At 38.1% G+C, this 72,089-nt stretch overlaps 2 protein-coding genes and 2 non-coding genes across 4 annotated transcripts; 2 read left to right on the top strand and 2 right to left on the bottom strand.

Moving 5' to 3' along the window:
• Positions 1-28,514: 28,514 nt before the first annotated feature.
• Positions 28,515-40,770, bottom strand: LOC130950119 (extensin-like). Its single transcript, XM_057878665.1, has 2 exons — positions 40,645-40,770; positions 28,515-28,916 (listed from the first exon to the last, which is right to left on the bottom strand). Exons 1-2 carry the CDS (start codon positions 40,768-40,770, stop codon positions 28,515-28,517), a joined length of 528 nt encoding a protein of 175 aa, XP_057734648.1.
• On the top strand, positions 34,799-34,902 carry LOC130953675 (small nucleolar RNA R71). The gene has a single exon (XR_009075836.1). It is a non-coding gene; the product is annotated as a small nucleolar RNA R71 (small nucleolar RNA).
• Positions 40,771-41,476: 706 nt separating the features above from the next.
• LOC130950118 (uncharacterized) lies at positions 41,477-64,531 on the bottom strand. Its single transcript, XM_057878664.1, has 3 exons — positions 63,902-64,531; positions 41,675-41,842; positions 41,477-41,545 (listed from the first exon to the last, which is right to left on the bottom strand). The coding sequence occupies exons 1-3, from the start codon at positions 64,529-64,531 to the stop codon at positions 41,477-41,479; spliced, it is 867 nt and encodes a 288-aa protein (XP_057734647.1).
• On the top strand, positions 59,751-59,854 carry LOC130952229 (small nucleolar RNA R71). Its single transcript, XR_009074410.1, has one exon. It is a non-coding gene; the product is annotated as a small nucleolar RNA R71 (small nucleolar RNA).
• Positions 64,532-72,089: the final 7,558 nt, after the last annotated feature.

The raw sequence follows: 72,089 nt of genomic DNA, 5'->3' as shown, positions 1-72,089 counted from the left end.
CTAAAATCCAGGAAACAGAAGGAGAAAGAATGCTCGATTTAGACTGTAAAAAGAATGAAAAAGAAATCTTCGAGAACTGGTTAAATTCCTTCTTATTAGAAGCCTTTACTAATCCAAAACTTAGTGAATTGTCTGGAGGGGATATCTGGAATTATATAGGGTTTTATACTAAAGGAACTGTAAAAGATTATATGACATCAATAGAAAATCAAATAATAGAAGAATTAGCAATAAAAACAACAGTTTACGATAAGATATTACATATAATGATGATTCTATATAAAGAATTTTTTGGAAAAAATATTATAGATCATAGACAAGAAGTCTATAATAAAGAATATCAAGAAGCAAACAATCATTTAGCTAATATTCAAATATATGATTTATGTAATGTGGAATCTTATATATGTGAATATAGAATACATTATTATAAATTAAAAGAGGAAGATAAAAATCATTATCTTAGTATGTATATAACAAAACTTACATACCTTACTAATGAATTTATAATGGGAAGATTTATAAGAGAAATAAATAGAGGAACAATTGAAAATAATTTTGGCGGAGCAACCTCTGCAATAAGAGAGGAAATAAAAGAACGTTGTATGCAAGAAGCAACTCAAAAAAGATTTGAAAATATAATTAGAATTTGCTGTCAGGATAATGAAGAAATACCTAAAAAATATGGTCTTAATAAAAATTTTCAAAGAAAAAGAAAATGTAAATCATGTTGCTTGTATGCGAAGTTTGTATTCGTAGGTTTTGATGAATGACAAACCAACAAACGACATGAAAGACAAACCATCAAACAACTTGAATGAACAAGCATGTTGAAAGATCAACCAACATTCAACGTTGAGGAATGAAGAGTTGAAAGCAACACAACAACAACAAGAAACTCAAGTCCACAACATTTGAAGACAAGTATAGTGTCTTAGGACTTAGGTAACTTCTTGTTAAGAACCAATTGCTAAATCTCTCAACACACACTCACAAAATGTTTTGATGCACATCTTGCAATTCGATGCTAGCCAAATGGTTTAAAAACTTGTTTTCAAAGGTACAAAAGCATAGGAATTGACTCCAACAAGTTTGAGATCAATCCTAAGTATTTTAAAGTGATTTTAAGCCATTCTTTAAGGTTTGCATCGATGCACACTCATCTTGCATCGATGCAAAACATGCGACGACTTGTTGAATCGATGCAAAGATGTTTGCATCGATGCAACCTAGCTGAAAATTCAAATTTCAGCTTCAAAGACACATTTGCATCGATGCAAAGTGTTATGCATCGATGCAAATGATTCAAAAACATAAAAAACGGCTAGTTTTGACAAAAAGGCTCCATCCCATTAACTCCTCAACGTTTTCAAGGTTTGGGGAGTCTATAAATAGATGGATTGAAGCCTTATTCCAATACTTGAGTATTTTTGCAAACTATCTTGTTCATATTCTTTCATTCTACACATTTTTTAAGGTGTTATAATACACAATTTGAGAGAGCAATATCAATTGGTTCAATAGTGCTAAACTTGTAATCATACACTCTTCTAGAGAGTACTCATTTCGTCTCAACAATTCTTTGAGATTTGTTTTCTTGTACACCTTGTAAATTGGAGTGTGATCTCCAAGGTTGAGTCAAGAGTTATAAACACTATAGTCGGTGAGGATACCAAAGAGGTATACTAAGTACTCAAGGCAAATCTTAGAGAAGGTATCTCTAAGTGGAGTGGGTTAGTATACGAGTGGTGATCATATACCGTAAGGTGTTAGAAACTAAGGACTCGGATTGTAAAAGGTTTTTCGCGAGCACCTTGAAGCTTGGCAATAGTGGAACTTCTCAATAGCGATTGAGAAAGAAAGTGGACGTAGGACAAGGATTGTGCCGAACCACTCTAAATAGCGTTTGCATCTCTCCAAACTCATCTCTTCAATATTATTGTCTTTTACCTTTGAGCAAATAAATTGTGATCGAAAAGTAGCTTCGTAAGTACTTAAGGAATAGCTTAAGTCCGATTGGTGAAAAGCTTGATCAATTTATTTGAGTTGGTGTCTATTGGAAAGTAAAAGCTCCTTATAAATGCTTAGCAATTGAGTTAAGCTCTTGGAAAAATACTAGTACAATAACACTTTTGTATATTGTCTTTAACTTTCGCAAAAAGATTCATTGTTGTTGCAATACTCAATTCACCCCCCCCTCTTGAGTAATTGTGCATAGGTTCTACAAGTGGTATCAGAGCTTAACCCTTTGAAAGACTTAACCGTTTAAGGGAAAAGATCATGGCAAGCACAAGCTTTAACAACAACAACACTAGTGAAGGTAACTCAACCGCTAGACCTCCTCTTTTTAGCGGAACAAATTACTCTTATTGGAAAAATAAGATGAGAATTTGGATCCGTTCTCAAGATGTGAGAATTTGGAAAGTGATTGAGAATGGAAATCACATTCCAACAAAGACAACAAGCGCTAAAGAAGGAGAAGTCTCCGTCTCAAAGCAAGTACCGAAAGGAGAAGATGAATATAGTGACGATGATTGGAAGAAAGTGGCAATGAATGATAAAACCATCAACTTCATTCATTGTGCACTTAACGAGCATGATTATATGAAGATCTCTACATGTGAAACCGCTAAAGAGATTTGGGATAAACTCCAAATCACTTACGAAGGAACCGACCACGTTAAAGAATCAAAGGTATTTATGTTGGTTCATGAATGGGAAAATTTTAAAATGAAAGATGAAGAGAGCATTGAAGAAGCTCTTGAAAGACTCTCCAAGATCTTCAACAATCTAAGCATGCTTGGTACAAAGTACAATGATAAACAAATTGTGATCAAGGTGCTTACAAGCCTTACACCAAAATGGAACTCCAAAGTGAATGCCATTGTGGAAGGAAGGCTCTATGATCAACTTACATTTGATCAACTACGAGGTAATCTTTTCACCTATGAAATGACTATGCTAAATAGACAAAAAGGTGAAGAAAGCAAGAAGAAAAGTCTCGCCCTTAAAACAACATCACTGCAAGAAGAGAGTGATAATAATGAAGAAGAAGGAGATGAAGAATTTGCACTCTTATTAAAAAGATTCAATAAGTTTGCAATGAAGAAAAACTTCAAGAGCAAAACAAAGGTACCAAAATGCTATGAGTGTGGAGAAGTTGGACACATCAAACCCAATTGTCCAAAACTTCAAAAGGAGGACAAAAACAAGAAATTTAAGAAGAAGGAGAAAGCATACATATCATGGGAGAACGAGGATGAATCCGACTCCGATGATGACGAGGTTGCAAATCTTTGCTTAATGGCAAGTGAAGAAAAGGTTAGTGATGACAACTCCACTTCTTTTAATTTACAAGATGAATATGATGCCTTACTTGAGGTGTACACAAAACTTACCCAAGATTATTCTCTCCTAAAGAAAAAGAATATGGATCTTTTAAAACAAAATGAGATGTTGAAAAACGAGAATATCAATCTTGGAAAAGATAAGTGTAGCACAAGTAGTGATCCATACAAATCTTGTAAAATGCATGAAAATGAAATTACAAATCTTAAGAACACTTTAGCTAAGTTCAATGAATCTTCAAAGAACTTAGATAAAATGTTGAAAAACCAAAAGCATGTTCATAATAAGGAAGGTTTAGGTTTTGAAAAAGGAAAATTTAAAAATGCTAAAACTCCTATTAGGCAACCGCAAGCCCAAAAGGCAAGCATGCCTAAAAGGAATGAAGCCTTTAAACATCCTCCTCAACATGCTTCATTTAGAAATTATAATCACAATGCATATAGATTAAAAGATGTTGCATTTAGGAAACAATCCAGGCAACCATTTAGAAACATGCATAGGATGCATAATCCAAATGTCATATGTCATTATTGTAATAAAGTAGGTCATATAGCACCCGTATGCTTTACTAGAATTAAACATATAAACTTTCGTAGTCAAGATACGAGATGGTCACCTTATGGGCATTATGCTCATACTAACCATCAAGGACCCAAATTCACTTGGGTACCTAAATCCAAATTTTAATTATTTTGTAGGTACGTGTTGGAGCTAAGGATACAAATTGGTATGTTGATAGTGGATGCTCCAAACACATGACCGGCGATGAATCAAAGTTCACCGCAATAGAGCCTACAAACGGAGGAAACGTGATCTATGGAGACAACAACACCGGCAAAGTAATCGGCGTTGGAAAAGTTGGTAAAAATCCTTCTACCTCCATAGATAATGTTATACTTGTCAAAGGTCTCAAACATAATCTCATTAGTGTTAGCCAACTTTGTGACAAAGGAAACTTAGTCACCTTTGATTCAAAATGTTGTTTGATAAAAAGACAAGACACTAATGAAATTGTGCTAATTGGGCACCGTGTTGACAATGTATACATGATTAATCTAAATGAAGTCTCCTCAAATGATGTGAAATGCCTTGTTAGTAAAAATGATGAAACTTGGTTATGGCATCGTAAAGTAGCTCATGCTAACATGGATCATCTTAACAAGTTGGTCTCTAAAGAGTTAGTAATTGGCTTACCAAAGCTACGTTTTGAAAAAGACGTCCTTTGCGACGCATGTCAAAAGGGAAAACAAGTAAAGGCCTCTTTTAAATCCAAAAACATTGTTTCAACAACAAGGCCATTACAACTTTTGCACATGGATTTATTTGGTCCTTCTAGGACTATGAGCTTTGGTGGCAATTACTATGCTTTAGTTATTGTTGATGATTACTCTCGATTTACATGGACCTTGTTCCTAGTAAACAAGAGTGATGCATTTCGAGCATTCAAAAGATTAGCCAAAGTTATTCAAAATGAAAAGAATTTGCATATATCATCTATTAGAAGTGATCATGGTGGAGAATTTGAAAACAATCTTTTTGGAACTTTTTGTGAAGAAAATGGCATTGAGCATAATTTTTCCTCTCCTAGAACACCACAACAAAATGGTGTGGTTGAAAGGAAAAATCGTCATTTAGAAGAAATGGCGAGAACTATGCTCAATGAGGCTAATATTCCTAAGTACTTTTGGGCGGATGCGGTTAGTACCGCGTGTTATGTTATGAATAGGATTATCATTCGACCTATTCTTAAGAAAACACCGTACGAATTGTACAAAGGAAGAAAGCCAAATATTTCCCACCTTCACGTCTTTGGTTGTAAATGCTTTATTCTCAATAATGGAAAAGATAACTTAGGCAAATTTGATGCTAAGGCTGATGAAGGAATCTTCTTAGGCTACTCTTTAACTAGCAAAGCTTTTAGAGTATATAATAAATGCATCATGACTATGGAAGAAAGTATTCATGTCGCTTTTGATGAAACTAACCGTTGTTGTGCTAGAAAAGATTTTGATGAAAATGTAGAAAACTTTGATTCACTAAATTTGAATGGTGAAGACAAAGAAAAAGATTTAAATGAAGCCTCTACAAGCTCAACAAAGGATAGTGTTCAAGTTGAAGAAATTGAACCATCACAAGCACAAATAAATGCACTTCCAAAGGATTGGCGTACTTCAAAGGATCATCCTCTAGACAACGTCATTGGTGATGTTTCGAAAGGGGAAAAGAAGGAACTTTCGTTAGCCAAACCAAATATTGCAAGGAACTGCTCAAAAGATTTGGAATGGACAATGCTAAGGCAATGGACACACCAATGAGCACTACTTGCTACCTTGACAAGATGAACAAGGTAAAAGCATAGATGTAAAGAAGTATAGAGGCATGATAGGATCATTACTTTATCTAACGGCAAGTAGGCCAGATATCATGTTTAGTGTATGCATGTGTGCGAGATACCAAGCTAATCCTAAGGAATCTCACTTAAGTGCGGTAAAAAGGATTATGAAGTATCTCATAGGAACATTAAATGTTGGATTGTGGTATCCGAAAGGATCCACTTGTGATTTGATTGGTTATTCCGATTCCGATTTTGCCGGTTGCAAATTGGATAGGAAAAGCACTAGCGGCACTTGTCACTTGCTAGGAAACTCTCTTGTTTCATGGCATAGTAAGAAACAAGTAAGTGTAGCCTTGTCTACCGCCGAAGCCGAGTATGTAGCCGCCGGTAGTTGTTGCGCCCAAATTTTATGGATGAAACAATAACTTATGGACTATAGACTCATGCTTGATCACATTCCTATCAAATGTGATAATACTAGTGCAATAAATTTAACCAAGAATCCGGTTCAACATTCAAGAACCAAGTATATTGAGATTAGACATCACTTCATAAGAGACCATGTTGAAAAGGGTGATGTGGTTATTGAATTTGTCGAAACTATGATGAGCGGATAATTTATACACTTTTTGGTATTGTTTTTAGTATGTTTTTGGTTGTTTTAGTTGAGTTTTTATTATATTTTTATTAGTTTTTAATTAAAAATCACTTTTCTGGACTTTACTATGAGTTTGTGTGTTTTTCTGTGATTTCAGGTATTTTCTGGCTGAAATTGAGGGATCTGAGCAAAAATCTGATCCAGAGACTCAAAAGGACTGCAGATGCTGTTGGATTCTGACCTCCCTGCACTCGAAGTGAATTTTCTGGAGTTACAGAAGTCCAATTGGCGCGCTCTCAACGGCGTTGGAAAGTAGACATCCTGGGCTTTCCAGCAATATATGATAGTCCATACTTTGCCCAAGATTTGATGGCCCAAACCGGCGCTCAAAGTCACCTACAGAAATTCCAGCGTTAAACGCCGGAACTGGCACCTAAATGGGAGTTAAACGCCCAAACTGGCATAAAAGCTGGCGTTTAACTCCAAGAGGAGTCTCTACACGAAAATGCTTCATTTGCTCAGCCCAAGCACACACCAAGTGGGCCCGGAAGTGGATTTTTATGTCATTTACTCATCTCTGTACACCCTAGGCTACTAGTATTCTATATATAGGACCTTTTACTATTGTATTTTCATCTTTTGATCATGTTTTTATGATTGAACCCTCTTTGGGAGGCTGGCCATTCGGCCATGCCTAGACCTTGTTCTTATGTATTTTCAACGGTGGAGTTTCTACACACCATAGATTAAGGTGTGGAGCTCTGCTGTACCTCGAGTATTAATGCAATTACTATTGTTCTTCCATTCAATTCCGCTTGTTCTTTGTCCAAGATATCACTTGTTCTTCAACTTGATGAAGGTGATGATTGACACTCATCATCATTCTCACCTATGAACAAGGTGACTGACAACCATTCTTGTTCTACAAGCATTCGAGGCTTAGTGAATATCTCTTGGATTTCTGATTGCACGATGCATGGTTGATCGCCTGACAACCGAGTGCTCGCCTGACAAACGAGCCAGCCATTCCGTGAGATCAGAGTCTTCGTGGTATAGGCAAGAACTGATGGCGGCATTCAAGAGAATCCGGAAGGTCTAACCTTGTCTGTGGTATTCTGAGTAGGATTCAATGATTGAATGACTGTGACGTGCTTCAAACTCTTGAGGGCGGGGCGTTAGTGACAGACGCCAAAAGAATCATTGGATTCTATTCCGGTCTGATTGAGAACCGACAGATGATTAGCCTATGCTGTGACAGAGCATCAGGGACGTATTTTCACTGAGAGGATGGGAGGTAGCTGCTGACAACAGTGAAACCCTACACGAGCTTGCCATGGAAAGGAGTGAGAAGGATTGGATGAAGACAGTAGGAAAGCAGAGAGACGGAAGGGAAGGCATCTTCATACGCTTATCTGAAGCTCTCACCAATGATATGCATAAGTATCTCTATCTTTATCTTTATGTTATTTTCGTTTATCACTATACCCATTTGAGTCTGCCTGACTGAGATTTACAAGATGACCATAGCTTGCTTCATACCACCAATCTCCGTGGGATCGACCCTTACTCGCGTAAGGTTTATTACTTGGACGACCCAGTGCACTTGCTGGTTAGTTGTGCGAAGTTGTGTTTATGCCATGGTATTGAGCACCAAGTCTTTGGAGCCATTACTAGGGATTGTTTATGTTTTGAAAAGTATTGATCACAATTTCGTGCACCAAGTTTTTGGCGCCGTTGCCGGGGATTGTTTGTGTATGGACAACTGACGGTTCATCTTGTTGCTTAGATTAGGTATTTTTCTTCAGAGTTCTTAAGAATGAATTCTAGTGTTTCAAGGTGATGTTCTTATCATCACCAAGGCTGATTGATTCTCATCAATTTAGCTCTTGAATGCAATGTCCTGCTGAAGCTTGGCCGGCCATGTCTAATTCCTTTAGACTAAAGCTTTAGACTAACATTGCATGATTCCTGGAATTCTCATTAAGAATTTTGATACCTTTATTTTCCTTTTCACTTAATTTTCGAAAAAAGCACAAAAAAAAAAAATTACAAAATCATAAAATCCAAAAATATTTCTTGTTTGAGTCTAGAGTCTCATTTTAAGTTTGGTGTCAATTGCATGTTTCTGTTCTTCTTGCATTTTTCGAATTTATGCATGTGTCTTCATTGATCTTCAAGTTGTTCTTGATGATTTCCTTGTTTTGATCTTTGAATTCTATTGACTTGAGTGTTTTGTTGTTTCTCATATGCATTCTTATTTTCTTAGTGTCAATAGTATACAAACTGCTAAGTTTGGTGTCTTGCATGCATTGTTATTTAGTTGCATTTTGATTGTTCCTCATTATTAAAAATCCAAAAATATTTTTAATTTGTGTCTTTTCAAGTCAATAATACAAAGAATTGAAGATTCAGAACATACTACAGAGGAATTATACAGAAAAAGCTGAGCATTCAAAAATGCCCAGTGAAGAAGACAGACTGGCGTTTAAACGCCAGCCAGGGTACCTGGTTGGGCGTTTAACGCCCAAAAAGGTATAGTTTTGGGCGTTAAACGCCAGAATGGATACCATTCTGGGCGTTTAACGCCAGGATGGTGCAAGGGGGAAGATTTTGTTTTCAAAATCAATTTTTTTCAAGTTTTCAAAGTTTTTCAAAATCAAATCTTTTTCAAATCATATCTTTTCAATCAAATGTTTTCAAAATCAATTTCTTTCCTTTTTCAAAGATACTTACTAACAATTAATGATTTGATTGAACATTTTTTGCCTTTTCTGTTGAGGAAGGTTTTATGTTTGAATCATATCTTTTCTTGTTAGGCAAGTCATTAATTTTTAAAATCATATCTTTTCAAATTGTTTTAAAATCAAATCTTTTTAAAATTGTTTTCAAATCATATCTTCTCAATCACATCTTTTTAAAACCAATCATATCTTCTTAACCACATCTTTTTCAAAATAGTTTTCAATCAAATCTTTTTGATTTCTAATTTCAAAATCTTTTTCAAAAATCACTTGATCTCTTTCTCACTCTTGTTTTCAAAAATCAATTAAGTGTTTTTCAAAATGTTTTCAAAATCTTTTACTTAATTTTCAAAAATTACTTCCCTTCTTCTCACATCCTTCTATTTATGGACTAACACTATTCCTTAATGCAAAATTCGAACTCCATCTTCTTTGATAAGTTCGAATTTTCTACCTCTGTCTTCCATTTTTCTTCCTCTGACACCTCAAGGAATCTCTATACTGTGACATAGAGGATTCCATATTTTCTTGTTCTCTTCTCTTTCATATGAGCAGGAACAAAGACAAAGGCATTCTTGTTGAAGCTGACCCTGAACCTGAAAGGACCTTGAAGCGAAAGCTAAGAGAAGCTAAGGCACAACTCTCTGTAGAGGACCTAACCGAATTCTTCAAAGAAGAAGAAGACATGGCAGCCGAAAATAACAACAATGCCAACAATGCAAGGAAGGTGCTGGGTGACTTTACTGCACCTACTCCCGATTTCTATGGGAGAATCATCTCTATCCCTGCCATTGGAGCAAACAACTTTGAGCTTAAAGCCTCAATTAGTTTCTCTAATGCAACAGAATTGCAAGTTCCATGGACTTCCAATGGAAGATCCTCATCAGTTTTTAGCTGAGTTCTTGCAAATCTGTGACACAGTCAAGACTAATGGGGTAGACCCCGAGGTCTATAGACTGATGCTATTCCCTTTTGCTGTAAGAGACAGAGCTAGAATATGGTTGGACTCTCAACCTAAAGAAAGCCTGGACTCTTGGGAAAAGCTAGTCAATGCCTTCTTGGCAAAGTTCTTTCCACCACAAAGATGGAGTAAGTGGAAGTCCAAACCTTCAGACAGAAGGATGGAGAATCCCTCTATGAAGCTTGGGAAAGATACAAACAATTGATCAGAAAATGTCCTTCGGACATGCTTTCTGAATGGAGCATCATAGGTATTTTCTATGATGGTCTCTCTGAACTATCTAAGATGTCTTTGGATAGCTCTGCTGGAGGATCTCTTCATCTGAAGAAGACGCCTACAGAAGCTCAAGAGCTAATTGAAATGGTTGCAAATAACCAATTCATGTACACTTCTGAAAGGAATCCTGTGAACAATGGGACAAGTCAGAAGAAAGGAGTTCTTGAGATTGATGCCCTGAATGCCATACTGGCTCAGAACAAGATATTGACTCAACAAGTCAATTTGATTTCTCAAAGTCTGTCTGGAATGCAAAATGCACCAGGCAGTACTAAGGATGCTTCATCTGAGGAAGAAGCCTATGATCCTGAGAACCCTTCAATGGAAGAGGTGAATTACCTAGGAGAACCCTATGGAAACACCTATAACTCTTCATGGAGAAATCACCCAAATTTCTCATGGAAGAATCAAGAGAAACCTCAACAAGGTTTCAATAACAATAATGGTGGAAGAAACAGGTTTAGCAATGGCAAACCTTTTCCATCATCTTCTCAGCAACAGACAGAGAATCCTAAGCAGAACCCCTCTAATTTAGCAACCATGGTCTCTGATCTAATTAAAACCACTCAAAGTTTCATGAATGAAACAAGGTCCTCCATTAGAAATTTGGAGGCACAAGTGGGACAGCTGAGCAAGAAAGTTACTGAACTCCCTCCAAGCACTCTCCCAAGCAACATAGAAGAAAATCCAAAAAGAGAGTGCAAAGCCATAAACATGGCCGAATTTGGAGAGGATGGAGAGGAAGTGGACGCCACTGAGGAAGACCTTAATGGGCGTGCACTGACCTCCACTGAGTTCCCTAATGAGGAACCATGGGAATCTGAGGCTCAAAATGAGACCATAGAGATTCCATTGGACTTACTTCTGCCTTTCATGAGCTCTGATGAGTATTCTTCCTCTGAAGAGGATGAGTATGTCACTGAAGAGCAAGTTGCTAAATACCTTGGAGCAATCATGAAGCTAAATGACAAGTTATTTGGAAATGAGACTTGGGAGGATGAATCTCCTTTGCTCACCAAAGAACTGGATGACTTGTCTAGGCAGAAATTACCTCAAAAGAGACAAGACCCTGGGAAGTTTTCCATACCTTGTACCATAGGCACCATGACCTTCAAAAAGGCTCTGTGTGACTTAGGGTCAAGTGTAAACCTCATGCCTCTCTCTGTAATGGAGAAGCTAGGGATCTTTGAGGTACAAGCTGCAAGAATCTCATTGGAGATGGCAGACAACTCAAGAAAACAAGCTCATGGACTTGTAGAGAATGTTTTGGTAAAAGTTGAAGACCAATACATCCCTACTGATTTCATAGTCCTAGAGACTGGGAAGTGCATGGATGAATCCGTCATCCTTGGCAGACCCTTCCTAGCCACAGCAAAGGCTGTGATTGATGTTGATGGAGGTGAACTGATCATTCAAGTGAATGAAGAGTCCTTTGTGTTTAAGGCTCAAGGATACCCCTCTGTCATCATGGAGAAGAAGCATGAAGAGCTTCTCTCAAATCAGAGACAAACAGAGCCCCCACAGTCAAACTCTAAGTTTGGTGTTGGGAGGCCACAACCAAACTCTAAGTTTGGTGTTGAACCCCCACATTCAAACTCTAAGTTTGGTGTTGGGAGGTTCCAACATTGCTCTGAGTATCTGTGAGGCTCCATGAGAGCCCTCTGTCAAGCTACTGACATTAAAGAAGCGCTTGTTGGGAGGCAACCCAATGATTATATTTTATATATTTCTCTTTGTTATTTTATGTCTTTTGTAGGTTGATGATCATAAGAAGTCACAAAATCCATTGAAAAAGCAAAAACAGAATGAAAAACAGGAAGAAAAACAGCACACCCTGGAGGAAGATGCTGCTGGCGTTCAAACGCCAGTAAGCCTAGCAGTTGGGCGTTTAACGCCCAGTCTGGCACCATTCTGGGCGTTTAACGCCAGAAAGGGGCACCAGACTGGCGTTAAACGCCAGAAAAGGGCAAGAACCTGGCGTTAAACGCCAGGAATGGGCACCAGCCCGGCGTTTAACGCCAGAAATGGCTCAAAACGTGATTTTGAGCAACATTTGGTGCAGGGATGACTTTTCCTTGACACCACAGGATCTGTAGACCCCACAGGATCCCCACCAACCCTCACCATCCTCTTTCTTCTTCACCCATTCACCAATCATCTCAATACCTCTTCACCAAAAACCCCCCACCTATCAAATCCCACTATCATCTTCACTCCTTCATTTTCACACACCCTAAACACCACTTCTCCCCCTCTTTGGCCGAACACAAAGCCATCTCTCTCTCCCCATTTCTTCTTCTTCTACTCTTCTTTCTTCTTTTGCTCGAGGACGAGCAAACCTTTTAAGTTTGGTGTGGTAAAAGCATTGCTTTTTGTTTCTCCATAACCATTTATGGCATCCAAGGCCGGAGAAACCTCTAGAAAGAGGAAAGGGAAGGCAAAAGCTTCTACCTCCGAGTCATGAGAGATGGAGAGATTCATCTCAAGGGTGCATCAAGACCACTTCTATGAAGTTGTGGCCATGAAGAAGGGTCAACTTTGATCAAAAGGTTGGACCAAGTCCTCATAGATATATGTGAAGAGGACGCCCAATGGAAGAGAAATTCAAGAGGGAAGCCGGTTCAACTGAGAAGGCATGACCTCAAGCCCATCACTAAGAAAAGAATGGAGCAAACAAGAGATCCTCCTCCTCAAAGAATCATGAGAGAGGAGCAACAAAGACAAGGAAGAGACATTGAGGAGCTCAAGCACTCCATAGGATCTTCAAGAGGAAGAACAAGCCGCCATCACTAAGGTGGACCCGTTCTTTAATCTCCTTGTTCTTTATTTTTCTGTTTTTCAAAAATTATGCTTTATGTTTATCCATGTTTGTGTCTTATGATCATTAGTATCTTAGTGTCTATGCCTTAAAGTTATGAATATCCTATGAAATCCATCACCTTTCTTAAAAGAAAACTGTTTTTATTACAAAAGAACAAGAAGTACAGGATTTCAAATTCATCTTTAAAACTAGCTTAATTAGTTTGATGTGGTGACAATACTTTTTGTTTTCTGAATGTATGCTTAAACAGTGCATGTGTCTTTTGAATTTGTGGTTCATGAATGTTAAAATTGTTGGCTCTTGAAAGAATGATGAAAAAGGAGACATGTTATTGAGGATCTGAAAAATCATAAAAATGATTCTTGAAGCAAGAAAAAGCAGTGAATACAAAAAAAAAAAAGAGAAGGAGAAAAACGAAAAAAAAAGGGGAGAAAGAAAAAGAAAAGAAAAAGAAAGAAATAAAGTTGTGATCCAAGGCAAAAAGAGTGTGCTTAAGAACCCTGGACACCTCTAATTGGGGACTTTAGCAAAGCTGAGTCACAATCTGAAAAGGTTCACCCAATTATGTGTCTGTGGCATGTATGTATCCGGTGGTAATACTGGAAGACAGAGTGCTTTGGGCCACGGCCAAGACTCATAAAGTAGCTGTGTTCAAGAATCATCATACTTAACTAGGAGAATCAATAACACTATCTGGATTCTAAGTTCCTAAAGAAGCCAATCATTCTGAATTTCAAAGGATAAAGTGAGATGCCAAAACTGTTCGGAGGCAAAAAGCTACTAGTCCCGCTCATCTAATTTGGAGCTTAGTTTCATTGATAATTTGGAGTCTATAGTATATTCTCTTCTTTTTATCTTATTTGATTTTCAGTTGCTTGGGGACAAGCAACAATTTAAGTTTGGTGTTGTGATGAGCGGATAATTTATACACTTTTTGGCATTGTTTTTAGTATGTTTTTGGTAGTTTTAGTTGAATTTTTATTATATTTTTATTAGTTTTTAATTAAAAATCACTTTTCTGGACTTTACTATGAGTTTGTGTGTTTTTCTGTGATTTCAGGTATTTTCTGGCTGAAATTGAGGGATCTGAGCAAAAATCTGATCCAGAGACTCAAAAGGACTGCAGATGCTGTTGGATTCTGACCTCCCTGCACTCGAAGTGGATTTTCTGGAGCTACAGAAGCCCAATTGGCGCGCTCTCAACGGCGTTGGAAAGTAGACATCCTGGGCTTTCCAGCAATATATGATAGTCCATACTTTGCCCAAGATTTGATGGCCCAAACCGGCGCTCAAAGTCACCTACAGAAATTCCAGCGTTAAACGCCGGAACTGGCACCTAAATGGGAGTTAAACGCCCAAACTGGCATAAAAGCTGGCGTTTAACTCCAAGAGGAGTCTCTACACGAAAATGCTTCATTTGCTCAGCCCAAGCACACACCAAGTGGGCCCGGAAGTGGATTTTTATGTCATTTACTCATCTCTGTACACCCTAGGCTACTAGTATTCTATATATAGGACCTTTTACTATTGTATTTTCATCTTTTGATCATGTTTTTATGATTGAACCCTCTTTGGGAGGCTGGCCATTCGGCCATGCCTAGACCTTGTTCTTATGTATTTTCAACGGTGGAGTTTCTACACACTATAGATTAAGGTGTGGAGCTCTGCTGTACCTCGAGTATTAATGCAATTACTATTGTTCTTCCATTCAATTCCGCTTGTTCTTTGTCCAAGATATCACTTGTTCTTCAACTTGATGAAGGTGATGATTGACACTCATCATCATTCTCACCTATGAATAAGGTGACTGACAACCATTCTTGTTCTACAAGCATTCGAGGCTTAGTGAATATCTCTTGGATTTCTGATTGCACGATGCATGGTTGATCGCCTGACAACCGAGTGCTCGCCTGACAAACGAGCCAGCCATTCCGTGAGATCAGAGTCTTCGTGGTATAGGCAAGAACTGATGGCGGCATTCAAGAGAATCCGGAAGGTCTAACCTTGTCTGTGGTATTCTGAGTAGGATTCAATGATTGAATGACTGTGACGTGCTTCAAACTCCTGAGGGCGGGGCGTTAGTGACAGACGCCAAAAGAATCATTGGATTCTATTCCGGTCTGATTGAGAACCGACAGATGATTAGCCTATGCTGTGACAGAGCATCAGGGACGTATTTTCACTGAGAGGATGGGAGGTAGCTGCTGACAACAGTGAAACCCTACACGAGCTTGCCATGGAAAGGAATGAGAAGGATTGGATGAAGACAGTAGGAAAGCAGAGAGACGGAAGGGAAGGCATCTTCATACGCTTATCTGAAGCTCTCACCAATGATATGCATAAGTATCTCTATCTTTATCTTTATGTTATTTTCGTTTATCACTATACCCATTTGAGTCTGCCTGACTGAGATTTACAAGATGACCATAGCTTGCTTCATACCACCAATCTCCGTGGGATCGACCCTTACTCGCGTAAGGTTTATTACTTGGACGACCCAGTGCACTTGCTGGTTAGTTGTGCGAAGTTGTGTTTATGCCATGGTATTGAGCACCAAGTCTTTGGAGCCATTACTAGGGATTGTTTATGTTTTGAAAAGTATTGATCACAATTTCGTGCACCAAACTAGTAAACAACTAGCGGACATCTTCACTAAACCTTTATGTAAAGAAAGTTTTTTTTAACATCCGAAATGAACTTGGTATCTTGGATTCTAATCTAATATGATTTGTTTGAATTCATTGTATTTATATTGCTATTTTTGTATCTCTTACTAACTTAAGCATTGGAGATATCCAATTAGTCATTGTTTTGTAGGTTTATGAGTTGATGAATGAGTGATTAATCTTGAGGTAGATTGAAGAATTTGAAGATTATAAACAATGGAGGATCAACAAATTGAAGTTTATAATGGTTTAAGTGAGTATATACATGATGGAACTCAAAGGATTGAAGAAAGAACCACCAAAGGATGAAAATTTGGTGATTTTGGGCAAAATGATGCATGTTGCATCGATGCAACCAAGCTTTGCATCGATGCAAAGCACACGACGTGCTATGTGCATCGATGCAAAGCCTATTGCATCGATGCAAACACGACCAAATTGCACAAAAACACGTGAATTTGGCATTTTTGAGCAACAAAACCCCACTTTTTCATCATCTTCAACCTTACAACTCATATCCCCCCACATTCAAACCTCCATAACCTCCAAAACAAGCTCACATATAGCTTCATACAACTCACAAAACTTTGATACCCACTACAAACAAATTACATATTTGAAGTCCCCACATTCTCCTCTACAAAACCCATAAAACAAAATCATGCACAATGCCTAGAATTAAGAGAACCATCAAGAAGTCAAAAGGCTCTTCAAGTGTGGTTCCACCTCCAAATGATCATCCTTTGGCAAGGTACTTTGCTTCTAATGAAGATCTTCAATTCTATGAGGCAAGGCTCGCCGGAAGAAAGGAAATTCCTCCGAGGTATTTGGATCCGACCCTTCTTGTCATTCATAAGTTTGATACTCCTAAGGCTATTCTAGTTCATCAAGGCCTCATGGATTTTGTTCAAATTAAGAGTAAATATTATCCGGATTTAGTTGCCATAGCCTATAGTACACTCATGATTGAGATTGATGAGGAAGATGAATCAAATTTCACATTATTCTTCAAGATAGGAAGAAAGGATTATAGGCTAGATGGTGATGAGTTAGCCACCATTTGGGAGTTGCCAAATCAAGGTGACTTGTTTCAAGGTGGTAAAACCCCAATTGATGAATGGGGTTATTCAAAGGACAATACCATGCATTTGTTCAACCTTGTACAAGGAGCTCACTCCAAAATTAGTTGCAATTCAATAAGTGCGGAACATAGAACTTTGTTATATCTAGTCACCTATGTATTGCAACCTAGAATATCCGGGCATGCGAATGTAAATGATGAAGATTTGATTGTCATGTGGGCTATGATAAATGGGATTAAGATTAATTGGCCATACTTTATAGTACAACATATGATTAGGCTCAAGATGAATGATAGGAATGGTGGATTAGGATTCCTTTGCCTATGGTCTAAAGTCTTTGATTATGTTGGTATTGATGTATCAAATGAGATTGCCAAGGAAGTACCACCTCAATCTTGTATCAACACTCATCTTCTCAACAAAATGGGAAGAAGAAATGTTGATGAACAAGGTCCTCAAGAGCAAGCTCCTCCACAAGCACCTCAAGCTCAAGAACCACCCTCCTTGGTTGATGTAATGAGAGAATTACAATCCATCAACCAAAACATCCAAAGGATTGAAGTAGAGCATGGTAGGCAACTTGAAGCACTTAGTCGTCGTGTGTCTCGTGTAGATCATCGCACGGGTCGCTTGGATCATCGTATTGATGACTTATATGAGCATTTCGGCATCCACCTACCATATGAAGAGGATACTGATGATGATGAAGACCAAGATTGATTGTCTCCTCTTCATCAAGTCACTTTTTATTGCTTTATACTTATTTGATTATATGAATTGTTAAACTAACTCCTAGTAAGCTAAGGATTTCTATTATGGTTTAAATACTTTGATATTTCCTTCATAAATAACTCAAAATAGGCTTGGTACCCCTATTTTAAGTTAATGTGCATGCCTTGATATATTTCACTTCTTTAGGGGGAATTATGCATGCTTATTATATATAAAAAGAGGAAATCAAATTCTTTTTGAAAGGGGGAATATCTCATCCTTGAGATTAATAGAGAAATTGAACTTAAAAAAAAAATTCATTGTTTTATGCATGCTTCTATGACACATTTCAAACTCCCTTCTTTTTGATAATGTCAAAAGGGGGAAGAAAAGTTTGAGGATATTTGAAGTTTTGAACTTTAAAAAAAAAAAAAAAGGAAGAAAAGTTTGAGGATATTTGAAGTGTTGAACTTTTGAAAAAGAAGAAGTTTGAGGATTTGAAAAGAAGAAATAAGTTTGCGAAACAATGATTTCAAAAAGACTTCCGCTATGCAAAAACTTTGATATCTAAATCGTTTTCTTTGATAAACGCCCTTTAAAGGAACAAATGCACATATTTAGGGGAAACTCCTGCAAAATTTTTTTGAAGTCTTCTCCAAAGCTTTCTACAAAACAAAGTGCATTATTGTTGCTTTCAAAATCATTTATAAATGCATATCCTCAAAATTGGTTTGTCATTATCAAAAAGGGGGAAATTGTAAATCATGTTGCTTGTATGCGAAGTTTGTATTCATAGGTTTTGATGAATGACAAACCAACAAACGACATGAAAGACAAACCATCAAACAACTTGAATGAACAAGCATGTTGAAAGATCAACCAACATTCAACGTTGAGGAATGAAGAGTTGAAAGCAACACAACAACAACAAGAAACTCAAGTCCACAACATTTGAAGACAAGTATAGTGTCTTAGGACTTAGGTAACTTCTTGTTAAGAACCAATTGCTAAATCTCTCAACACACACTCACAAAATGTTTTGATGCACATCTTGCAATTCGATGCTAGCCAAATGGTTTAAAAACTTGTTTTCAAAGGTACAAAAGCATAGGAATTGACTCCAACAAGTTTGAGATCAATCCTAAGTATTTTAAAGTGATTTTAAGCCATTCTTTAAGGTTTGCATCGATGCACACTCATCTTGCATCGATGCAAAACATGCGACGACTTGTTGAATCGATGCAAAGATGTTTACATCGATGCAACCTAGCTGAAAATTCAAATTTCAGCTTCAAAGACACATTTGCATCGATGCAAAGTGTTATGCATCGATGCAAATGATTCAAAAACATAAAAAACGGCTAGTTTTGACAAAAAGGCTCCATCCCATTAACTCCTCAACGTTTTCAAGGTTTGGGGAGTCTATAAATAGATGGATTGAAGCCTTATTCCAATACTTGAGTATTTTTGCAAACTATCTTGTTCATATTCTTTCATTCTACACATTTTTTAAGGTGTTATAATACACAATTTGAGAGAGCAATATCAATTGGTTCAATAGTGCTAAACTTGTAATCATACACTCTTCTAGAGAGTACTCATTTCGTCTCAACAATTCTTTGAGAATTGTTTTCTTGTACACCTTGTAAATTGGAGTGTGATCTCCAAGGTTGAGTCAAGAGTTATAAACACTATAGTCGGTGAGGATACCAAAGAGGTATACTAAGTACTCAAGGCAAATCTTAGAGAAGGTATCTCTAAGTGGAGTGGGTTAGTATACGAGTGGTGATCATATACCGTGAGGTGTTAGAAACTAAGGACTCGGATTGTAAAAGGTTTTTCGCGAGCACCTTGAAGCTTGGCAATAGTGGAACTTCTCAATAGCGATTGAGAAAGAAAGTGGACGTAGGACAAGGATTGTGCCGAACCACTCTAAATAGCGTTTGCATCTCTCCAAACTCATCTCTTCAATATTATTGTCTTTTACCTTTGAGCAAATAAATTGTAATCGAAAAGTAGCTTCGTAAGTACTTAAGGAATAGCTTAAGTCCGATTGGTGAAAAGCTTGATCAATTTATTTGAGTTGGTGTCTATTGGAAAGTAAAAGCTCCTTATAAATGCTTAGCAATTGAGTTAAGCTCTTGGAAAAATACTAGTACAATAACACTTTTGTATATTGTCTTTAACTTTCGCAAAAAGATTCATTGTTGTTGCAATACTCAATTCACCCCCCCTCTTGAGTAATTGTGCATAGGTTCTACAGAAAATACTATCCAAACTGGAGAAAAAAGAGGTATTTTAGAAAAAGAAATAACAATAAAAACAAAAAACAAAAAAATGACTATTGCCCAAATAAAAAAGAAAATTGTAAGTGTTGGTATTGCCAAGAAGAAGGACACTATGCAAATAAATGTCCAAAAAAGAAGGATAAAAAAGACCTTACCAAACAATTAGAAATTTCTAAGTCTTGTTTTATGGAACCATTAGAAGAATCAGATCATAACTTAGACTATATTTTTGAATATGTCTCAGAAACAGACTCAGAAATTGAGCAATAATGCCACATTTATTACTATAAAAATAACAGAAAAGTTTATAAATACTTTCATAGATACTGGAGCAACACAATGCTTTGCTAGTACAAATATAAAAATTGATTGGAAAAAATTAAAGAAACCATTAAGAGTTAGAATAGCTGACAAATCAATACATAAAATTGACCAAAAAGCAGAAATGGTTGAAATATTTATTCAAAATTATAGGTTTATTATTCCATCCATATATATGATAGATTCTGGGATGGATTTTATCATAGGAAATAACTTCTTAAAGTTATATCATCCATTCATTCAAGAATTAACATATATAGTTTTAAAAGCTCCACATGATTCTTCAATAAATCAAAAATCAAAACGTATAAAGATACCAACTACTACCATAGATAAGATTTTAAAATTTAAAATATTTTCTATATTAGAAAGATGTTATTTAAATTTATATTTTCAGATAAATATCCCAAAAAATAATCTTGAAATAAAAATAGAAGAACTTTTGGATGAAACTTGCGCTGAAAATCCTTTAGATATTAAAAATACAAATAAAGAATTAGTAAGCATTAAATTAAAAGATCCTACAAAAGAAATAAATATTTCAAATAAAATTCCTTATTCCGTAAGAGATAAAGAAGAGTTCTCATTAGAATGTAAAGATCTTTTGGAAAAAGGAATTATAAGATTAAGCAAAAGTCCTCATGCGGCTCCAGCCTTTTATGTCGAAAACAATAATGAAATTAAAAGGGGAAAACGAAGAATGGTAATTAATTATAAGAAAATGAATGAAGCAACTGTTGGTGATGCTCATAAACTTCCAAGAAAAGATTCTATTTTAGAAAAAATCAAAGGAGCAACTTGGTTTTCATCTCTTGATACAAAATCAGGATATTGGCAACTTTGTTTAGACGAAGAAACAAAGAAATTAACTGCTTTTACTTGCCCAACAAAAGAATCAACAAGTGTGTTACTCTATGAATGGAATGTTTTACCATTCGGATTAAAACAAGCCCCAGGTATCTATCAAAGATTTATGGAAGAAAATCTAAAAGAGTTAAATGAATTTATTTTAGTTTAGATTGATGATATATTAATTTTTACAAAACAGGATAAAGAAGATCATCTTCAAAAATTATTAATAGTTTTAGAAAGATGTAAAGAAAAAGGATTAGTTCTTAGCAAAAAGAAAGCAAAAATTGCAAGACAAGAAATAGAGTTTCTTGGGTTAATTTTATCCACTCAAGGAAAACTAAAACTTCAACCAAATATTTTAGAAAAGGTAAGTTTATTCCCTAATAAAATAGAAGATAGAAAATAATTACAAGGATTTTTAGGGTGTATAAATTATATTTCTGATCAAGAATTTTTAAAGAATATAACAGAATACACTAAAAACTTATTTCAAAAAATAAGTACTAAAAAAGAATGAAAATGGGAAGAAAAAGATAGTATGCAAATTCAAAGAATCAAAGTATTATGCGAAAAGCTTCCGGAACTTTATATTCCAGTAGAAAACGACTACTTAATAGTAGAAACAGATGCTTCAGACATAACCTGGTCAGGATGTCTAAAAGATAAGAAAACTATAAAAAGTTTGGAACAAGAAAAAGAATCACTAGATTCTAAATATTCCCCAAAGAAATTACTTTGCAGGTATATTTCAGGGACTTTTACTCCAACAGAACAGAGATACACTACTCATGAAAATGAAACTCTAGCAGCAATTAAATCTCTTAAAAAATGGAAAATTGATTTACTACCCAAAAAATTTACATTAAGGACAGATTCAAGTTACCTAACAGGTTTCATTCGATACAATTTAAAAGTTGATTATAATCATGGGCGATTGGTAAGATGGCAATTATTTTTGTTACAATATCCAATAAAAATTGAATATATTAAGGGTGACAAAAATATTATTGCAGATACATTAACAAGAGAATGGAGTTCGTGTACAACGCATTAAATCAAGAAATTCAAAAATATCAGCAAGAACTCGAAGAATGCAAGCATTGTTAGCAAATAAGGACACAGATCTAATCCCTCAAGAAGGCCATTGAAACAATGAAATCAACACAACAAGCAAAACCATCAGAGTTCAGCCAGCTAAGCATGGTGGACAAACCAGGTGAAAAAAAAAATTTCAGAAAATAAAACAAATGCTGAAATTATTAAAAAATCCACACAAGACAAAATATTATGTGATTTATAATGGCCTCATGAAAGGAGTATATGATGCCTGGGAAAAAGCAGCACCATTCATACATCAATCAAAGATAGTTCATAAAGGAGGATTTTCAACACTAGAAGAGGCAAAGGAATCCTTCAGGGAATATGAAACTCTTCATCCAGAACAAACCCTAAAAAGAGCAGATAAAGCTCCGATTCAAGCCCAGAGAACAGGAATAATGAGAAACATTCCTACAAGGGCTGAAATCAAGGAAAAGAAAAGGGTCTGTAGATCAAATCTCAGAGAAATCCTTAATATAGTCCTGAATTGGACTGAAGAAAAAAGGGCAAGTTTGGGATACTATCCTATTGCCAAAGAACAGCTAACAAAGCTGGTTATTTTTTCAGAGGCTTCCCCATCTGACACTTATCAATTTTTTCAGTATGAATTAATTGATACAATTTTAATTTTTAATGATCTAAAAATTATTAGTGAGTTTTCTGTAGGATTCGTTGATGCAGTAAAGAGATTTAAAAATATGATTGACAATGTAAATCCAAGGGATATATCCCTAAAATTTACAAATAGTCAACCTATTTTTAATGAAGAAGAAGAATGCTTAGTTCCAGCACACCAAGTAATATTTATGTCCGTCTTCCCAGGAACCTTTCAACCAATTGATCAAATTCAAGATTTAACAATCTAAGTCATGAAGGAAGACTAGCCAGCACATTAGCAAGGGTTTTTGAAAAAACTAAAAAAATAACAAGAGAATCTCACACAAGAATTCATTATAAAAGCAGAAATACTCTGCTTGTTTCCAGTAAAAGAAATGAAATTGAAGAAAGAGAGATGAGACTCTTGGTGGAATTTGAATCTGCATTCTATAATCTATCCAGACTCTTAGAAAAGCTCCCTGAAGGGATAAAAAGGAATCTCTGCTATTTGATAAAAGACAGAGAAGACCACAAGTGCCAGCTATGTGTCTCAAAAATATCTGAAGGAAGCAATAATGAAATGAAATCCACCCACATGATAAAAGAAGAGGACAGTGTATCCACCCACATGATAAAAGAAGAGGACAGTGCATCTGAAGCATCCCTCAACATTATTGCATAATGACGCAAGCGCTTAGGTCATAGAGCACCAACAATGTAGCTGGTGCAAGATAATAAACAATGACGTAAGCAATGACGTCATAAGAAGGGTAAGGATGGGAATTGTCCATCAGACCCAACCATTATAAATAGATTGCTTAGACAATTGTAGAAGGCATCAGAAAATAGAAAGCAGAAGGTTAATAAGAGTACTCATATGCTAAGAGAGCAAGGAGGAAGCTGCCGAGGCGATTCTGTAGTCTGACAAAAGAATTCCCTTAGGAAAAAAAATAGTTTTAAACTCCCCTCTGGAGTTAATATCTACAATCTCCTCTCTGGAGATGAAAACACCTTATGTAAAATATACTAAATAAAGGAAGTTTTTCTCCAGAAAGGTATGTCTTTGTCCTAATCTCTTAGTTATGAATTATTTAGAAAGCTTAGAATTAACGGAAGAATCTGATTATTATAGATTAACTGTTTTATTAGATAATGAAAAATAGGTTGTTCTAAAAACAGAACTAAATCTCAAATCAAATGAAAATTTTAATAAACAAAGTCTTTTAAAAGAAGTTTTTAATAGAAAAAATATAATATGCTATGGAAAAATTCAACTTGAAGCCCTTGTAAAAATAAAATCTGCTAATGGAGAACTTGAAATAGCTTTGATAAATGATGAAGAATTAAGTAAACAGATTGAGGATCAACAGAAAAGATCTAAAATTGGATGGATTCATATTAGTACCATACAAGTTTTAATCAAATCTACATATATGAAAGGAATTAATTCACCAATAAGTTTAGTAATCTGTGACAAAAGAATTACTGATGACCCAATAGATCAAATAATTGGAATTGTTCATGGAAACTTGGCAAATGTAAATGTTAAATTTAATGCCCATCTTGGATATGTCATACCTTTATCAACTGAAAATCTTGGTAGATCTATAAGTTTAGCTTATAAATTTCATAGAAAAAGTTTAATGGAACAAGATGATGAACCATTTTCAATTACATATGCAATAAATTATGCGTTAACAAATAGCCATCATAGTATAATATTTAAAAATAGAGAAAGAATTTATGTTGATGAATTATTTCAGAAAATTGTAAAAACAGAAATACCAAAATATAAATCTATTGAAAATCCAGTTCTATTATTAAAAGAACCATAAAAAAGATCGGTTTCATCAAATTTTCAAATAAGAGAATCTAAAATCAATAGTCCTTTAAGTTTATCTAAATTAAAAATTAAAGAAGAAAACTTTGAAATAAAAGAATTAACAAAAAAGGTCGAAAAGTTAAATGAAACCCTAAATACTAAATTATGACAATAAATAAGGAAGAAATATATGTAACTTATCAAGATAAGAAACAAAAGCTCTTTGAAAGAGAAAATCGTTTGAATTATTTGCAGTTTTTTTGAAATAAATCAAAGAGCATTTAAAGCTCTAAAAATAATCTATAACAAGTTAAAAGAAGAAGTTGAAGAGCTAGAAAAATTAATAGAATCTCTGGAAAATAGTGATGAATCAATGACAGAGTTTGCAGAAATTCTAAAATAAATAATTATAAACAAAACTATTTTAGGAATTATAATTACCTAATAAGGCATAAAAAGATTAAAAAACCATAAAAAGGAAAAGAGCGAAAAAATTAAAAAATAAAATAGAGGAGTATAAAAGAGAATTAAACAATCTTCAGATCGAAATTGATGATCTTATAATAAAAAGGATAGAAATGAGAATAAATATAAACAAGTTAGAATTAAATATAGAAAATTTATAAATGCCTGGAAAACTATATTACAAACTGTTAGAAATAAGAGAAAGTGTAGAAATAAAAAAAGTTTTTAAGGATTTAAGAAATTATAAACTTATTCAAAGCAAAATATGAAGAGTTAGTAGAAATGTCGAAAGAAGAATTAAAAAAAAAGTCGAAATTGAAAAAATTAGTATCAGAGCCAAGTTAACGATTAAGGGTAACACTTTCTCTTTAAGCAACACTTTTAATAATACGCTTTTAAATCAATAACAACCACAAAATAAAAAATGTCTTTACAAAAAGATGAAATTGACAACTTTACCGTAACATCTCCCAATTTCTAAATGATTTAAAGGGTACGAAACATCCTTTGTATTATTTTAGATTTTAAAATTAAAATTAGAGTCATTTATTTTAATTTTAATTTTAATTTTAATATCATTCCATTCATAATATTTGACACATTTAACTATTTATACGAGTATTTAAAGAAAAAAAAAATCCAATATCATCATCAATGGTAATGATAGACGTCTACCAAATAGATATACACGGAAATTTTTTAACTCGAAATAAAATTAAAAAAAAAAACAAGAGATTTATTTTATACATTAAATAAGTGTAAAATTTAATTTACATGTAATTATATATAATGAAAAATAATTTATTTTTAAAGAGTAGCCGAACTATTATCTATATATAAAAGGGGAAAAGAAAGTATTTTCGTCAAAATTGAAAATAGATTGTAGTTTTGTGATCCAAAGGATAATAAGCTGATTAGTATTACTTTTATGAAAAACCAGTTTGGGATGATGCATAACTTAAGTTAAGTAAGTTGATTATACTACTATTATCAGTTGACCACAAGCAACACACACTTTTGGACGTTCTTTTTTGTTAATTTAATCTTTCGGTGCTTCGTCAATTTGCCCTTCATCGATCCAAGTGCCTAGGTTCTGCGTATTTAACTAAGGACAATTTTCTTCATCAATTTTATCCGTACAAGACATTTTTGAGTTCCAGACTATCCTCCATTGGAAGTGGACAAGGCTATCCTCCATTGTTGTGGCCACTCTCCCCTGCATGTTCCTTTCCTCTTCTTCTATAAATAATATATACTTTATGTCAACTCAATAAATTAATACTTACTAAAGATAAGTATGTACCATGCTATGATCTTGACCTAGACATGTAATTAACTTTCTTATTAATCAATTAAGTTCATATGGTTGCCATAGAATAAGAATTTATGCATAATAATGGAGGCTTATTGCTATATATATATATATATATAACTATTTATTTGTTGTGCAAGATTAATATATGGAATTATAAGTTATATTTCGTTATCGAAGGAACATAAATAAAAAAAATGTACAAATATCATCTATTCAAGTATGCATCATGGTCCACCGCCCTCTATATAAACCTAACATGCAAACATTTGAAAATTCCGATGTTAAATAGTACATTATTGATAAATGATTTTAAGATATTAAGTATTAACTGAAATAACACAAGTAGTCCAAGTGAGATTTTCTGTGTGCGCTCCAAACATTATGTTGATCAAGTGGAGATGTAATAATGCTATATATTAATAAAGAGAATAATAAAGTCTCATATGCCATATTAAAAAGATCATCTTAAAGTAAAAGTTTTATAAAATTTTAAACTCTTCCACTTTAATTGTTAAATTTCAAAGTATAATTTTTCAAAGGTTTCAAAGAATAATAAGCCTCATATGCCATATTGAAAGAATATTAATATCTCGTTTATTATTAAATAAAACATAAAAGTTTGAAGGAGATATATAAATATAAAATAATTTTTTCTTAAGTAGTAATACGGCCAATACGACTAGATGACCAATAAAATTCAGTCTTCATTTAGTTATTAGATACTAAGACCAAATTAAATAAATGTAAAAAATACATCAGTAGATCACATTTAATATCTCATATTTTCTCTTTTTTATATTTAAAATATAAAATTAGTCTCTCTAAAAATTAATATATTTCAAAGAGTAAAAATCAAATATATATGTTACGTTGTAAAAATATCAAAAAATAAAAAATTATAATTTTTTATTTAAAAATTAGAAGAATAATTAAGAGAATGAATCAGAATTTTCAATCTTTTTCTATTTAAAACACAGTCTAAATAAAAATAATAAATTTTAGAGTAAAGGACATTTTCGTCCCTGACCTTTTCTTTACGGACATTTTCGTCTTCAAGCAATGGAAAATACATTAAAGCCCCTGACCGTTGAAAAACGTAGACATTTATGTCCCTCCGTTGATTTCAGTCGTTTGCACTGGACGGAAAACGCTGAGATGGCACAGGTGGCGCTGAGGTGGCACGTAACGGAGGCCATGTGGCATGGGGCAAAAAGTTAGAGGACAAATAAGTCCCTGGAGATGAAAACGACGCCGTTTCGTCTCCTCCCTCAATCTTTGAAAGTCGTCTTCCCTAATCCCTCGTCTGGACAGTGACGGCGCAGTGGGTGTTGTGGGGAGTTGTGGCAGAAAGGAAATTCTTCCTTCCATGGCATCTGAAGGGGTATCTTCCAGCTGGAGAAGAGGTGGAGGTCAGGTGGGCTCGAGCTCGCGTCCTAAGGAGAAGGACATCAAAGATGGCATCTCTCCAAAGTGCTTCTGTGGAGAAAACGTAGTCCTTTTCATGTCGAAGACGCGAAGCAATCCGGACAGATTGTTTCTGGGCTGTCCCTTTTACAAGGTATGGAAACGAAATGTGATGCACGTTTGGGTGAAGATGTGTTAAGGTTACTAATTTTTAGGGTTTGAATTATGTGGGTTGATTTGCTGAAGGCAAGACAACCGTATTGCAAATTTTTTGTGTGGCTTGATGAGCACGTTGCTAGACTTGGATTGACAGCAACAAAGTATATGGGAGAGAAGAAATTTGTAGATGTAGAAGATTATCAGAGGCAGCAGGACATGGAAATGAGGATCAGTTGCTTGGAGAAGAGGATATTAGCTCTAGAGATGAAAAGAAAGCCAATAAGATGGTGTATCTGTGTCATTGTCATTGTGTTGGTTTTTGCTGTTCTAAGTTGTAAGCGTTGATAAAGGAATGAAAAAGTGTGTTGCATTGTTGCAGCAATTATAGGTGAATTCAGTGTCATTTATATGAATGATTGTATTGCCCTGTACGTGTTGTGTAAGATGTGGAGGAAATTAAAGTTGGTTTCCTAATACATAACATACCATTGCATTAGTGATAAGAAAAAGTAGTTTAGTTAACATCCATGTTCATCTGAACCACAAAGGGTGTTCAAAAAGTATGGGAAAAAAAGCTAAATTGTTTGTAGTACTTTTCAACAACCATTACATAGACAAAAAGTTAACACAAAAAGCAGTTAATGACAGTGGTCTTCATTCTTTCGAGTCCTTTGTTTTTGGAGAAGTTGGCAAATTTTGGGATGGAGCTTCTTGATTCGGAGCTGCAAATGGGATGGTAGATGGGGTTGGCTGTTGTGTATTAGTGTTGATTGTGGATGCAGTGATTGGAGCCGACGGCCTGGAGATCTTCTGCTTTGGTCTGAACCTGGATTGTTGTGGGCGAGATGTGTCATTAGCTTTCCCTGGAGGTTGAAATGGACGGCCTATAGTTGGGGCAGGTGGCCTGGTTTGAGTGGCTGTTGGCCCTGGAGGTGAAATGATAAGTGTAGATCTTGTCACCCTTGTTGGAGCTGGTGGCATAGTTGGATTGGTTGTGGCAGGTGATTCCACAACAGTGGGGTTTGGAGAGCTGCCTGGTTGACTACTGGATACATCCTGGAAATATGCATGTAAGATGTGAACAGAATAGTATTATAAAGATAGATTAGTCCCTAAGCATAGTACCACTAATACAGAATAGTCCCTAGCCATATCAGTAATCAGACATGGTAGTCCTTAATGATTTCCAAACTAAGACAGAATAATCCCTAACCATAATATCACTAATACGAAATAGCCCTTATAATACAACATTCCACTATATGGTTCTTACCTCTGAACCTGGAGCAGATTGTGACAGTGGAAGCACAATCAGTGACTGTGAGGTTGTAGCTGCTTTCTTCCTAGGGCGCTGGTGCACGAAATTGTGATCTCTTATAATGGCCTTCAACTTGGTGTGCACATTTACTAACTCAGCACTTTCTTCACAACCTCGCACAACTAACCAGCAAGTGCACTGGGTCGTCTAAGTAATAAACCTTACGTGAGTAAGGGTCGATCCCACGGAGATTGTTGGTATGAAGCAAGCTATGGTCATCTTGTAAATCTCAGTCAGGCGGATAATAAATGGGTATGGAGTTTTCGAATAATAATAATAAATAAACTGAAAATAAAGATAGAAATACTTATGTAAATCATTGGTGGGAATTTCAGATAGGCGTATGAAGATGTTGTGCTCCTTCTGAATCTCTGCTTTCCTACTACCTTCATCCAATCCTTCTTACTCCTTTCCATGGCAAGCTGTATGTAGGGCATCACCGTTGTCAATGGCTACATCTCATCCTCTAAGTGAAAAAGGTCCAAATGCTCTGTCACGGCACGGCTAATCATCTGTCGGTTCTCGATCATGTCGGAATAGAATCTCTTGATTCTTTTGCGTTTGTCATCATGCCCAACAATCGTGAGTTTGAAGCTCGTCACAGTCATTCAATCCCGGAATCCTACTCGAAATACCACAGACAAGGTTTAGACTTTCCAGATTCTCATGAATGCCACCATCAGTTCTAGCTTATACCACGAAGACTCTGATCTCACGGAATAGAAAGCTCGGTTGTCAGGAGAGGGCATCCATGCGTCGTGCATCAGGGATCCAAGAGATACACACTCTAGCTTTCGCTTGTAGAACGGAAGTGGTTGTCAGGCACGTGTTCATAGGGACGGATGATGATGAGTGTCACGGATCATCACATCCATCAGATTAAAGTACGAGTAGTATCTTAGAACAGAAATAAGATTGAATTTGAATAAAAGATAGTAGTAATTGCATTAAAACTCGAGGTACAGCAGAGCTCCACACCCTTAATCTATGGTGTGTAGAAACTCCACCGTTGAAAATACATAAGTGATGAAGGTTCAGGCATGGCCGAATGGCCAGCCTCCAAAACGTGATCATGGGATAAAAAATACAATCCAGGATCCAGGATCGGTCAAAAGATCAAATGGTCAAAGACGTCTAGTACAATTGTAAAATGTCCTATTTATACTAGACTAGCTACTAGGGTTTACAGAAGTAAGTAATTGATGCAGAAATCCACTTCTGGGGCCCACTTGGTGTGTGCTTGGGCTGACTCGAGCTTTACACGTGCAGAGGCTTCTTTTGGAGTTGAACGCCAAGTTGTAACGTATTTTTGGTGTTCAACTCTGGTTCGTGACGTGTTTCTGGCGTTTGACTCCAGAATGCAGCGTAGAACTGGCGTTGAGCACCAGTTTGCATCATCTAATCACGAATAAAGTATGGACTAATATATATTGCTGAAAAGCTCTGAATGTATACTTTCCAACATCGTTGAGAGCGCGCCATTTAGAATTCTGTAGCTCGACAAAATCCATTTCGAGTGCAGGGAGATCAGATTCCAACAGCATCAGCAGTCCTTTGTTAACCTTTTATCAGAGTTTTGCTCAGGTCCCTCAATTTCAGCCAGAAAATACCTGAAATCACAGAAAAATACACAAACTCATAGTAAAGTCCAGAAATATGAATTTAGCATAAAAACTAATGAAAACATCCCTAAAAGTAGCTAGATTATACTAAAAATATCTAAAAACAATGCCAAAAAGCTTATAAATTATCCGCTCATCACAACACCAAACTTAAATTGTTGCTTGTCCCCAAGCAACTGAAAATCAATTAGGATAAAAAGAAGAGAATATACTATAAATCTCAAACTATCAATGAATATTAGTTCTAATTAGATGAGCGGGACTAGTAGCTTTTTGCTTCTGAACAGTTTTGGCATCTCACTTTATCCTTTGAAGTTTAGAATGATTGGCATCTCTAGGAACTTAGAATTTCAGATAGTGTTATTGATTCTCCTAGTTAAGTTTGTTGATTCTTGAACACAGCTACTTTTATGAGTCTTGGCCGTGGCCCTAAGCACTTTGTTTTCCAGTATTACCATCAGATACATAAATGCCACAGACACATAGCTGGGTGAACCTTTTCAAATTGTGACTCAGCTTTGCTAAAGTTCCCAGTTAGAGGTGTCCAGAGTTCTTAAGCACACTCTTTTTGCTTTGGATCACGATTTTAACCACTCAGTCTCAAGCTTTTCAGTTGGACCTGCATGCCACAAGCACATGGTTAGGGACAACTTGATTTAGCCGCTTAGGCCTGGATTTTATTTCCTTGGGCCCTCCCATCTATTGATGCTCAAAGCCTTGGATCCTTTTTACCCTTGCCTTTTGGTTTTAAGGGCTATTGGCTTTTTCTGCTTGCTTTTTCTTTTTCTTTCTAATTTTTTTCGCCATTTTTTTCGCAAGCTTTTGCTTTTTCACTGCTTTTTCTTGCTTCAAGAATCAATTTTCATGATTTTTCAGATTGTCAATAACATTCTCTTTGTCATAATTCTTTCAAGAGCCAACAATTTTAACATTCATAAACAACAAGATCAAAATTATGCACTGTTTAAGCATTCATTCAGAAAACAAAAAGTATTGTCACCACATCAATATAATTAAACTAAATGCAAGGATAATTTTGAAATTCATGTACTTCTTGTTCTTTTGAATTAGAAACATTTTTAAGAGAGGTGAAGGATTTATGGAATTATTCATAGCCTTAAGACATAGTTACTCAATACTAATGATCATGAGGTAGAGACACAAAACATAAACACACATATAGCATAAAAAAACGAAAAATAGAAAACATAAGAACAAGGAATGAGTCCACCTTAGTGATGGTGGCGTTTTCTTGAAGGATTAATGGTGCTTTTTGAGCTCTTTTATGTCTCTTCCTTGCCTCTGTTGTATGATCCCTAGTGATTTTGGTGCTCTTATCCTTAGTTGCTCCCAATAATTGTGTGGAGAAAAATGTATCCCCTGAGGTATCTCAGGGATGTCTTGATTTGTAGTCAAATGCTCTACTACTGAGCTATGGACTCTTGAGATGAATCTCTCCATCTCCCATGACTCAGAGGTGGAAGCTTTTGTCTTCCCTTTTCTCTTCTTTTTTTTTCTTTGAGGTTTCTCTGGCCTTAGGTGCCATTAATGGTTATGGAAAAATAAAAAATTTATGCTTTTACCACACTAAACTTAGAATGTTGCTCGCCCTCGAGCAAAAGAAGAAAGAATAGAAGGAGAAGAAGTTATGGAGGAGAGGGAGAGATGTGTATGTTTCGGCCATATGGGTGGGATTGGGTGGGGAAGAGATGGATGGATGTGAGTGGTGAAGAAGAGAGAAGGTGAGTTGAGGTAGGTGGGGATCCTGTGGAGTCCACAGATCCTGAGGTGTCAAGGATTTACATCCCTGCACCAATGAAGCGTGTAAAATGCCCTCTGCATGCAATCTTGGCGTTTAACGCCAGATTGATGCTTGTTTCTGGCGTTAAACGCCAGCTCTAAGCTTATTCTGGGTGTCCAACGCCCATCTGCAGCATGTTTCTGGCGTTGAACGCCAGCTTTCCTCAGTGTGCAATCCTGGCATTTAAACGCCAGATTGCTGCATGTTTCTGGTGTTCAACGCCAGATTCATGCTCTGTTCTGGCGTTGAACGCCAGCCAGATGCTCCTTACTGGCGTTTAAACGCTAGTAAGTCCTTCCTCCAGGGTGTGCTTTTTCTTCTGCTGTTTTTGATTCTATTTTTAATTTTAGTATTTATTTTGTGACTCCACATGATCATGAACCTAATAAAACATAAAAGAACAATAAAATAAAAATAAAATTAGTTAAATAAAAAATTGGGTTGCCTCCCAATAAGCGCTCCTTTAATGTCACTAGCTTGACAGTGGGCTCTCATGGAGCCTCAAAGGTGATCAGGTCAATGTTGTAGACTACCAACACCAAACTTAGAGTTTGAATGTGGGGATTCAACACCAAACTTAAAGTTTGGCTTTGGCCTCCCAATACCAAACTTAGAGTTTGATTGTGGGGGCTCTGTTTGACTCTGTACTGAGAGAAGCTTTTCATGCTTCCTCTCCATTGTTAAAGAAGAACACCCTTGGGTCTTAAACACAAGGTAGTCCCCATTCAATTGAATGACTAATTCTCCTCTGTTAACATCTATCACAGCTCCTGCTGTGGCTAGGAAAGGTCTTCCAAGGATGATGCATTCATCCTCCTCCTTCCTAGTGTCTAAGATTATGAAATCAGCAGGGATGTAAAGGCCTTCAACCTTTACCAAAACGTTCTCTACCAATCCATAAGCTTATCTTACTGACTTGTCTGCCATTTGCAATGAAAATATGGCAGACTGTACCTCAATGATCCCCAGCTTCTCCATTACAGAGAGTGGCATAAGATTTATGCCTGACCCCAGGTCACACAAAGCTTTTTCAAAGATCATGGTGCCTATGGTGCAGGGTATTACGAATTTACCAGGATCTTGTTTCTTTTGAGGTAAAGTTTGCTGAACCCATGTATCTAGTTCACCAATGAGCAAGGGAGGTTCACCTTCCCAAGTCTCATTACCAAACAACTTGGCATTCAGCTTTATGATAGCTCCTAGATATTGAGCAACTTGCTCTCCAGTTACATCTTCATCCTCTTCAGAGGAAGAATAGTCTTCATAGCTCATGAATGGCAGAAGGAGGTTTAATGGAATCTCTATGGTCTCTATATGAGCCTCAGCTTCCTTTAGGTCCTCAGTAGGGGACTTCTTCTTGCCTGAGAGACGTCCCATGAGGTCTTCCTCATTGGGATTCACGTCCTCTCCTTCCTCCCTAGGTTCGGCCATTTTGATTATGTCAATGGCCTTGCACTCTCCTTTTGGATTCTCTTCAGTATTGCTTGGGAGAGTACTAGGAGGAGTTTCAGTTACTTTCTTACTCAGCTGGCCCACTTGTGCCTCCAAATTTCTGTTGGAGGACCTTATCTCACTCATGAAACTTAAAGTGGCCTTAGACAGATTAGAGACTAAAATTACTAAGTTAGAGGTACTCTGCTCAGAATTCTCTGTCTGTTGCTGAGAAGATGATGGATAAGGCTTGATATTACTGAGCCTATTTCTTCCATCATTATTAAAGCCTTGTTGGGGCTTTTGTTGATCCTTCCATGAGAAATTTGGATGATTTCTCCATGATGAATTATAGGTGTTTCCATAAGGTTCACCCATGTAATTTACCTCTGCCATTGCAGAATTCTCAGGATCATAAGCTTCTACTTCAGAAGATGCCTCTTTAGTACTGTTGGATGCATTTTGCCATCCATTCAGACTTTGAGAAATCATGTTGACTTGCTGAGTCAACATTTTGTTCTGAGCCAATATGGCATTCAGAGCATCAATTTCAGGAACTTCCTTCCTTTGAGGCGTCCCATTATTCATGAAATTCCTCTCAGAAGTGTACATGAACTGGTTATTTGCAACCATGTCAATAAGTTCTTGAGCTTCTACAGGCATTTTCTTTAGGTGAATGGATCCACCTGCAGAATGGTCCAGTGACATCTTAGAGAATTGAGATAGACCATAATAGAATATATCTATCATGGTCCATTCTGAAAACATGTCAGAAGGACATCTTTTGGTCATCTTCTTGTATCTTTCCCAAGCTTCATAGAGGGATTCACCATCTTTTTGTTTGAAGGTCTGAACATCCACTCTAAGCTTGCTCAGCTTTTAAGGAGGAAAGAACTTAGCCAAGAAGGCCGTGACCAGCTTATCCCAGGAGTCTAGGCTATCTTTAGGTTGAGAGTCCAACCATGTTCTAGCTCTGTCTCTTACAGCAAAAGGGAAAAGCATAAGCCTGTAGACTTCAGGATCTACTCCATTAGTCTTAACAGTCTCACAGATCTGCAAGAACTCAGTCAAGAACTGGTAGGGATATTCTGATGGAAGTCCATGAAACTTACAGTTCTGTTGCATTAGAGCAACTAATTGAGGTTTCAGCTCAAAATTGTTTGCTCCAATGGCAGGAATTGAGATGCTTCTTCCATCAAACTTGGACGTAGGTTCAGTATAGTCACCAAGCATCCTTCTTGCATTATTGTTGTTGGGTTCAGCTGCCATCTCCTTTTCTTGTTCGAAAATTTCAGCAAGGTTGTCTCTGGATTGTTGTAATTTAGCTTCTCTTAGTTTCCTCTTTAGAGTCCTTTCAGGTTCTGGATCAGCTTCAACAAGAATGCCTTTTCTCTTGTTCCTGCTCATATGAGAAAGAAGAGAACAAAAAAAGAAGAGGAATCCTCAATGTCACAGTATAGAGATTCCTTTATGTTAGTAGAAGAAGAAAGGGAATAAGAATGAAGAAGAATGAATAATCCAAACACAAGGGTAAGGATAGGGGCAGAGATTGGAGATGAAGAGAAGTGTTAGTAGATGAATAAATAAATAGAATAAGATGAGAGACAGAAGTTTTCGAAAATAATTTTGAAAAGGAGTTAATGATTTTCGAAAATTAAGATAAGAAATAAAATTAAAATTAAAATTTAAAACAATTAATTAATTAAAAAGAATTTTTGAAAAAGAGGGAAGTATTTTCGAAAACTAGAGAGAGAAAAGTAGTTAGGTGGTTTTGAAAAAGATAAGAAACAAACAAAAAGTCAATTAGTTAGTTGAAAAAGATTTGAAAATTAATTTTGAAAAGATAAGAAGATAAGAAGTTAGAAAAGATATTTTAAAATCAAATTTTTGAAAAAGATAAAATTTTGAAAAAGATATGATATAAAAGATAAGATAAAAAGATATGATTAAAATTAAAATTGATTACTTTACTAACAAGAAACTAAAAGATAAGATTCTAGAATTTAAAGATTGAACCTTTCTTAACAAGAAAGTAACAAACTTCAAATTTTTGAATCAATCATATTAATTGTTAGCATAATTTTCGAAAATAAAGATAAAACTAAGAAAAAGATTTTTGAAAAATATTTTAAAGGATTTTCGAAAATTAATAAGAAAAATGAAAAAAAAAATTTTAAAAAAAGTTTTGAAAAGATAAGATTTTTAAAATTTGAAAATTTGACTTGACTTACAAGAAACAACTAATTTTAAAAATTTTTGACTAAGTCAACCCAAATTTTCAAAATTTTGAGAGAAAAAAAGAAAAGATATTTTTTTATTTTTGAATTTTTAATGATGAGAGAGAAAAACACAAATATGATCCAAAACATGAGAATTTTGGATCAAAACCAATGATGCATGCAAGAACACTATGAATGTTAAGATGAACACCAAGAACACTATGAAGATCATGATGAACATCAAGAACATATTTTTGAAAAATTTTTGATGCAAAGAAAACATGCAAGACACCAAACTTAGAAATCTTTCATGTTTAGACACTATGAATGCAAAAATGCACATGAAAAACATCATACAACACAAAACAAGAAAATTTAAAGATTAAACAAGAAGACTTACCAAGAACAGCTTGAAGATCATGAAGAACACTATGAATGCATGAATTTTCGAAAAATACAAGAACAAGATGAATATGCAATTGACACCAAACTTAAAAATTGACTCAAGACTCAAACAAGAAACACAAAATTTTTAAATTTTTTTTGGATTTTATTTTATATTTTTCGAAAAAACATATAGGAGAAAGGAAGTAATGAATTCAAAGTCCTCAATCAAAATCCCAGGAATCATACCAGGTTAGTCTAAAGCTTGATGGCCAGCCAAGCTTCAGCATACCATTTTGAAACTTGATGAGCGGATAATTTGTACGCTTTTTGGCATTGTTTTTAGTATGTTTAGTATCTTTTAGTTAGTTTTTATTATATTTTTATTAGTTTTTAGTTAAAATTCACTTTTCTGGACTTTACTATGAGTTTGTGTGTTTTTCTGTGATTTCAGGTATTTTCTGGCTGAAATTGAGGGACCTGAGCAAAAATCTGATTCAGAGACTGAAAAGGACTGCAGATGCTGTTGGATTCTGACCTCCCTGCACTCGAAGTGGATTTTCTGGAGCTACAGAAGCCCAATTGGCGCGCTCTCAACGGCTTTGGAAAGTAGACATCCTGGGCTTTCCAGAAATATATGATAGTCCATACTTTGCCCAAGATTTGATGGCCCAAACCGGCGTTCAAAGTCACCTCAAGAAATTCCAGCGTTAAACGCCGGAACTGGCACCTAATTGGGAGTTAAACGCCCAAACTGGCATAAAAGCTGGCGTTTAACTCCAGAAACAGTCTCTACACGAAATTCCTTCATTGCTCAGCCCAAGCACACACCAAGTGGGCCCGGAAGTGGATTTTTATGTCATTTACTCATTTCTGTACACCTTAGGCTACTAGTTTTCTATAAGTAGGACCTTGTACTATTGTATTTGACATCTTGGTAGCTATCTTTGAGTTTTATGCTATCTTAGATCATTGGGAGGCTGGCCATTCGGCCATGCCTAGACCTTATGCTTATGTATTTTCAACGGTGGAGTTTCTACACACCATAGATTAAGGTGTGGAGCTCTGCTGTACCTCGAGTATTAATGCAATTACTATTGTTCTTCTATTCAATTCCGCTTGTTCTTTGTCCAAGATATCACTTGTTCTTCAACATGATGAAGGTGATGATTGACGCCCATCACCATTCTCACCCATGAACAAGGTGACTGACAACCATTCTTGTTCTACAAGCATCTGAGGCTTAGTGAATATCTCTTGGATTCTTTAATCGGAATCCTCGTGGTATAGGCAGGACTTGATGGCGGCATTCGAGAGAATCCGGAAGGTCTAAACCTTGTCTGTGGTATTCTGAGTAGGATTCAATGATTGAATGACTGTGACGTGCTTCAAACCTGTAACCTACTGGGCGTTAGTGACAGACGCAAAAGAGTGATTCTATTCCGGTAGGGGAGGGAACCAAACCGGTGATTGGCAGTACTGTGACAGAGTGCGTGCATTAGCTTTCACTGCGCGGATAGGAGGTAGCTGCTGACAACAGTGAAACCCTACACGAGCTTGCCATGGAAAGGAGTAAGAAGGATTGGATGAAGGCAGTAGGAAAGCAGAGAGACGGAAGGGAAGGCATCTTCATACGCTTGTCTGAAGCTCTTACACCAATGATATACATAAGTATCTCTATCTTTATCTTTATGCTTTATTCGTTTATCACTATACCCATTTGAGTCTGCCTGATTGAGATTTACAAGATGACTATAGCTTGCTTCATACCACCAATCTCCGTGGGATCGACCCTTACTCGCGTAAGGTTTATTACTTGGACGACCCAGTGCACTTGCTGGTTAGTTGTGCGAAGTTGTGTAATGCCATGCTATTGAGCTACCAAGTTTTTGGAGTCATTACCGGGGATTATGAGAGTTGTGAAAAAGTATTGTTCACAATTTCGCGCACCAAAACTCTAGAATTCATTCTTAAAAACTCTAAAGGATTTTTCGAAAACAAAGGGAAAATTTTGAAAAATATTTTTGAAAACTTTTTGAAAAGAAAATAAAAAAGGAAATTACCTAATCTGAGCAACAAGATGAACCGTCAGTTGTCCAAACTCAAATAATCCCCGGCAACGGCGCCAAAAACTTGGTGCACGAAATTGTGATCTCTTATAATGGCATTCAACTTGGTGTGCGCATTTACTAACTCAGCACTTTCTTCACAACCTCGCACAACTAACTAGCAAGTGCACTGGGTCGTCCAAGTAATAAACCTTACGTGAGTAAGGGTCGATCCCACGGAGATTGTTGGTATGAAGCAAGCTATGGTCATCTTGTAAATCTCAGTTAGGCGGATAATAAATGGGTATGGAGTTTTCGAATAATAATAATAAATAAACTGAAAATAAAGATAGAAATACTTATGTAAATCATTGGTGGGAATTTCAGATAGGCGTATGAAGATGCTGTGCTCCTTCTGAATCTCTGCTTTCCTACTGCCTTCATCCAATCCTTCTTACTCCTTTCCATGGCAAGCTATATGTAGGGCATCACCGTTGTCAATGGCTACATCCCATCCTTAATGCTCTATCACGGCACGGCTAATCATCTGTCGGTTCTCGATCATATCGGAATAGAATCCCTTGATTCTTTTGCGTTTGTCATCATGCCCAACAATCGTGAGTTTGAAGCTCGTCACAGTCATTCAATCCCGGAATCCTACTCGGAATACCACAGACAAGGTTTAGACTTTCCGGATTCTCATGAATGCCACCATCAGCTCTAGCTTATACCATGAAGATTCTGATCTCACGGAATAGAAGGCTCGGTTGTCAGGCGAGGACAACCATACGTCGTGCATCAGGGATCCAAGAGATACACACTCTAGCTTTCGCTTGTAGAATGGAAGTGGTTGTCAGGCACGCGTTCATAGGGACAGATGATGATAAGTGTCACGGATCATCACATCCATCAGATTAAACTACGAGTAGTATCTTAGAACAGAAATAAGATTGAATTTGAATAAAAGATAGTAGTAATTGCATTAAAACTCGAGGTACAATAGAGCTCCACACCCTTAATCTATGGTGTGTAGAAACTCCACCATTGAAAATACATAAGTGATGAAGGTTCAGGCATGGCCGAATGGCCAGCCTCCAAAACGTGATCACAGGATCAAAAATACAATCCAGGATCCAGGATCGGTCAAAAGACCGAATGGTCAAAGACGTCTAATACAATAGTAAAATGTCCTATTTATACTAGACTAGCTACTAAGGTTTACAAAAGTAAGTAATTGATGCAGAAATCCACTTCGAGGGCCCACTTGGTGTATGCTAGGGCTGAGCTCGAGCTTTACACATGTAGAGGCTTCTTTTGGAGTTGAACGCCAAGTTGTAACATGTTTTTGGCGTTCAACTCTGGTTCGTAACGTGTTTCTAGCGTTTGACTCCAGAATGCAGCGCAGAACTGGCGTTGAGCGCTAGTTTGCATTGTCTAATCACGAATAAAGTATGGACTATTATATATTGTTGGAAATCTCTGGATGTCTAATTTTTAATGCCGTTGAGAGCGCGCCATTTAGAGTTCTGTAGCTCCAGAAAATCTATTTCGAGTGCAGGGAGGTCAGATTCCAACAGCATCAGCAATCCTTTGTTAACCTTTTATCAGAGTTTTGCTCAGGTCCCTCAATTTCAGCCAGAAAATACCTGAAATCACAGAAAAACACACAAACTCATAGTAAAGTCCAGAAATGTGAATTTAGCATAAAAACTAATGAAAACATCCCTAAAAGTAGCTAGATTATACTAAAAACTATCTAAAAACAATGCCAAAAAGCGTATAAATTATCCGCTCATCAGGCGCCTTGTCTTCGGCTTCCAGTTTGGGTTGGAAGGGGCTCCCTTACATGTTTTGTAGTTGTGGCCCTTCTCACCAAACTTGCTGCAGGATACAACGAATGACCTTTTTTGTTTTCCTTCTTGCATGAGTGGCTCAGCCGGATCCTTTTGCCTATTATGAACCTTTGGCCGTCCAATTGGGCTTTTGATAATAGGTGGGTCTGGCTTCGAGAACTCAGTTCCAACCCAAAATTTTGGGCTTGGAACAGGCTTAATACAGTGTGCATATGTCCTCCTGATGGACTCCATGCATAGCCAAGGGTGAACCTAGTCATGAGGTGTGTCATGTCTCTTCCTAATGGCAGCAAATGCATGTAAGCAGGGCATGCCTAAGGTAATGCAGCGAAGGTGAGTAATATAACCAAAATAACAGTAAAGGGAATTCAAATCAAAATATCATTGAAACTGAACCAAGTATGGTATAAGTCTTACCAGTCAGTTGCCATCGATTGCATGAGCAACTGTGCCTGATGAGGTCCACATCCACCTTAGTTCCTTTCCGAGAAACCTCAAACCTCTTTTGTTCATTGTCACTAACCCATTCAGCCGTCCACTTGGTGCTTAGGTTTAACAACTTCTCCATCATCTTTTCCTGAACTGGTGCTAGCCTCCCTGAGTGATTCTCCAAGACCCGTTTATGATTTACCATCCGCCTCATGAGATAGCATCTGATCTCTTCACACATAGTGAGGATAGGCTTGCAGCGGTAGTTAACTATTTTTGCATTAAAAACCTCACACATATTGTTTGTGAGGTTATCCACTTTTGGACCATGGGAGAAGTAAGCCTTCACCCATGTCTCAGGTTCAAATTTGCTGAGGTACTCCCAGGCACCCTTGTTAACTGTCTTCAACTTCTCCATGCATTCTTTGAATTCAGCAACAGTTGTGCACCTGACACACTCCCACACAACTTGTCGAATGTACAGATCCTTGTAGCGATTGATGAAGTTTTTTCACATAAGCATAACGCAATTGCGGAGCTTAGCGTGTGGCATGACCTCCTTCAATGCAGAAAGCAAACCCTGCCAACAACATTATCAACCACATAGCAATGAAATTAACCAACTAGGTAGCAATGAATATCATCAACAAATTAGAAATGACCCTAAAATAAATGCAGAACAATGAAAATAACCATAAACTGGTTTTACCTTCTGTTGGTCCGATATGAAGTTCCAGCCATGGTTAGCATCGTCTCCTATGTCCCCTTGCAGATTGGTCAGGAACCACTTCCAGGCTTCCTTAGTCTCAGCCCTGACCACTCCATAGGCAACAACATAAAATTGGTTGTTGGCATCCTGAGCAACTGCTGCTAGAAGCTGGTGCACGAAATTGTGAACACTACTTTGTCCATATTCAAATAATCCCCGGTAATGGCTCCAAAGACTTGGTGCTCAATACCATGGCATAAAACACAACTTCGCACAACTAACCAGCAAGTGCACTGGGTCATCCAAGTAATACCTTACGTGAGTAAGGGTCGATCCCACGGAGATTGTTGCTATGAAGCAAGCTATGGTCACCTTGTAAATCTCAGTCAGGCAGACTCAATTGGGTATAGATGATGAATAAAGCATAAAGATAAAGATAGAGGTACTTATGTATATCATTGGTGGGAGCTTCAGATAAGCGTATGAAGATGCCTTCCCTTCCGTCTCTCTGCTTTCCTACAGTCTTCATCCAATCCTTCTTACTCCTTTCCATGGCAAGCTCGTGTAGGGTTTCACCGTTGTCAATGGCTACCTCCCATCCTCTCAGTGAAAGCGATTGCATATGCTCTGTCACAGCATAGCGGAATTTAGCTGTCGGTTCTCGGTCAGGCCGGAATAAAATCCATTGATTCTTTTGCGTCTGTCACTAACGCCCCGCCTGCTAGGAGTTTGAAGCACGTCACAGTCATTCAATCATTGAATCCTACTCAGAATACCACAGACAAGGTTAGACCTTCCGGATTCTCTTGAATGCCGCCATCAGTTCTTGCCTATACCACGAAGATTCCAGTTAAAGAATCCAAGAGATATTCACTAAGCCTCGGATGCTTGTAGAACAAGAATGGTTGTCAGTCACCTTGTTCATAGGTGAGAATGGTGATGAGTGTCACTGATCATCACATTCATCAAGTTGAAGAACAAGTGATATCTTGGACAAAGAACAAGCGGAATTGAATAGAAGAACAATAGTAATTGCATTAATACTCGAGGTACAGCAGAGCTCCACACCTTAATCTATGGTGTGTAGAAACTCCACCGTTGAAAATACATAAGAACAAGGTCCAGGCATGGCCGTGAGGCCAGCCTCCCAATGATCTAAGATAGCATAAAACTCAAAGATAGCTACCAAGATATGTAATACAATAGTACAAGGTCCTACTTATAGAAAACTAGTAGCCTAAGGTGTACAAAGATGAGTAAATGACATAAAAATCCACTTTCGGGCCCACTTGGTGTGTGCTTGGGCTGAGCAATGAAGCATTTTCGTGTAGAGACTCTTCTTGGAGTTAAACGCCAGCTTTTATGCCAGTTTGGGCGTTTAACTCCCAATTAGGTGCCAGTTCCGGCGTTTAACGCTGGAATTTCTTGAGGTGACTTTGAACGCCGGTTTGGGCCATCAAATCTTGGGCAAAGTATGGACTATCATATATTGCTGGAAAGCCCAGAATGTCTACTTTCCAAAGCCGTTGAGAGCGCGCCAATTGGGCTTCTGTAGCTCCAGAAAATCCACTTCGAGTGCAGGGAGGTCAGAATCCAGCAGCATCTGCAGTCCTTTTCAGTCTCTGGATCAGATTTTTGCTCAGGTCCCTCAATTTCAGCCAGAAAATACCTGAAATCACAGAAAAACACACAAACTCATAGTAAAGTCCAGAAAAGTGAATTTTAATTAAAAACTAATAAAAATATACTAAAAACTAACTAGATCATACTAAAAACATACTAAAAACAATGCCAAAAAGCGTATAAATTATCCGCTCATCACAACACCAAACTTAAATTGTTGCTTGTCCTCAAGCAACTGAAAATCAAATAAGATAAAAAGAAGAGAATATACTATAGACTCCAGATTATCAATGAAACTTAGCTCCAAATTAGATGAGCGGGACTAGTAGCTTTTTGCCTCCGAACAGTTTTGGCATCTCACTCTATCCTTTGAAATTCAGAATGATTGGCTTCTTTAGGAACTCAGAATCCAGATAGTGTTATTGATTCTCCTAGTTAAGTATGATGATTCTTGAACACAGCTACTTATTGAGTCTTGGCCGTGGCCCAAAGCACTCTGTCTTCCAGTATTACCACCGGATACATACATGCCACAGACACATAATTGGGTGAACCTTTTTAGATTGTGACTCAGCTTTGCTAGAGTCCCCAACTAGAGGTGTCCAGGGTTCTTAAGCACACTCTTATTGCCTTGGATCACAACTTTATTTCTTTCTTTTCCTTTCTTTTTCTTTCTTTTTCTTTTTCTCCCTTTTTTTTCGTTTTTTTTTGTATTCACTGCTTTTTCTTGCTTCAAGAATCATTTTTATGATTTTTCAGATCCTCAGTAACATGTCTCCTTTTTCATCATTCTTTCAAGAGCCAACAAATTTTAACATTCATGAACAACAAATTCAAAAGACATATGCACTGTTCAAGCATACATTCAGAAAACAAAAAGTATTGTCACCACATCAAACTAATTAAGCTAGTTTTAAAGATGAATTTGAAATCCTGTACTTCTTGTTCTTTTGATTAAAAACAGTTTTCATTTAAGAAAGGTGATGGATTTCATAGGCATTCATAACTTTAAGGCATAGACACTAAGACACTAATGATCATAAGACACAAACATAGACAAACACAAAGCATAATTTTCGAAAAACAGAAGATTAAAGAACAAGGAGATTAAAGAACGGGTCCACCTTAGTGATGGCGGCTTGTTCTTCCTCTTGAAGGTCTTATAGAGTGCTTGAGCTCCTCAATGTCTCTTCCTTGTCTTTGTTGCTCCTCTCTCATGATTCTTTGATCTTCTCTAATTTCATGGAGGAGAATGGAGTGTTCTTGGTGCTTCACCCTTAGTTGTCCCATGTTGGAACTTGATGAGCGGATAATTTGTACACTTTTTGGCATTGTTTTTAGTATGTTTTTAGTATCTTTTAGTTAGTTTTTAGTATATTTTTATTAGTTTTTAATTAAAATTCACTTTTCTGGACTTTACTATGAGTTTGTGTGTTTTTCTGTGATTTCAGGTATTTTCTGACTGAAATTGAAGGTTCTGAGCAAAAATCTGATCCAGAGACTGAAAAGGACTGCAGATGCTGTTGGATTCTGACCTCCCTGCACTCAAAGCGGATTTTCTGGAGCTACAGAAGCCCAATTGGCGCGCTCTCAACGGCGTTGGAAAGTAGACATCCAGGGCTTTCCAGAAATATATAATAGTCTATACTTTGCCCAAGATTTGATGGCCCAAACCTGCGTAGCAAACCGGCCTCAGAAATTCCAGCGTTAAACGCCGGAACTGGCATAAAACTTGGAGTTAAACGCCCAAACTGGCATGAGAACTGGCGTTTAACTCCAGAAAACGTCTCTACATATAAAATCTTCAATGCTCAGCCCAAGCACACACCAAGTGGGCCCGGAAGTAGATTTTTCTGTCATTTACTCATTTCTGTAAACCTTAGGATACTAGTTTACTACTTATAGGACCTTTTGACTTTGTAATCAGTACGGAATGCGACCTTATGACATTGTACACCTTTTCTTCCACAGCATGAGTCTCTAAACCCCATGGTTGGGGGTGAGGAGCTCTGCTGTGTCCTGATGGATTAATGCAATTACTACTGTTTCTCAGTCAATCATGCTTGCTTCCATTCTAAGATAATACTTGTTCTTAATCCGGATGAATGTGATGATCAGTGACAATCATCATCATTCTCAACTATGAACATGTGCCTGACAACCACCTCTGTTCTACCTTAGATTAAGTAGTTATCTCTTGGATTCTTTTATCGGAATCTTCGTGGTATAAGCTAGACTGATGGCGGCATTCAAGAGAATCCGGAAGGTCTAAACCTTGTCTGTGGTATTCTGAGTAGGATTCAATGACTGAATGACTGTGACGTGCTTCAATCTCCTGAAGGCGGGGCGTTAGTGACAGACGCCAAAAGAATCACTGGATTCTACTCCGGTCTGATTGAGAACCGACATATGGAATGCCGTGCCGTGACAGGGCATTAGGAATCGTTCCAATGAGAGGATGGGAGGTAGCCACTGACAACGGTGAAACCCTACACACAGCTTGCCATGGAAGGAGACTTGCGTGTTTGATGAAGAAGACAGTAGGAAAGCAGAGATTCAGAAGATGGAGCATCTCCAAACCTCAACCTATTCTCCATTACTGCAAAACAAGTAACCATTTCATGTTCTTTTGCTTTTCACAATCAATCCTGATAATTTCTGATATCCTGACTAAGATTTACAAGATAACCATAGCTTGATTCAAGCCGACAATCTCCGTGGGATCGACCCTTGCTCACGCAAGGTATTACTTGGACGACCCAGTGCACTTGCTGGTTAGTTGTGCGGGATTGCAAAAGTGTTATTGCAATTTCGTGCACCAAGTTTTTGGCGCCGTTGCCGGGGATTGTTCGAGTTTGGACAACTGACGGCTTATCTTGTTGCTTAGATTAGGACTGTTTTCTTTTTGTTGGTTTAGAGTCTTTTAGTTGAGTCTAGTTTTATATTCTAAGTTTGGTGTCAATTGCATGCTTTTGTTTTTCTTTTAAAATTTTCGTTTTTTTTTTTTATAATCTTTGTCCCTTTTTGATTCATAAAAATTCTAAGTTTGGTGTCCTCTTTGTGTTTTTCTCTTAAAATTTTCGAAAATTTAGTGTTTGATTTTCTAAAAATTTTAAGTTTGGTGTCTTTTTGTGTTTTTCTCTTTCCTCTTTTTAAAAATCAAATCTTTTTCATAAAAAATTTTTCAATCATATCTTCTTAATTGCTGTTTTCAAAATCTTTTTTTTTACTGATTGATTCGGTTCTCAATTTGCTTTGATCTTATTTTCTTTCTAATTTTCGAAATCTTATTTTATTTTCCTTTTGACTTTCGAATTTTTATTTTAAATTTCCTTTTTGTTTTTTTTATTTTTATTTTTCGGTTATTTCAAAAAAAAAAAAAAACAAAAACAAAATTTATCTCTGTGCAATTGTTATCATTTCCCTTTTGTCCATTATGGACTTAAGTGGAATTAACCAGTCCAGAAGGACTCTGGGGTCCTATGCCAACCCCAATACAGCTGCATATGGGAGTAGCATCTGTGTACCTCCCATCAAAGCAAGCAGCTTTGAGCTAAACCCTCAACTCATTATCATAGTGCAGCAAAATTGCCAGTATTCCGGTCTTCCAGAGGAAGAACCTACTGAGTTTCTGGCATAGTTCTTACAAATTGCTGACACAATACATGATAAAGAGGTAGATCAGGATGTCTACAGACTGTTACTGTTTCCATTTGCTGTAAAAGATCAAGCAAAAAGGTGGTTGAATAACCAACCTACAGCAAGCATAAAGACATGGAAACAGTTATCAGAAAAATTCCTGAATCATTTTTACCCTCCAAAAAGGATGACACAGCTAAGGCTGGACATCCAAGGCTTTAAACAAGAGGATAATGAATCCCTTTACGATGCCTGGGAGAGGTATAGAAGTATGCTCAGAAAATGCCCCTCTGAAATGTTTTCAGAGTGGGTACAGTTAGACATCTTCTACTATGGGCTTACAGAAAAAGCTCAGATGTCTTTAGACCACTCAGCTGGTGGATCCATACACATGAGAAAGACAATTGAAGAAGCTCAAGAGCTTATAGACATTGTTGCTAGAAACCAATACTTATATTCTAGCAAGGAATTCGTTCCACAAGAAGAGGTCATGGCAGTAGTCAATGATCCTGATCCTCAAGAACAGATGAATGAGCTTAATCAACAATTGCTCCTGATGACAGAACAGTTAGCAGAATTTAAAGAAATGCTCCATGATACTAAGGTTGCTAACAAGAGCATAGAACTGCAGTTGAATCAAGCAAAACAGCAAATATCTAAACAAATAACAGAAGAATGTCAAGCAGTTCAACTGAGGAGTGGGAAAACACTGAATGCCACTGCTCAAAAGAGCAAGAAGTCAATTAAGGAACAGTTGACAGAGGATGACCAAGCCACTGTTCAAAATCCCTCTGAGGACAGTAAGAGCCCAGAGAGGAATATTATTGGCGTTCAAACGCCAGAAAGGGAAGGAAAGTTGGCGTTAAACGCCCATTCCCTGCCCAGTTCTGGCGTTCAAACGCCAGAAAAGGGGGAGAAGTTGGCGTTTAACGCCCAAACTTCATCCACTCCTGGCGTTCAAACGCCCAAGGAGAATCAGGCACCTGAGAGTTCTGATGATTATCCCCCTAACAAGGCCTCTTCAACCATTTCTGTAAGGAATAAACCTGCAGCATCTAAGGTTGAAGAATATCAAGCCAAGATGCCTTATCCTCAGAAACTCTGCAAAGCGGAACAGGATAAGCAATTTGCCCGCTTTGCAGACTATCTAAGGACTCTTGAAATAAAGATTCCGTTTGCAGAGGCACTTGAGCAAATACCCTCTTATGCTAAGTTCATGAAAGAGATCTTAAGCCATAAGAAGAATTGGAGAGAAACTGAAAAAGTGTTTCTCACTGAAGAATGCAGTGCAGTCATTTTGAAAAGCTTACCAGAAAAGCTTCAAGATCCTGGAAGCTTTATGATACCCTGCACATTAGAAGGCGCCTGCACCAAGATAGCCCTATGTGATCTTGGAGCAAGCATCAATCTAATACCTGCATCCACTATCAGAAAGCTTGGGTGACTGGAGAAGTCAAACCAACCAGGATATGCCTCCAACTTGCTGATGGTTCCATTAAACACCATCAGGCATAATAGAGGACATGATTGTCAAGGTTGGGCCATTTGCCTTTCCAACTGACTTTGTGGTGCTGGAAATGGAGGAGCACAAAAGTGCAACTCTCATTCTAGGAAGACCTTTCCTAGCAATGGACGAACTCTCATTGATGTACATAAAGGGGAAGTAACCCTGAGAGTCAATGAGGATGAGTTCAAGTTGAATGCTGTGAAAGCTATGCAGCATCCAGACACACCAGAAGACTGCATGGACGTTGACATTATTGATTCTCTGGTAGAAGAGATCAATATGGCTGAAAGCCTAGAATCAGAGCTTGAGGACATCTTCAAAGATGCTCAACCTGATCAAGAAGAACTAGAGGAAGTAAAGGAATTTTCGAAAATTCCTCAGGAGGAGGATAAGCCTCCCAAGCCTGAACTCAAACCATTACCATCATCCTTGAAATATGCATTTCTGGGAGAGGGTGACACTTTTCCAGTGATTATAAGCTCTGCTTTAAATTCACAGGAAGAGGAAGCACTGATTCAAGTGCTAAGGACACACAAGACAGCTCTTGGGTGGTCCATAAGTGATCTTAAGGGCATTAGCCCAGCTAGATGCATGCACAAGATCCTGTTGGAGGATAATGCCAAACCAGTGGTTCAACCACAGAGGAGGCTAAATCCAGCCATGAAGGAGGTGGTGCAGAAAGAGGTCACTAAATTACTAGAGGCTGGGATCATTTATCCTATTTCTGATAGCCCCTGGGTGAGCCCTGTCCAAGTTGTTCCCAAAAAGGGAGGCATGACAGTGGTTCATAATGAAAAAAATGAACTGGTTCCCACAAGGACAGTCACAGGGTGGCGCATGTGTATTGACTACAGAAGGCTCAATACAGCCACCAGAAAGGATCATTTTCCTTTACCATTCATAGACCAAATGCTAGAAAGACTAGCTGGCCATGATTATTACTGCTTTTTGGATGGCTATTCAGGCTACAACCAAATTGCAGTAGACCCTCAGGACCAAGAGAAAACAGCATTCACCTGCCCTTCAGGCGTGTTTGCCTATAGGAGAATGCCTTTTGGTCTGTGCAATGCACCTGCAACCTTCCAAAGGTGCATGCTCTCTATCTTCTCAGATATGGTAGAGAAATTTCTGGAAGTCTTCATGGATGACTTCTCAGTATATGGAGACTCATTTAGCTCCTGTCTTAACCACCTATCACTTGTCCTGAAAAGATGCCAAGAGACCAACCTGGTTTTAAACTGGGAGAAATGTCACTTTATGGTGACTGAAGGAATTGTCCTTGGGCACAAAATTTCAAGCAGGGGAATAGAGGTGGATAAGGCAAAGGTAGAGGTAATTGAAAAATTACCACCACCTGCCAATGTTAAGGCAATCAGAAGCTTTCTGGGACATGCAGGATTTTACAGAAGGTTTATCAAGGATTTTTCGAAAATTGCCAAACCTCTGAGTAATCTGCTAGCTGCTGACACTCCATTTATCTTTGATAATGAGTGTCTGCAGGCATTTGAGACCCTGAAAGCTAAGCTGGTCACAGCACCAGTTATCTCTGCACCAGATTGGGCATTACCATTTGAATTAATGTGTGATGCCAGTGATCATGCCATTGGTGCAGTGTTGGGACAGAGGCATAATAAACCTCTGCATGTCATTTATTATGCCAGCCGTGTTCTAAATGATGCACAGAAGAATTACACAACCACAGAAAAAGAATTACTTGCAGTGGTTTATGCCATTGACAAGTTTAGATCCTACCTAGTAGGATCCAAAGTGATTGTGTACACTGACCATGCTGCTCTTAAATACTTACTCACAAAGCAGGATTCAAAACCCAGGCTTATCAGATGGGTGTTGCTTCTGCAAGAGTTTGATATAGAAATAAGAGACAGAAAAGGGACAGAGAATCAGGTAGCTGATCATCTGTCCAGAATAGAGCCAGTAGTTGGGGCGTCCCTCCCTTCTACTGAGATTTCTGAGACTTTCCCAGATGAGCAATTATTTGCCATTCAGGAAGCTCCATGGTTTGCAGACATTGCAAACTATAAAGCTGTGAGGTTCATACCCAAAGAGTACAGTTACATACAGAGAAAGAAATTAATTTCAGATGCCAAGTACTACCTTTGGGATGAACCATATCTCTTTAAGAGATGTGCTGACGGAGTGATCCGCAGGTGTGTACCCAGAGAAGAAGCACAGAGGATCCTATGGCACTGCCATGGATCACAGTATGGAGGACATTTTGGAAGTGAGCGAACAGCCACTAAAGTCCTCCAATGTGGCTTCTACTGGCCCACTCTCTATAAAGATTCCCGAGAGTTTGTGCGTAACTGTGACAGTTGCCAAAGAGCTGGTAACCTGCCTCATGGATATGCCATGCCTCAACAAGGGATATTAGAGATAGAGCTGTTTGATGTATGGGGAATTGACTTCATGGGGCCATTCCCACCATCATACTCAAACACTTACATTCTGGTGGCAGTGGACTATGTATCTAAGTGGGTAGAAGCAATTGCTACACCCACTAATGATACTAAGACCGTACTGAAATTCCTCCAGAAGAACATTTTCAGCAGATTTGGCGTTCCCAGAGTGCTAATCAGTGATGGGGGCACTCATTTCTGCAATAAACAACTATACTCTGCTATGGTCAGATATGGAATTAGCCACAAAGTGGCAACTCCGTACCATCCACAGACAAATGGGCAAGCAGAGGTCTCTAACAGAGAACTAAAAAGAATCCTAGAACGGACTGTAATGGCCCGAAGAAAGGATTGGGCAAAGAGCTTGGATGATGCTCTGTGGGCATACAGAACAGCATTCAAGACTCCTATAGGCACCTCTCCATACCAATTGGTGTATGGGAAGGCCTGCCATTTGCCTGTGGAACTGGAACATAAAGCCTACTGGGCAACCAGATTCCTAAACATGGATGCACAGTTAGCTGGTGAAAAAAGACTGCTACAGCTGAATGAGCTAGAGGAGTTCAGACTCAATGCCTTTGAAAATGCAAAAATCTATAAGGAAAAGGCAAAGAAATGGCATGACAGGAAATTGTCAACCAGAGTCTTTGAGCCAGGACAAAAAGTTCTGCTCTTCAACTCTAGGCTCAAACTGTTTCCAGGAAAACTCAAATCCCGTTGGGGGGTCCATATGTGATTACAGGAGTGTCACCATATGGATATGTTGAGCTTCAGGATATTGATTCTGATAAGAAGTTCATTGTTAATGGACAGAGAATCAAACATTATCTTGAAGGAAACTTTGAGCAGGAGTGCTCAAAACTGAGACTAGAGTGATTCTCAGTGAAAGTCCAGCTAAAGACAGTAAAGAAGCGCTTACTGGGAGGCAACCCAGTCATTAGTAGGTTGTATGATTTGTTCTTACAGAGGTAAATATCAAAAAATGAAGGAATTCACAGAGTAACAGAAGGATTCAGCTCAAAAAGCAGAGAAAATGAGCTTACTGGCGAAAAAACGCCAGTAAGGGGCATTTTGGGCGTTAAACGCCAGAATGGGCACCATTCTGGGCGTTTAACGCCAGTAATGGTACCATTTTGGGCGTTAAACGCCAGAATGGGCACCATTCTTGGCGTTTAACGCCAGGTGTGCAGCATCCTGGGCGTTTTGGAAAAACGCCCAGTGATAAAGGATTTCTGGCGTTTAACGCCAGCCAGGGCACCTGGCTGGGCGTTAAACGCCCAAAAGGGGTAGCAATTGGGCGTTAAACGCCAGAATGGGTGCCATTCTGGGCGTTTAACGCCAGCTTGGTGGGGGGACCACATTTTTGTTTTCAACTCAATTTTTTTTCAAACTTTCCTCTTTTTAACCATACTCTTCTACATAAATGCACTTCAACCTTCCATTATTCACTTTCAAATCTTCACAAATCAAAACCATTCTTCAAATCTATTTCAAATTAATCCCAAATCTTCTTCAAAAACTCACCCTTTTCTCAATTTCTTTTCATATCTTCTCAAATCTCCTTTCAAATTTTTATTTTTTCGAAATCTCTTCTCCCCTCCCTTATAAATTCACGTTTGGAACCCCCTTTTGCCCACACCATTCGAATTTTCTCTTCCTCCCCCTCTCTTCTCTCTTTCCTTTTGCTTGAGGACAAGCAAACCTCTAAGTTTGGTGTGCTTTTCCGTGATCACTAAGCCAAGATTCATCAATATCATGGCTCCTAAGGGAAAACAAACCAATTTAAGAGGCAAGAAAGAGAATAATCCAAAGAATCTTTGGAATGAAGAGAAGTTCTTAACCAAAGAACATGAAGACCATTATCATAAAATAATGGGTCTGAGGTCAGTGATCCCGGAAGTTAAATTTGATCTGAAAGAAGATGAATATCCGGGGATCCAAGAGCAAATTCGAAACAGAGGATGGGAAGTTCTAACCAATCCTGAGACAAAGGTTGGAAGGAACATGGTTCAGGAATTCTACTCAAATCTGTGGCTAATAGATAAGCAGAGAATGACTGGAACTGCTTACCATACCTATAGAACCATGGTCAGAGGGAAAGTTATGTACTTCCATCTGGACAAAATGAGAGAAATCTTCAAGTTGCCTCAACTGCAAGATGATCCTGACTCCTTTAATAGGAGGATGGTGAGAGTAGATAAAGGGTTGGATCAAGTTCTAGAGGACATATGCCTCCCTGGAACTAAGTGGATAACCAATTCAAAGGGTGTCCCAAACCAACTCAAGAGGGGAGACCTCAAACCAATTGCAAGAGGTTGGCTAGACTTTATTGGGCGTTCCATATTGCCCACTAGCAACCGTTCTGAGGTTACCATCAAGAGAGCAGTGATGATTCATTGCATTATGCTTGGAAGAGAAGTGGAGGTGCATCATGTGATTGCTTGTGAGATTTACACAATTGCAAATAAGAATTCCACTGAAGCCAAATTGGCTTACCCAAGCTTGATCTCCTTGCTCTGTAAAGAGGCTGGGGTGAAGATGGGAGTAGATGAGTTCATACCCATTGAACACCCAATCACCAAGAAGTCAATAGAAGGACAAGTGCAAGACAACTCTATCAAGAGGAGGGCGCATGAGTTCCTCCCTGAATTCCCTGAAATTGGCTACTGGGCCAGCCTAGAAGCATCTATCAACAAGTTGCAAGAGACTATGGAGCAACTGAAGGAAGAACAGCAGAATCAGAACTGCATGATCTGCAAATTGCTGAAGGAACAAGAGAAGCAGGGGCGTGAAATCCAAGAATTGAAGCGCCAAAAGCTCTCATCTCAAGCTGAGGGAGCATCCACTTCTCAAAATCAAGGTTGTTGAGTCCTAACTCTGTGAACACCTCCATCATTAGAAGCCTATGTTTTTGCATTTTTTTATCTTATTTTGTTCTCTATTTTTATTTTCTAGTTTAATCTTATATTTATTTTTGAGTCTTGTTCTTAATTCATAATTAATAAAATTAAAGTTATGCCTTAAAGTTATGAATGTCCTATGAATCCATCACCTCTCTTAAATGAAAAATGCTTTAATCACAAAAGAACAAGAAGTACAGGATTTCGAAATTTATCTCTGAAACTAGTTGAATTAGTTTGATGTGGTGACAATACTTTTTGTTTTCTGAATGAATGCTTGAACAGTGCATACGTATTTTGAATTTGTTTTTTTTAAGAATGTTAAATTTGTTGGCTCTTGAAAGAATGAGGAGAAAGAGAACTGTTATTGAGGATCTGAAAAATCATCAAATTGATTCTTGAAGCAAGAAAAAGCAGTAAAAGAAAAAAAAAATTTTCGAAAAAAAAAAGAAGAGAAGAGAAAAAGAAAGAAAAAGAAAAAGAAAGGAATAAAGTTGTGATCCAAGGCAACAAGAGTGTGCTTAAGAACCCTGGACACCTCTAATTGGGGACTTTAGCAAAGCTGAGTCACAATCAAAAAAGGTTCACCCAATTATGTGTATGTGGCATGTATGTATCCGGTGGTAATACTGGAAGACAGAGTGCTTTGGGCCACAGCCAAGACTCATACATTAGCTATGTTCAAGAATCATTATACTTAACTAGGAGAATCAATAACATTATCTGAGTTCTGAGTTCTCATAGATGCCAATCATTCTGAACTTCAAAGGATAGAGTGAGATGCCAAAACTGTTCGGAGGCAAAAAGCTACTAGTCCCGCTCATCTGATTGGAGCTATGTTTCTTTGATATTTTGGAATCTATAGTATATTCTCTTCTTTTTATCCTATTTTGATTTTCAGTTGCTTGGGGACAAGCAACAATTTAAGTTTGGTGTTGTGATGAGCGGATAATTTGTACACTTTTTGGCATTGTTTTTAGTATGTTTTTAGTATCTTTTAGTTAGTTTTTAGTATATTTTTATTAGTTTTTAATTAAAATTCACTTTTCTGGATTTTACTATGAGTTTGTGTGTTTTTCTGTGATTTCAGGTATTTTCTGACTGAAATTGAAGGTTCTGAGCAAAAATCTGATCCAGAGACTGAAAAGGACTGCAGATGCTGTTGGATTCTGACCTCCCTGCACTCGAAGCGGATTTTCTGTAGTTACAGAAGCCCAATTGGCGCGCTCTCAACGGCGTTGGAAAGTAGACATCCAGGGCTTTCCAGCAATATATAATAGTCCATACTTTGCCCAAGATTTGATGGCCCAAACCTGCGTAGCAAACCGGCCTCAGAAATTCCAGCGTTAAACGCCGGAACTGGCATAAAACTTGGAGTTAAACGCCCAAACTGGCATGAGAACTGGCGTTTAACTCCAGAAAACGTCTCTACATATAAAAGCTTCAATGCTCAGCCCAAGCACACACCAAGTGGGCCCGGAAGTGGATTTTTCTGTCATTTACTCATTTCTGTAAACCTTAGGATACTAGTTTACTACTTATAGGACCTTTTGACTTTGTAATCAGTACGGAATGCGACCTTATGATATTGTACACCTTTTCTTCCACAGCATGAGTCTCTAAACCCCATGGTTGGGGGTGAGGAGCTCTGCTGTGTACTGATGGATTAATGCAATTACTACTGTTTCTCAGTCAATCATGCTTGCTTCCATTCTAAGATAATACTTGTTCTTAATCCGGATGAATGTGATGATCAGTGACAATCATCATCATTCTCAACTATGAACATGTGCCTGACAACCACCTCTGTTCTACCTTAGATTAAGTAGTTATCTCTTGGATTCTTTTATCGAAATCTTCGTGGTATAAGCTAGACTGATGGCGGCATTCAAGAGAATCCGGAAGGTCTAAACCTTGTCTGTGGTATTCTGAGTAGGATTCAATGACTGAATGACTGTGACGTGCTTCAATCTCCTGAAGGCGGGGCGTTAGTGACAGACGCCAAAAGAATCACTGGATTCTACTCCGGTCTGATTGAGAACCGACATATGGAATGCCGTGCCGTGACAGGGCATTAGGAATCGTTCCAATGAGAGGATGGGAGGTAGCCACTGACAACGGTGAAACCCTACACACAGCTTGCCATGGAAGGAGACTTGCGTGTTTGATGAAGAAGACAGTAGGAAAGCAGAGATTCAGAAGATGGAGCATCTCCAAACCTCAACCTATTCTCTATTACTGCAAAACAAGTAACCATTTCATGTTCTTTTGCTTTTCACAATCAATCCTGATAATTTCTGATATCCTGACTAAGATTTACAAGATAACCATAGCTTGATTCAAGCCGACAATCTCCGTGGGATCGACCCTTGCTCACGCAAGGTATTACTTGGACAACCCAGTGCACTTGCTGGTTAGTTGTGCGGGATTGCAAAAGTGTTATTGCAATTTCGTGCACCAGAACTCAATTCTCCTAGGGAGGTGTTTAGTTGCTCCCAATAGTCTTGTGGAGGAAAGTGCATCCCTTGAGGTATCTCAGGGATCTCATGATGAGTAGGGTCTCTTGTGTGCTCCATCCTTTTCTTGGTGATGGGCTTGTCTTCATCAATAAGGGCGTCTCCCTCTATGTCAACTCCCACTGAATAACAGAGGTGACAAATGAGATGAGGAAAGGCTAGCCTTGCCAAGGTGGAAGACTTGTCCTCCACTTTATAGAGTTCTTGGGCTATGACCTCATGAACTTCCACTTCTTCTCCAATCATGATGCTATGAACCATGATGGCCCGGTCTAGAGTAACTTCGGACCGGTTGCTAGTGGGAATGATTGAGCGTTGGATGAACTCCAACCATCCTCTAGCCATGGGCTTGAGGTCATGCCTTCTCAATTGAACCGGCTTGCCTCTTGAATCTCTCTTCCATTGTGCGCCCTCTTCACATATGACTGTGAGGACTTGGTCCAACCTTTGATCAAAGTTGACCCTTCTAGTGTAAGGATGTTCATCTCCTTGCATCATGGGCAAGTTGAATGCTAACCTTACATTTTCCGGACTAAAATCCAAGTATTTCCCCCGAACCATAGTAAGATAATTCTTTGGATCCGGGTTCATACTTTGGTCATGGTTCTTGGTGATCCATGCATTGGCATAGAACTCTTGAACCATCAAGATTCCGACTTGTTGAATGGGGTTGGTAAGCACTTCCCAACCTCTTCTTCGGATCTCATGGCGGATCTCCGGATATTCACCCTTTTTGAGTGAAAAGGGGACCTCGGGGATCACCTTTTTCAAGGCCACAACTTCATAGAAGTGGTCTTGATGCACCCTTGAGATGAATCTATCCATCTCCCATGACTCGGAGGTGGAAGCTTTTGCCTTCCCTTTCCTCTTTCTAGAGGTTTCTCCGGCCTTGGATGCCATAAATGGTTATGGAAAAATGAAAAAGCAACGCTTTTACCACACCAAACTTAAAGGTTTGCTCGTCCTCGAGCAAAAGAAGGAAGAAGAGAGTAGAAGAAGAAGAAATGAGGAAGAAGGGAATGGCTTAGTGTATTCGGCCAAAGAGGGGGAGAAGTGTTTTTAAGGTTGTGTGAAAATGAAGGAGTGAAGAAGGGTTTATATAGGAGAGGGGGGAGATGGGTTCGGCCATTATGGGTGGATTTGGGAGGGAAAGTGGTTTGAATTTGAAGGGTGAGGTTGGTGGGGTTTTATGAAGGATGGATGTGAGTGGTGAAGAGAAAGATGGGATTTGATAGGTAAAGGGTTTTTGGGAAAAAGGTAATGAGGTGATTGGTGAATGGGGGAAGAAGAGAGAGAGTGGTGGTGGGGTTGGTGGGGGTCCTGTGGGGTCCACAGATCCTGAGGTGTCAAGGAAAAGTCATCCCTGCACCAAATGTTGCTCAAAATCACGTTTTGAGGCATTTCTGGCGTTAAACACCGGGCTGGTGCCCATTCCTGGCGTTTAACGCCAGGTTCTTGCCCTTTTCTGGCGTTTAACGCCAGTCTGGTGCCCCTTTCTGGCGTTAAACGCCCAGAATGGTGCCAGACTGGGCGTTAAACGCCCAACTGCTAGCCTCACTGGCGTTTAAACGCCAGTGAGTTCTTCCTCCAGGGTGTGCTATTTTTCTTCCTGTTTTTCATTCTGTTTTTGCTTTTTCAATGGATTTTGTGACTTCTTATGATCATCAACCTACAAAAAACATAAAATAACAAAGAGAAATATATAAAATATAATTATTGGGTTGCCTCCCAACAAGCGCTTCTTTAATGTCAGTAGCTTGACAGAGGGCTCTCATGGAGCCTCACAGATACTCAAAGCAATGTTGGAACCTCCCAACACCAAACTTAGAGTTTGAATGTGGGGGTTCAACACCAAACTTAGAGTTTGGTTGTGGCCTCCCAACACCAAACTTAGAGTTTGACTGTGGGGGCTCTATTTGTCTCTGATTTGAGAGAAGCTCTTCATGCTTCTTCTCCATGATGACAGAGGGATATCCTTGAGCCTTAAACACATAGGATTTTTCATTCACTTGAATGATCAGTTCACCTCCATCAACATCAATCACAGCCTTTACTGTGGCTAGGAAGGGTCTGCCAAGGATGATGGATTCATCCATGCACTTCCCAGTCTCTAGGACTATGAAATCAGTAGGGATGTAATGGTCTTCAACTTTTACCAAAACATTCTCTACAAGTCCATGAGCTTGTTTTCTTGAGTTGTCTGCCATCTCTAGTGAGATTCTTGCAGCTTGTACCTCAAAGATCCCTAGCTTCTCCATTACAGAGAGAGGCATGAGGTTCACACTTGACCCTAAGTCACACAGAGCCTTTTTGAAGGTCATGGTGCCTATGGTACAAGGTATGGAAAACTTCCCAGGATCTTGTCTCTTTTGAGGTAATTTCTGCCTAGACAAGTCATCCAGTTCCTTGGTGAGCAAAGGAGGTTCATCTTCCCAAGTCTCATTTCCAAATAACTTGTCATTTAGTTTCATGATTGCTCCAAGGTATTTAGCAACTTGCTCTTCAGTGACATACTCGTCCTCTTCAGAGGAAGAATACTCATCAGAGCTCATGAAAGGCAGAAGTAAGTCCAATGGAATCTTCATGGTCTCATTTTGAGCCTCAGATTCCCATGGTTCCTCATTTGGGAACTCAGTGGAGGTCAGTGCATGCCTATTGAGGTCTTCCTCAGTGGCGTTCACTTCCTCTCTTTCCTCTCCAGATTCGGCCATGTTTATGGCTTTGCACTCTCCTTTTCGATTTTCTTCTGTATTGCTTGGAAGAGTACTTGGAGGGAGTTCAGTAATTTTCTTGCTCAGCTGTCCCACTTGTGCTTCCAAATTCCTAATGGAAGACCTTGTTTCAGTCATGAAACTTTGAGTGGTTTTGATTAGATCAGAGACCATGGTTGCTAAGTCAGAGGGGTTCTGCTTAGAATTCTCTGTCTGTTGCTGAGAAGATGATGGAAAAGGCTTGCCATTGCTAAACCTGTTTCTTCCACCATTATTGTTATTGAAACCTTGTTGAGGTTTCTCTTGATTCTTCCATGAGAAATTTGGGTGATTTCTCCATGAAGAATTATAGGTGTTTCCATAGGGTTCCCCTAGGTAATTCACCTCTTCCATTGAAGGGTTCTCAGGATCATAGGCTTCTTCCTCAGATGAAGCATCCTTAGTACTGCTTGGTGCATTTTGCATTCCAGACAGACTTTGAGAAATCAAATTGACTTGTTGAGTCAATATCTTGTTCTGAGCCAGTATGGCATTCAGAGTATCAATCTCAAGAACTCCTTTCTTCTGACCAGTCCCATGGTTCACAGGATTCCTTTCAGAAGTGTACATGAATTAGTTATTTGCAACCATTTCAATGAGCTCTTGAGCTTCTGTAGGCGTCTTCTTCAGATGAAGAGATCCTCCAGCAGAGCTATCCAAAGACATCTTGGATAGTTCAGAGAGACCATCATAGAAAATACCTATGATGCTCCATTCAGAAAGCATGTCAGATGGACATTTTCTGATTAATTGTTTGTATCTTTCCCAAGCTTCATAGAGGGATTCTCCATCCTTCTGTCTGAAGGTTTGGACTTCCACTCTAAGCTTACTCCATTTTTGAGGTGGAAAGAACTTTGCCAAGAAGGCATTGACTAGCTTTTCCCAAGAGTCCAGGCTATCTTTAGGTTGAGAGTCCAACCATATTCTAGCTCTGTCTCTTACAGCAAAAGGGAATAGCATCAGTCTGTAGACCTCAGGGTCAACCCCATTAGTCTTGACTGTGTCACAGATTTGCAAGAACTCAGCTAAAAACTGATGAGGATCTTCCATTGGAAGTCCATGGAACTTGCAATTCTGTTGCATTAGAGAAACTAATTGAGGCTTAAGCTCAAAGTTGTTTGCTCCAATGGCAGGGATAGAGATGCTTCTCCCATAGAAGTCGGGAGTAGGTGCAGTAAAGTCACCCAGCACCTTCCTTGCATTGTTGGCATTGTTGTTGTTTTCGGCTGCCATGGGTTCTTCTTCTTTGAAGAATTCGGTCAGGTCCTCAGCAGAGAGTTGTGCCTTAGCTTCTCTTAGCTTTCGCTTCAAGGTCCTTTCAGGTTCAGGGTCAGCTTCAACAAGAATGCCTTTGTCTCTGCTCCTGCTCATATGAAAGAGAAGAGAACAAGAAAATGTGGAATCCTCTATGTCACAGTATAGAGATTCCTTGAGATGTCAGAGGAAAAGAAAAATAGAAGAAGGAGGTAGAAAAATTCGAACTTGATTAGATAGAGTTCGAATTGTGCATTAAGAAAGAGTTATACTCCATAAATAGAAGGATGTGGGAAGGAGGGAAGAGAATTTTCGAAAATTAATTAAAAAGATGTCAAAAACATTTTGAAAAATTGATTGATAATTTTCGAAAATTCAAGTGGAAAAGAAATCAAGTGATTTTTGAAAAAGATTTTGAAATTTAAAAAGATTTGATTGAAAACTTATTTTGAAAAAGATGTGATTAAAAAGACATGATTGAAAAGATTTGATTTGAAAACAATTTTAAAAGATATGTTTTGAAAACAATTTTTAAAAGATTTGATTTTGAAAATTAATGACTTGCCTAACAAGAAAAGATATGATTCAAACTTTAAACCTTTCTCAATAGAAAAGGTAACAAATTTGAGATGTTCAATCAAATCATTAATTGTTAGTAAGTACCTTTGAAAAAGGAAAGAAATTGATTTGGAAAACATTTGATTGAAAAGATATGATTTGAAAAAGATTTGATTTTGAAAAGCTTAGAAAACTTGAAAAAAAAAAATTGATTTGAAAACAAAATCTTCCCCCTTGCACCATCCTGGCGTTAAACGCCCAGAATGGTATCCATTCTGGCGTTTAACGCCCAAAATGCACCCTTTTTGGGCGTTAAACGCCCAACCAGGTACCCTGGCTGGCGTTTAAACGCCAGTCTGTCCTTCTTCACTGGGCATTTTCGAATGCCCAGCTTTTTCTGTATAATTCCTCTGCAGTATGTTCTGAATCTTCAATTCTTTGTATTATTGACTTGAAAAGACACAAATTAAAAATATTTTTGGATTTTTAATAATTAAAATGCAACAAGAAACAAATAACAATGCATGCAAGACACCAAACTTAGCAGTTTGTATACTACTGACACTACATGAGTCACATAAACACTCAAATCAAAAGAATTCAAAGATCAGAGTAAGAAATCATCAAGAATTACTTGAAGATCCTTAAGACACATGAATGAATGCATGCAATTGACACCAAACTTAAGATGAGACACTAGACTCAAGCAAGAAACATCAAATATTTTTGGTTTTTAAAATTTTGTGAAATTTTTTTTTTTTGTGATTTTCGAAAGTTAAGTGAAAAAAGATATCAAAATTCTTAATGAGAATTCCAGGAATCAGTGCAATGCTAGTCTAAGACTCCGGTCCAGGAATTAGACATGGCTTCACAGCCAGCCAAGCTTTCAAAGAAAGCTTCGGTCCAAAACACTAGACATGGCCAAAGGCCAGCCAAGCCTTAGCAGATCACTGCTCCAAAAGCAAGATTGATAAAAATCAACAAGCTTCTGTGATGATAAGTTGAAACCTCGGTCCAATGAGATTAGACATGGCTTCTCAGCCAGCCAGATTTCAACAAATCACCATGAAACTCTAGAATTCATCTTCAAGAATTTCGAAAAAAATAAAATAAAATAAATACCTAATCTAAGCAACAAGATGAACCGTCAGTTGTCCATACACAAACAATCCCCGGCAACGGCGCCAAAAACTTGGTGCACGTTGCCGGATCAAAACATGGCACTGTTATTGCAGGGAACAAATGCGAAACCGTAGTTAGGACATTTAATTCCCCGGCAACGGCGCCAAAAACTTGGTGCACGAAATTGTGAACACTACTTTGTCCATATTCAAATAATCCCCGGTAATGGCTCCAAAGACTTGGTGCTCAATACCATGGCATAAAACACAACTTCGCACAACTAACCAGCAAGTGCACTGGGTCATCCAAGTAATACCTTACGTGAGTTAGGGTCGATCCCACGGAGATTGTTGCTATGAAGCAAGCTATGGTCACCTTGTAAATCTCAGTCAGGCAGACTCAATTGGGTATAGATGATGAATAAAGCATAAAGATAAAGATAGAGGTACTTATGTATATCATTGGTGGGAGCTTCAGATAAGCGTATGAAGATGCCTTCCCTTCCGTCTCTCTGCTTTCCTACAGTCTTCATCCAATCCTTCTTACTCCTTTCCATGGCAAGCTCGTGTAGGGTTTCACCGTTGTCAATGGCTACCTCCCATCCTCTCAGTGAAAGCGATTGCATATGCTCTGTCACAGCATAGCGGAATTTAGCTGTCGGTTCTCGGTCAGGCCGGAATAAAATCCATTGATTCTTTTGCGTCTGTCACTAACGCCCCGCCTGCTAGGAGTTTGAAGCACGTCACAGTCATTCAATCATTGAATCCTACTCAGAATACCACAGACAAGGTTAGACCTTCCGGATTCTCTTGAATGCCGCCATCAGTTCTTGCCTATACCACGAAGATTCCAGTTAAAGAATCCAAGAGATATTCACTAAGCCTCGGATGCTTGTAGAACAAGAATGGTTGTCAGTCACCTTGTTCATAGGTGAGAATGGTGATGAGTGTCACTGATCATCACATTCATCAAGTTGAAGAACAAGTGATATCTTGGACAAAGAACAAGCGGAATTGAATAGAAGAACAATAGTAATTGCATTAATACTCGAGGTACAGCAGAGCTCCACACCTTAATCTATGGTGTGTAGAACTCCACCGTTGAAAATACATAAGAACAAGGTCCAGGCATGGCCGTGAGGCCAGCCTCCCAATGATCTAAGATAGCATAAAACTCAAAGATAGCTACCAAGATATGTAATACAATAGTACAAGGTCCTACTTATAGAAAACTAGTAGCCTAAGGTGTACAAAGATGAGTAAATGACATAAAAATCCACTTCCGGGCCCACTTGGTGTGTGCTTGGGCTGAGCAATGAAGCATTTTCGTGTAGAGACTCTTCTTGGAGTTAAACGCCAGCTTTTATGCCAGTTTGGGCGTTTAACTCCCAATTAGGTGCCAGTTCCGGCGTTTAACGCTGGAATTTCTTGAGGTGACTTTGAACGCCGGTTTGGGCCATCAAATCTTGGGCAAAGTATGGACTATCATATATTGCTGGAAAGCCCAGAATGTCTACTTTCCAAAGCCGTTGAGAGCGCGCCAATTGGGCTTCTGTAGCTCCAGAAAATCCACTTCGAGTGCAGGGAGGTCAGAATCCAACAGCATCTGCAGTCCTTTTCAGTCTCTGGATCAGATTTTTGCTCAGGTCCCTCAATTTCAGCCAGAAAATACCTGAAATCACAGAAAAACACACAAACTCATAGTAAAGTCCAGAAAAGTGAATTTTAATTAAAAACTAATAAAAATATACTAAAAACTAACTAGATCATACTAAAAACATACTAAAAACAATGCCAAAAAGCGTATAAATTATCCGCTCATCAGAAGCCAACCACCATAATATGTTTTCAGAAAGCACCCATCCAAATGCAACAGGGGACGACATCCATCTTTGAAACCTTGTTTGCAGGCATCTAGTCAAATGTATAATTTATCAAAAACAAGGGGGCCATCTGGAATTGGCATGAGCTCAAGCCTGGCTGATGAGCCTGGATTGCTCCTCAGTATTTTCTCACAATAATCCCTGGATCTATTATATTGTTCCTTTTCATTTCCTTGGATCTTCTCCCTAGCCTCCTTCACTGCTCTATAAACCATTTTAGAATGGGGACAGAGGGAAAATTCCTCTTTAAGAAAATCAGTAGCCTCCTTTGTATTCATGTGTGGTTGGGTGGACATCCGCTTTTCAATCTTCTTACTTAGCCAGTGTTGATCAGCAGCGTTGCTGCCCAAATCCCTCGCACAAGTGGGTTCTGGATGGTAGGTCTTCACTTGATAACACTGCAGACTTTTGTTGTATGATAAGTGAACCAAGTAAGGGCCCTCCTTATCCCCACACCCCACTCTCACTCTCTCTTTGTCATTTTTTATCAATTTCACTTCCCGACCCTCAGCAATGAAAGAATCTTTAACTACCTCCTTGAACCTTTCTACAGTGGCAAACCTAGTTCCTAGCTCAAACCTGCCCTCACCATGAGCATACTCATCATTAAACTCTGGAAACTTTTCACCTCTGCCTTCATCATCAGATGATATGGGAGTATGTAAGTCTTCAGACTCATACTCAAACATTATCTCCTCCACCTCCGTTGGGAGCTCACTGACATAAAACCCATCCCGACTGCATAATCTGGCTGGACATCAGGTCCTTGATCTCTTGCTTTACCACGTGCATCAGTCCCATTCCCACTTCCTTCCCCTCTTTCATTAACCCTTGTGCGAAAGTGTCTTTTCTTCCTTCCTTGCTTCTTTGGTGTAACTACTTCCTTGGAGTAATTACCTTCTTTTTTGGAGTGACAACCTTCTTGATCGGCGTAACGACCTTCTTCTTACCCTTGACTCCTCTTTTCCTCTTCCCAGCAGTGACCCCACCATTCCTGTCACTCTCACTGCTATCACTCTCAATTCTAGCCGGCGGAGGTTTGTACAAGATGTCCTCTGTGCTCTCGTACCCGTCATCAGATGAAGAGGAAGAATTCAGTTTCTCTGCAGTTTCACCCACCTCCCCTGCAGTATCTCTGTCCTGGGCAGCATCCTCAACAACCTCTAGCTCGTCGACAGGATGGTCAAAGTATATATGGAACTCACCTCGCCCTGGGTGCTTCATTAGGTTCTCTCGCATTGCGTTGATCCCTGCATCCCCAGTCAATATGTTTATCCCAGATTCAAATTTAGTGCTTGATGGATCATACCAGTATACTGCCTTCTATGACTGGTAGCCCAAACCCTTAAATAGTGTCACTAGGTTTCCAAAATTAACAAAGTCTAGGTCCATCTCAGGGAACCTCTCCTCCTTTCCATTCTGATAAACCAACTTTTCACCAACTCCTCTTACGAAGTTCCCTCCATGATGAAAGACCGGAACCACAAACACGTCAACCATCTGAAATTTACCAGTGCAGAACTACGATTAAAAAAGGAAACAACACAATGCATGAAAGAAACTACATTTCCCGAACACAATCCCTCCCCCTAATCCTACACAGGACGCAATACACCCCTTTTTCACTTTCTTTCTTACACTGCAAACATGCAAACACATTGCATTCCTAGCTAAGCATCACAATCTTACCTTGTGATGAAGACACCAGCCACGACCTCGAACGAAGCTTCTCCTCAGCCTCTGCCACCAACTATCAACCCTGGCCTTTTGCTCTTCTACGTGTTGTATTTTTTGGAGGGAGAAACATAGACGAAGAAGTTTGATCGTCTTTGAATTAGGGTTTTCTGTAATTTTCTCACTCAACTATGGGTCTTCTGGGTATTGCATATAGGGATTCAACTGTGTTTCAAGAGGACGAGACGAAACGGCGTCGTTTTGGCCTCCAGGGACTTATATGTCCTCTAACTTTTTGCCCCATGCCACATGGCATCCATTACATCCCACCTCAGCGCCACCTGTGCCACCTCAGCATTTTTCGTCCAGTGCAAATGACAAAAATCAACGGAGGGACATAAATGTCCACATTTTTCAATGATCAGGGGCTTTAATGTATTTTTTATTGCTTGAGGACGAAAATGTCCGTAAAAAAAGGTCACAGACGAAAATGTCCTTTACTCTAAATTTTATTAAAAAATAAAAACAACAAAATTTAAAATATAAATTTTAAATATTAAATTTTAAATTCATTATTAATTTCAAGAGATTTGGTGCATAAGAGAAATTTTAGAAACTAATAAAATCAAATTTAATTCGAATTAAAAGTTATTTTCTTTAAAAATTTAAAGAAAGAGAAAGCTTAATCAAAGAAAGCAAAGGTCTAATCACCCAAATCAAACCCATCAAGTTGAGTTAAAAGTTAAAGGTGATTTATTTCCATTTGCATGCATATTAATTTCTTCACTTCTTCTCCAACTTTCTGCGATACCATTTTTGGTTAAATGAAGAAAGAAGTCTTTGATCTCCGCTGTTGTAAACCAATGGTTCACAAAGTTTCTTGGAGCCAAAGCACCTTATTAATGGTTCGGATTTGGGTTTACCACTGAACAACTTTCTCTTTGCTACTCAAATGTCTTCGGTCAAGCAAAAAAAAGACAGCTTGAAAATCTCTAATTTGGGGCTTAATTGAAGAAAGTGAAAGGCTAAGATGGGAGCACACAGCTCGAGGAGTTGACTTGGTAGAAAGCAACTTAGCAACATGTAAGGAGATACAGAAAGAAAAATTTTATTTCTGCTGAAGCAAGGAGAGATAACCAGTGTTTGGAGGTCAATGTTCTAAGAAGAGTTCTCTGAAAAAGTTCATCAACTTGGACAGTGCTTCCTAGTCAAAGGGGCATTCCGCCAGAATGAGGAACTAAACCAAAGGCAAGCAAATCTGGTTCATCACATAGCAAAGAGGCTATTAAAGCATCAATCTCCTTCATGTTTTATAGATTGTAATTTTCTTTTCAATGTTTATCTTTCTGTAATTTCTTGAGGTAAAAGGCTAAATGAGAGAGTCATTGAAAGAGCCTAAGAGTGGAAAGAGGCAGAGAGATACACTTTAGTGAAAAGCCTAGAGTGATTTCAGATTTCTTTAGGTTGGTTCTGTGTCTTGTATCTTGTACCAGTGAGGTATCCCTTTCTTAGTTGGGTTAGCACTAAGAGTGAAGAGTTAGGTATTAGCATAACCAAGTCAAGTTAGGTTAGAACTTGAGAATGAAAGGATTATGTCAATCCTGTGGAATTGGTGTATGTAATACTTCAACTATAGTGGAAATTCCACCACTGTTGTGGTGGAGACTAGATGTAGGTTGCATTGCACAAGGCAACTGAACCAAGATACATGATGGTGTCAGCTTCACTCTTCCCTACTCTATTCTGTTTTTTGATATTCATTAGACAAAAATAAATTGTCTCATAAATTTTTCGCTGTTGAGTTCAAACAGATTCAGATTGAAAGTTTGTTTTAAAAGGGTTATTTCATTAAAGTAAAAGAATGTCACAGATTCAACCTCCATTCTCTAAGCCTTCTACAACCTTCAATTGGTATCTAGAGTCAAGGTCTCAAGAATCAAGCTTCACTGCTTTGAGCAAAGGTCCAATAGCAAACAACTTGGGCATAACCACAGTTGCCTATACTCTAACTGAAGGCTAGTCAAACAACAAGCCTCCCTTCTTCAACGGGAAGAACTATGACTAGTAGAAAGAAAGGATGAGAATCTTCATTCAATTCATTGATTACAACATCTGTAAAATTATTGTGAGTGGTCCCAAGATTCAAACAAAAACAAGTGGTGATGGAGTGGTGACTCCAAAAGAAGAAGCTGAATGGAATAAAGACGACAAGAAGAAAATGGAGTTGAATGCTAAAACCATCAACCTTCCTCACTGTGCTATCAGCTTTGAAGAGTACCGAAAGGTGTCTAGATGCAAGACAGCCAAAGAAATCTGGGAGAAACTCCAGGTTACACACAAAGGCGCTAAACAAGTCAAAGAAACGAGGATTGATATGCTGCGAAAAGAGTACGAGATGTTTAATATAAAGGATGGAGAAAGCATTGATGAAGTGTTTGAGAGATTCTCAATTATAATCAACAACCTTGATGCTATGGGAACAACCTACTCAAAACAAACACTAGTGAGAAAACTCCTTAGAAGCCTCACAAAGGAATGAGAAACTACTACCACTGTCCTAGTCGAGAGCAATAACCTAAGCCCTATAATCTATGATGAGTTGAGAGGAAAACTCCTTGCCTATGAAGCCACACACACAAATCCGGACTCAAAGAAAAAAGGAATAGCCCTCAAGTCAAAAATAGAATCAAAAGAGAGTGAGTCTAGTGATGATATTTCAGATGATGAACTTATGTTTTTTGTTAGGAGACTTACAAGAATAATGAAGAACAAAGGCAAACATAAGGGTTCAAGCTCAAAGGATTACAAGAAGGTCTTGAGCAAGGTTACTTGTCATCAATGCAAGGAGGTTGGACATTTTAAGTTCAACTGTCTAAAGCTCAAGAAGGAGAACAAAGGGAAGAAAGAAAAGAAGAGAGTGCTCATGGCATTTTGGGAGGATCTTGAGAATGACTCGAATAAGGAAGAAGATTCTGAAGGTGAAGATAAACTCTGCTTCATGGCTGGTAATGATCATCTTGATGAGGTAAATTACTATGACTTGTCCATAGATGATTTACATGCTATAATAGATGATTTTACACTAAATTCCTCAAAACTGTTGGAAAATACACTAAATGCAAATCTAAAAAAGAAATGTTGAAAGCTAAAAATGGTTTTTTGAGAGAAAAGGTGAAAGAAACTGAATGTGCTTTGAAAATTATTGAAGAAAACATATTTCTAAAATCTGAACTTGAAAAAATAAAAGGAAAGCACATTGTGGATCCTTCTCAAGAGCTTATTGCTGAAAATGAAAGATTAAATGAAATTGTTAAAAGGCTGAATGGTGATTTAGCAAAATTTGCTCAAAGTTCTAGTAACTTGGACAAATTACTTGCAAGTCAAAGACCATTGTTTGAAAAATCTGGTTTAGGTTATGTAACCAAAGAGAGTGCAGTTTTTAATGATTCTTCCATGAAATTTGTGGCTTCTTCATCAAAAACTAAATCCACTCCTAACAAATCGGGTCTTGGATACGTTCCAACACATGAGGAGAAATTCGATGAAGTTTACACAAGTGAAACTGAGCCACTATCAAGAACCGGACCTACATCAAATAGGTTAGGTCTGGGATATATTTTGAATAAGGAGGTTGCTTTCAAAAATCCACTATTTTACAACAAAACCTCATATTCAAAAAGTCCAAATGTTTTTAAAAATTCTGGTTGGAACACTTTTGCAAAGAGGAATAATTACAATAAAAATCAGTTTGTCAAAAGAAATGCACCTCTTCCAAAAACTAGAAAATTTCAGTCCTTTAATCATTTCCAGCACAATAACTCACCTCAGTTTTAGCGATATGCATCAGAAAATCATTGTTTTAACTGCAAGAAATTTGGTCACTCATATTCACAATGTTTCATTGAAAAAAGAATTGTAGGAAACCAAATTTACAATGTTGTTTGTGATTTCAATGCACTTGGACAACCAAGATGGATTAACTTCAAAGGATCCAAATTAATTTGGATACTTAAGGTTACTTGAAGTTTTTAATGCAGATTTGCCTAGCATCCAAGAACAAAAGGGATATATGGTACTTGGATAGTAGATGCTCAAGGCACGTGACTGGAAGGTCAACTTTCTTCATCAAACTAAACAAGTATGATGGAGGTTTTGTGACTTTGGAGATGATGAAAAATGTAAAATAGTTGCTGTTGAAAAGTAGGTAATAATCACTCTACTTTCATTGATGATGTCTTTTTGGTAAATGGCTTGAGGCACAATCTTTTGAGTATAAGTCAATTGTGTGATTTGGGTTATTTGGTGGCTTTCAAAAGACTTGAATACTGTGTTATAAATGAAAAGACTAATGAAATATTTTTTATTGTTAAGCGTTGTAATAATGTGTATGGACTTACCCTTGATGAACTAAAGGATCAAAATGTAGCTTGTTTTCATTCTAAAGAACCTGAAAAGTGACTATGGCACAAGAGATTGGATCATGCAAGTAAGTTTCAAATAAACAAACTTGTCAAGAAAGGATTAGTAAGAGGTCTTCCTTTGATAAGGTTTGACAAAGACATCACTTGTGATGCTTGCCAAATGAGAAAATAAACAAAGAGTTCATTTAAATCAAAGGAAGACATCTCTACTAAAAGAACACTTGAATTGCTACACATTAATTTATTTGGTCCAACAAGAACTCAAAGCTTAGGTGGTAAATATTATGGTTTAGTAATTGTGGATGACTACTCTAGGTTTGGTTGGGTTTTATTTCTTGCACACAAAAATGAAGTCTTTTCGGCATTTGAAGTTTTTAGCATGAAAATTCAAAATGAAAAGTGTTCCGTGGGTTACCTGAAACTGTAGGTCGATCTCGGACGAGATCTTCTGTACTGGTCGGAGCTGTTGTGTTCGACTTGTTGGACTGGCTGAACTGCTGATCCTTCGTCATCGGAGGGTGGGGGGTACCTGCAAGAGACTCCGATGCTTAAGTTAGCATGGGTATTAAACAGGTTTTATGTAGAATCAGAGTATGAGTTATACCTGGGTGCTCCAGCATATTTATAATGATGAGATGTGACCTTTTGGATAAGATAAGTTAGTTATCTTATCTTATCTTTATCTTTGAGTTGAGGTCAGCGTATCTTCAGCGGAACCGCCCTTATCTCTATAGGCTTTAGGCCGTCTTAGGATTTGGGTTGTGTTCCTCTATTTGGGCCCTTTATTGGGCTCTCTTGTCGATTTGGCCGAGTTCTCTGAGAAGAGGTCGGATAGTCTGACCTGAAGAGGTCGGTCGCTTTATCTTCAATCATCCCAGGTCAGATAGCTCGACCCAGGGTATGAACAGTGCCCCTGCTTGAGCTCGGTCTTCTTTTCTGAGGTCGAGTCCTTAGTCTTCGGTCCTTCTTGAGGCCGAACTCAAGCATTTTGTCGATTCCCCTTGTAGAAGTTTTTGAATGTAGAACGTTTTCTTCTAAAAGCGTGCGCCTTTATATCGGCGCTTTGGAAACGTTCGAGGGTTTTAATGCCTTTATTTTAACATTAATTGCCCCGTTTCTCCTAGGCCCTTTTATTTTAATTTTGAAAAACCCAGAAAACGGTTTTTCTTCTTCACGCATTTCGTAACTTCTTCGCATTTCTCTCTTCTCCCGTTTTTAATTTTTCCTCTGTGTTTGCTCTGTTCTCCCTTACTCTTTCTCTGCGCCGCTTCGTTTTGGTATTTCGTTGGTGCTTCCTTTGAGAGACATTCTCCCGCCCCAGTTTTCCATTTTCTTCAGGACTTTCCAGGTTTGGTTTTTACTTTCCGTTTCCATACTTCTTTTGCTTTTTGACCTTCGGTTTATGATAAAGTTTTGGTTTTGCTTGCATGCTTGTTTGAAAAACTTGAATCTTTTTGCATTTGTCGTGCCTGTTTATCGCCGTGTGTTCTGGGGCTTCTTTTATTTTTCTGCATGATCGCTTTTTGCCTAATTCCTTTAGAACTTTCGCTTGTCATCGCCTTTCCTGTTTGTACTTTTGATGGTTTTTTTGCCTAATTCTAGAAAAGGTTGTATCTTTGGTGTTGTTCTGTTTGGCATTGTTGACATTGACAGTGCTTTTGCTGGTAGACTGTAGAAAGGTAGTTGCTTTAATGACTTTTCATTTTTTATCTTGCTGTACGAAATGCTTGTTGCTTTAGGCCTTGTTTCCTTGTTTTCAAGAAACGTTGGGGTGTAGGTTTTTCCCAGGGACCTTGCTTTGTTGTTGCTGCCTCCAAAGGATGCTCCAAGACTTTTGGTTTGAGTCTTGGGGTTTTCCTTTTCTGCATGCCTCGTCTGTATGATATTTATGTTTGCTTTCTACCTTCTCCGGGATGTTTTTAGTAACCCCGTCTTCTTTTCTTCCTTGTAGGATTAGTTGGCCATATGTCTTCTCGCAATAACATCGTAGAAATGTCTTCCAGAGTTCCCGAGGGGATGTCCGACTGGCTGGACTCCCTTGTCTTGTTGTGTGTTTCTGTTGTGGATGCCGAGTTCTGTGCTGAACTGAGGAAGCGACATAGGATTTGTGGTAACAACGCTCGTGAGGAGGATTATGAGCTTGTTGCCCCTG

The sequence above is a fragment of the Arachis stenosperma genome, chromosome 9, assembly GCF_014773155.1.
Source record: "Arachis stenosperma cultivar V10309 chromosome 9, arast.V10309.gnm1.PFL2, whole genome shotgun sequence".
Classification (NCBI taxonomy): Eukaryota; Viridiplantae; Streptophyta; class Magnoliopsida; order Fabales; family Fabaceae; genus Arachis; species Arachis stenosperma.
The sequence above is the reverse complement of the archived record's forward strand: the minus strand, read 5'-3'. Positions and strand labels throughout refer to the sequence as shown.

Excerpts from the sequence above, each read along its gene's own strand:
- LOC130950119 (XM_057878665.1), bottom strand. The coding sequence starts at position 40,770 with ATGGAGTCCATCAGGAGGACATATGCACACTGTATTAAGCCTGTTCCA. Across the intron at positions 28,917-40,644 it reads GCCCAATTGGACGGCCAAAG|GATGTATCCAGTAGTCAACC; the intron begins GTTCATAATAGG and ends GCATATTTCCAG.
- LOC130950118 (XM_057878664.1), bottom strand. The coding sequence starts at position 64,531 with ATGTTTGAGTATGAGTCTGAAGACTTACATACTCCCATATCATCTGAT. Across the intron at positions 41,843-63,901 it reads CAATTCCAGATGGCCCCCTT|CTTCTAGCAGCAGTTGCTCA; the intron begins GTTTTTGATAAA and ends TTCGTGCACCAG. Across the intron at positions 41,546-41,674 it reads TCATATCGGACCAACAGAAG|GGTTTGCTTTCTGCATTGAA; the intron begins GTAAAACCAGTT and ends TGTTGTTGGCAG.